Source organism: Oncorhynchus kisutch, linkage group LG12 (genome assembly GCF_002021735.2).
Source record: "Oncorhynchus kisutch isolate 150728-3 linkage group LG12, Okis_V2, whole genome shotgun sequence".
Taxonomy (NCBI): domain Eukaryota; kingdom Metazoa; phylum Chordata; class Actinopteri; order Salmoniformes; family Salmonidae; genus Oncorhynchus; species Oncorhynchus kisutch.
In genome coordinates, this window is record NC_034185.2 from 56,399,875 (window position 1) to 56,471,963 (window position 72,089).

Genomic DNA, 72,089 nt, shown 5'->3' on the forward strand with positions numbered 1-72,089 from the left:
CTACTCAATACTGCCCCCACCCATAAGAAGTTTAACGTCCACAAACAGACAGGACCAAATCTGAACCTATCACAGACGTATGTTTCACAAGTTTGGATAGCACAGCACAGTAGAACACAGTATAGTACAGTACAATACAGTATAGTAAAGTACAGTGTAGTGTACAGTATATTGTACTGTACTGACCTATACTCTACTGTGATGTCCAAACTTGTGAAGCAGAATGACATTCATATCCATAATTATGCATTTCTGTGTAGTACAGATCAGGGAACCATGATCTCATCTAATCCATTTTGCTTACTTTAAATTCAATAACCAAAAGAGATATTTTCAAACTCAAGGTACCATGTCATACCCGACATCCCAGGTGGGAAACGTGGTAGCATAAATACCTGAGGAAGATCTTACCGTAAATCTGTTACCAAAGTTTGCATCAGCACAATTCTTCCACTAAATTCGTTATTGTACATTTTTCAGTAGAATTTGTTGAAAGTAGTCCTTGTGCATAGAGTTGTCTGTCTTGTTAAACTTTGAAATCAATGTTTTTAGTTTGGCATACATTTTAAAGTTAAATAAAAGTTTAACTCCATTACGGTGAAATTGCCACTGGATAATATCTGGTCTGCTCTCTCCGATGTTGTCATGATCAAACGGGGTATTTTTTCTTCCACAGTGACAAAAAGCTGTTTCCTCAAAAAGTAATGTCAAAGCTAATGAACATTAATGTAAGACCCTTGCTGGCTGCTTTGATGTAATGGCAATATGAAATTGAGCGCCATTAGATAGAAGAAGGCTCGGTGAGGCACGGGTGAGGAGGGACGACACTTTCTCCCCCTGCTCGTCTCTCCAACATTGCAATATGTGCTGACAAGTTTATAGCAGTATACTGTATAAAGACGTTACACATGTAACCATGTTTTGTCCTATTTGTATTTAATTTATTTTTAATCCCAGCCCCCATCCCCGCAGGAGATGTCTATACGTCTTTGCTAGCTAAAGCCCCACTTTATCTCAGCTCACTGGTCACCATATCAACACCCACCCATAGTTCGCGCTCCAGCAGGTATATTTCACTGGTCATCCCCAAAGCCAACACCTCTTTTGGCCGACCATCCTTCCAGTTTCCTGCTGCCAATGACTGGAACGAATTGGAAAAATAAAAATAAAAAATAAATAAAAAATAATCGCTGAAGCTGGAGACCTCGATCTCCCTCTCGAACTTTAAGCATCAGCTGTCAGAGCAGTTTACCGATCACTGTACCTGTACACAGCCAATCTGTAAATAGCCCACCCAACTACCTCATCCCCATACTGTTACTTAACTTCTTACTATTTTGCACCCCAGTATCTCTACTTGCACATCTATCACTCCAGTGCTAATGCTAAATTGTAATTATTTCACCTCTGTGGCCCATTTATTGCCTTACCTCCCTAATCTTATACATTTACACACACTGAACATAGATTATTCTATTGTGTTATTGACTGTATGTTTGTTTATGTGTAACTCTGTGTTGTTGTTTTTGTCACACTGCTTTGCTTTATCTTGGCCAGGTCACAGTTGTAAATGCTTGTTCTCAACTGGCCTACCTGGTTAAATAAAAAAACAGTGTCTTTCTGTAATTGAAGATGTAAACTACATCTGTAAAACTAGTAATTGGAGAGTATTACTCATCCTTACTTTGAGTCCATAGCATGAAAGAGGTTGAGTGTTCATATCCATTGGCCTGATAGTTGTGTACTCTTCCTCAATAATATAGCAACAAGTCATTATAATATTTTCTATCATGAAAGCCTCTAAATGACACTTGTTTTTGTCCTGGTACATAACATAGTAGGTATAGATAGAGAGAGAGATAAATAGTATTGATGGGCTCTCAGGCTTGCACCCTCCCTGCTTCTCAGTCACATGCAGGCGAAGGCTGTGCTCCCATAATTCAGTCTGATTGAAGGCTGTGATAGAGCGCTTATAGGGATAATAAGCAACATAATTTGCAGGAAGATGTGACCGGACTGGATAAATTAGGCAGTCGTTTTCTGCAGCACGCTTCTCTCCCTCTTTCTCGCTCGGTTTCTCCATCTTCCTCTAGTTGTGTCAATGTTTATCTCGCTGTGTCGTTCCCTCTCTTTCTCTTTAGAGGAGGAGGGTTTCGTTGTGACAGAGAGTAATCACATCTATAACCTGTGTACCATGTGTCTCCTTTCTTTCACATTTATCATGTTTATCCTTATCAAGCCCCGTGCTGTTTCTATCAGGAAGATAGAAGCAGCATCTGAAAATGCATCAACTGCATGCATCACTATCATCAGTCATACTGACTGATCAACAGGCTAAGACATGAGCTATGAAGTCAGCTAAAAGAACATGACTGAACAAGTCAGTGAGATCTTCTCATTTACCAACCATCTCAGAAATTCATGAAGGTTCAAGAATGAACAGAAATTCCGCTCCAAATGTCCTCCAATGGAGTGTTTCTCTCCAAGCCAACTAGGAGCAAAAACAACAGAAAGCAATATTTTGTCATTGAAATATTGATATTCTACATGTTGAATACCGTAAAAGTGCACCTCGCCTTGGCGCCTTCAAACAACCATAAGAGACTTGCAGCCAGGCCAATCATGTAATGAAGCAGCCTCTCTACAGCCTGGTCCAAGATCTGCTTGTACGTGTTTACCACTGCTGACCAAGACAGCACAAACAGATCAAACTGTTCTGGGACTGGGCCATCTCTCCTCTAGATCTACAGTGCAAAGCTGAATTGCTGGTCATAAGAGGCACAACAAAAGATGTCAACTCTTGATAAGTGTGGTGATGAATTCAAAACAGTTAACACTGATGCCCAGTATTGCAAACATTTACTTTTATAGTTCCTGTTGGATCAACCTACTCATGCATTGACAGTTATTTGTAAGACCCTCCTGACCAATAGTTAAATAGCAGTTAAAAAAACAAAACAAAAAACAGCATAACAGGATCAACAATGCTATGGGCTGCGGTCAAAAACAGTTCAATTTATAGGGAAATAGGGACGGAATCTTGGATGGAATCTTGTAAATCCAAAACATCGCACAGCCTCAAAGTAGAAACCCTCGTCAGTAATGTCTGCTTTTGTCCCCTTCAAAAATAAGGCCTACACTTGTAGAACAACATCACAACATGCAGCCTGTTGCATCAGAACAATTAGAGCTCACTCTGCACCATTCGACAGGCACACACACAAACACACTCTTTGACAAGCAGGCAGCCCCGCTCGGCGGTCCATAATGAGTGCTCTTAAACTCTACAGTTGCCAATTACAGGGCATCATTAGCATCAAAATGTATTTAAAATCAGGCTCTTTTTGTTAACTAAACCATGGTGGAGCTCCTTGGCGGTGCACGCGCTCCTCAGCGGTGCATGCACGCGCTCCTCAGCGGTGCATGCACGCGCTCCTCAGCGGTGCATGCACGCGCTCCTCAGCGGTGCATGCACACGCTCCTCAGCGGTGCACCCACACACACAGTGTGATCAAGTGCACTGAACCTCACAGCTTGTTCACATTAATTAAGGGGTTTTAAGAAAACATTCCATCTAAATTCACAGAATGTCTCAAATCTTTTGGGTTGGGGCTTGTTTGCACTTATGTACTCTCATGAGGACTATGTTACACAGCCACACAGAATGGGAAGATTCCACGGTTTCATCACCCCAGAGGTTGGTGCGTGTTGTGTATTCTTATGTTACACAGCCACCCAGAACGGGAAGATTCCACGGTTTCATCATCACAGAGGTTGTTGTGTGTTGTGCATTCTTATGAAAAACAGCCACCAAAAAGATCAGGGGAGGAAGAAACTGACTGTAAAGGAATGTGTGACTTTAGTAGGTCGGTTAGTAGGGGTTCAGCAGGAGCATTCCTAAAGAGTAGGTTTTGTTGTTCAAAATCATCTACAGATTGCGAAATATGCAGATGTTTTTTTTTATGGGGGCAGGGGGGTTAAGTAACTGTATATAATATGTACATTTGAAGTCGGAAGTTTACATACACTTAGGTTGGAGTCATTAACTCGTTTTTCAACCACTCCACAAATTTCTTGTTAACAAACTATAGTTTTGGCAAGTCGGTTAGGACATCTACTTTGTGCATGACACAAGTAATTTTTCCAACAATTGTTTACAGACAGATTATTTCACTTCATTCACTGTATCATAATTCCAGTGGGTCAGAAGTTTACATACACTAAGTTGACTGTGCATTTAAACAACTTGGAAAATGACAGAAAATTATGTCATGGCTTTAGAAGCTTCTGATAGGCTAATTGACAACATTTGAGTCAATTGGAGGTGTACCTGTGGATGTATTTCAAGTCCTACCTTAACACTCAGTGCCTCTTTGCTTGATATCATGGGAAAATCTAAATAAATCAGCCAAGACCTCAGAAAATAAATTGTAGACCTCCACAATACTGGTTCATCCTTGGGAGCAATTTCCAAACGCCTGAAGGTACCACGTTCATCTGTACAAACAATAGTACGCAAGTATAAACACCATGGGACCACGCAGCCATCATACAGCTCAGGAAGGAGACGCGTTCTGTCTGCTAGAGATGAACATACTTTGGTGCGAAAAGTGCAAATCAATCCCAGAACAACAGCAAAGGACCTTGTGAAGATGCTGGAGGAACCAGGTACAAAAGTATCTATATCCACAGTAAAACGAGTTCTATATCGACATAACCTGAAAGGATGCGCAGAAGAAGCCACTGCTCCAAAACCACCATAAAAAAAGACAGACTACGGTTTGCAACTGCACATGGGGACAAATATCGTACTTTTGGAGAAATGTCCTCTGGTCTGATGAAACAAAAATATAACTGTTTGGCCATAATGACCATTGTTATGTTTGGAGGAAAAATGGGGAGCCTTGCAAGCCGAAGAACACCATCCCAAATGTAAAGCACGGGGGTGGCGCAGCATCATGTTGTGGGGTTGCTTTGCTGCAAGAGGGACTGGTGCACTTCACAAAATAGATGGCATCATGAGGTGGGAAAATTAGGTGGATATATGGAAGCAACATCTCAAGACATCGCAAATGGGTCTTCCAAATGGACAATGACCCCAAGAATACTTCTAAAGTTGTGGCAAAATTGCTTTTTTTATTTTTTATTTCACCTTTATTTAACCAGGTAGGCAAGTTGAGAACAAGTTCTCATTTACAATTGCGACCTGGCAAAGTAGTTTGACACATACAACAACACAGAGTTACACATGGAGTAAAACAAACATACAGTCAATAATACAGTAGAAAAATAAGTCTATATACAATGTGAGCAAGTGAGGTGAGATAAGGGAGGTAAAGGCAAAAAAGGCCATGGTGCGAAGTAAATACAATATAGCAAGTAAAACACTGGAATGGTTGATTTGCAGTGGAAGAATGTGCAAAGTAGAGAGAGAAATAATGGGGTGCATAGGAGCAAAATAAATAAATACAGTAGGGAAAGAGGTAGTAGTTTGGGCTAAATTATAGATGGGCAATGTACAGGTTCAGTAATCTGTGAGCTGCTCTGCAGCTGATGCTTAAAGCTAGTGAGGGAGATAAGTGTTTCCAGTTTCAGAGATTTTTGTAGTTCGTTCCAGTCATTGGCAGCAGAGAACTGGAAGGAGAGGCGGCCAAAGTAGGAATTGGTTTTGGGGGTGACCATACCTGCTGGAGCGCATGCTACAGGTGGGTGCTGCTATGATGACCAGCGAGCTGAGATAAGGGGGGGCTTTACCTAGCAGGATCTTGTAGATGACCTGGAGCCAGTGGGTTTGGCGACAAGTATGAAGCGAGGGCCGGCCAACGAGAGCGTACAGGTCGCAGTCGTGGGTAGTATATATATTTTTTTTTTTTATTTCACTTTTATTTATTTTCTTATTTCACCTTTATTTAACCAGGTAGGGTAGTTGAGAACAAGTTCTCATTTACAACTGCGACCTGGCCAAGATAAAGCATAGCAGTGTGAACAGACAACAACACAGAGATACACATGGAGTAAACAATAAACAAGTCAATAACACAGTAGAAAGAAAAAAATAGTCTATATACATTGTGTGCAAAAGGCATGAGGAGGTAGGCGGATAATTCCAATTTTGCAGATTAACACTGGAGTGATAAATGATCAGATGGTCATGTGCATACTTGAGTGCAAAAGAGCAGAAAAGTAAATAAATATAAACAGTATGGGGATGAGGTAGGTAAATTGGGTGGGCTATTTACCGATGGACTATGTACAGCTGCAGCGATCGGTTAGCTGCTCAGATAGCAGATGTTTGAAGTTGGTGAGGGAGATAAGTCTCCAACGATTTTTGCAATTCGTTCCAGTCACAGGCAGCAGAGAACTGGAAGGAAAGGTGGCCAAATGAGGTGTTGGCTTTAGGGATGATCAGTGAGATACACCTGCTGGAGCGCGTGCTACGGGTGGGTGTTGCCATCGTGACCAGTGAACTGAGATAAGGCGGAGCTTTACCTAGCATGGACTTGTAGATGACTTGTAGATACAGTGCCTTGCGAAAGTATTCGGCCCCCTTGAACTTTGCGACCTTTTGCCACATTTCAGGCTTCAAACATAAAGATTGTATTTATCATCATTAGTCATTTAGGTCAACATTGGATCATTCAGAGATCCTCACTGAACTTCTGGAGAGAGTTTGCTGCACTGAAAGTAAAGGGGCTGAATAATTTTGCACGCCCAATTTTTCAGTTTTTGATTTGTTAATAAAGTTTGAAATATCCAATAAATGTCGTTCCACTTCATGATTGTGTCCCACTTGTTGTTGATTCTTCACAAAAAATACAGTTTTATATCTTTATGTTTGAAGCCTGAAATGTGGCAAAAGGTCGCAAAGTTCAAGGGGGTCGAATACTTTCGCAAGGCACTGTATATGGAGCTTTGACAAAACATATGGCACTGTGATAGACTGCATCCAATTTATTGAGTAGGGTATTGGATGCTATTTTGTAAATGACATCGCCGAAGTCGAGGATTGGAAGGATGGTCAGTTTTACAAGGGTATGTTTGGCAGCATGGGTGAAGGATGCTTTGTTGCGAAATAGGAAGCCAATTCTAGATTTAACTTTGGATGTTTGTGAGTCTGGAAGGAGAGTTTACAGTCTAACCAGACACCTAGGTATTTGTAATTGTCCACATATTCTAAGTCAGAGCCGTCCAGAGTAGTGATGTTGGACAGGCAGGCAGGTGCAGGCAGCGATCGGTTGAAGAGCATGCATTTAGTTTTACTTGCATTTAGTTTTACTAGTTTTACTTGTATTTAAGAGCCACAGACGGAGTGTTGTATGGCATTGAAGCTCGTCTGGAGTTTTGTTAACACAGTGTCCAAAGAAGGGCCAGAAGTATACAGAATGGTGTCGTCTGCGTAGAGGTGGATCAGAGACTCACCAGCAGCAAGAGCGACATCATTAATGTATACAGAGAAGAGAGCCGGTCCAAGAATTGAACCCTGTGGCACCCCCATAGAGACTGCCAGAGGCCCGGACAACAGACCCTCCGATTTGACACACTGAACTCTTATCAGAGAAGTAGTTGGTGAACCAGGCGAGGCAATCATTTGAGAAACCAAGGCTGTCGCGTCTACCGATGAGGATGTGGTGATTGACAGTCGAAAGCCTTGGCCAGGTCAATGATTACGGCTGCACAGTATTGTTTCTTATCGATGGCGGTTACGATATCGTTTAGGACCTTGAGCGTGGCTGAGGTGCACACATGACCAGCTCTGAAACCAGATTGCATAGTGGAGAAGGTATGGTGGGATTCGAAATGGTCGGTAATCTGTTTGTTGACTTGGCTTTCGAAGACCTTAGAATGGCAGGGTAGAATAGATATAGGTCTGTAGCAGTTTGGGTCAAGAGTGTCCCCCCTTTTGAAGAGGGAGATGACCGCAGCTGCTTTCCAATCTTTGGGAATCTCAGACAACACGAAAGAGATTTGAACAGGCTATTAATAGGGGTGGCAACAATTTCGGCAGATAATTTTAGAAAGAAAGGGTCCAGATTGTCTAGCCCGGCTGATTTGTAGGTGTCCAGATTTTGCAGCTCTTTCAGAACATCAGCTGACTGGATTTGGGAGAAGGAGAAATGGGGAAGGCTTGGGCGAGTTACTGTGGGGGGTGCAGTGCTGTTGACCGGGGTAGGGGTAGCCAGGTGGAAAGCATGGCCAGCCGTAGAAAAATGCTTATTGAAATTCTCAAATATAGTGGATTTATCGTGGTGACAGTGTTTCCTATCTTCAGTGCAGTGGGCAGCTGGGAGGAGGTGTTCTTATTCTCCATGGACTTTACAGTGTCCCAGAACTTTTTGAGTTTGTGTTGCAGGAAGCAAATTTATGCTTGAAAAAGCTAGCCTTGGCTTTTCTAACTGCCTGTGTATATTGGTTTCTAGCTTCCCTGAAAAGTTGCATATCAAAGGGGCTGTTCGGTGCTAATGCAGAACGCCATAGGATGTTTTTGTGTTGGTTAAGGGCAGTCAGGTCTGGAGAGAAACAAGGGCTATATCTGTTCCTGTTTCCAAATTGCTTGAATGGGGCATGCTTATTTAAGATGGTGAGGAAGGCATTTAAAAAAAACAGACATCATCTACTGACGGGATGAGATCAATATCCTTCCAGGATACCCCGGCCAGATCGATTAGAAAGGCCTGCTCGCTGAAGTGTTTCAGGGAGCGTTTGACAGTGATGAGTGGAGGTTGTTTGACCGCGGACCCATTATGGATGCAAGCAATGATCGCTGAGATCTTGGTTGAAAACAGCAGAGGTGTATTTTAGAGGGCAAGTTGGTTAGGATGATATCTATGAGGGTGCCCGTGTTTACAGCTTTGGGGTGGTACCTGGTAGGTTCATTGATCATTTCTGTGAGATTGAGGGTGTCAAGCTTAGATTGTAGGATGGCTGGGGTGTTAAGCATGTTCCAGTTTAGGTCGCCCAGCAGCACGAGCTCTGAAGATAGATGGGGGGCAATCAGTTCACATATGGTGTCCAGAGCACAGCTGGGGGCAGAGGGTGGTCTATAGCAGGCAGCAACGGTGAGAGACTTGTTTTTAGAGGTGGATTGTTAAAAGTAGAAGTTCAAACTGTTTGGGTACAGACCTGGATAGTAAGGACAAAACTCTGCAGGCTGTCTTTGCAGTAGATTGCAACACCGACCCTTTGGCCATTCTATCTTGTCTGAAAATGTTGTAGTTCGGGATGAAAATGTCAGAATTTTTGGTGGTCTTCCTAAGCCAGGATTCAGACATGGCTAAAACATCCGGGTTGGCAGAGTGTGCTAAAGCAGTGAATAAAACAAACTTAGGGAGGAGGCTTCTAATGTTAACATGCATGAAACCAAGGCTATTACGGTTACAGAAGTCATCAAAAAGAGAGCACCTGGGGAATAGGAGTGGAGCTAGGCACTGCAGGGCCTGGATTCACCTCTACATCACCAGAGGAACAGAGGAGGAGTAGGATAAGGGTACGGCTAAAAGCTATGAGAATTGATCGTCTAGAATGTCTGAAATAGAGCGTAAAAGGAGGTTTCTGGGGGCGATAAAATAGCTTCAAGGTAAAATGTACAGACAAAGGTATGGTAGGATGTGAATACAGTGGAGGTAAACCTAGTTATTGAGTGATAATGAGAGAGAGATTGTCTCTAGAAACATCATTGAAACCAGGTGATGTCATCGCATGTGTGGGTGGTGGAACTGAAAGGTTGGATAAGGTACAGTGAAATAAGCCAATAAACACTAACCAGAACAGCAATGGACAAGGCATATTGACATATTGACAGTTTACTGGCTAACGTTAGTATTCAGCTAACCACGATTTGTGGTCATCAGCTATCCTTTAGCTCGAAAATCTATCGCCAGTTTTGTACAACGCGATTCAGACGAGAACATATCGGACCTATTTTTCTCTCCATATCCCCGGATTTCAACAGCAAGCTCTGGACATTTACACCTGGATCTCGCAGCTAGCTAGCTGATATCCGTGTGACTATTGGCTTACGTCGATCCCGGAGCAAACATCAATTATTCCCGAGCTAGCCAGCTGAAGAGTTCTATCAGCCACTCCTGGGCTACAATCACCTTTCCGGACCCGTTTTACTGCCATTGCGGAGCCCCACTGGGCCTTCACGACTGGACTACCGACGTTATCTGCCCGAGGCAGTTGTCCAACTGGCCCCTCCGTCGCGACATTACCTGAACGCCCATCTGCGGCACGCTAATTGTTAGCTGTCTAACGGCTGCTTATATACATGCACACACACACACACACACACACACATACATATATACATACATGCATACATACATACGAGACAAGACGAGGACAAAGGACGTCTGACTGCTATACCATCTTGGGAGTCAGAAAGACTTATGGCTTAAGGACAACAAAGTCATGGTATTGGAGTGGCCATCACAAAGCCCTGACCTCAATCGTATAGAAAATGTGTGGGCAGAACTGAAAAAGCGTGTGCGAGCAAGGAGGCTCTGTCAGTAGGAATGGGCCAAAATTCACCCAACTTATTGGGGGAAGCTTGTGGAAGGCTACCCGAAACGTTTGAACCAAGTTAAACAATTTGAAGGCAATGCTACCAAATACTAATTGAGTGTATGTAAACTTCTGACCCACTGGGAATGTGATGAAAGAAATAAAAGCTGAAATGAATCACTCTCTACTATTATTCTGACAGTTCACATTATTAAAATAAAGTGGGGATCCTAACTGACCTTAAACAGGGACTTTTCACTAGGACTAAATGTCAGGAATTGTGAAAAACTGAGTTTAAATGTATTTGGCTAAGGCGTATGTAAACTTCCGACTTCAACTGTAAATAATATGTCTGTGGTTAAGCAAGCATGAAGACTTACACCAGACAGACACACACCATTCAGGATCAGGGAATTCATCTTCCTATTCAAGTGCCATCACTCATTCACCAATTAGGCAAGGAGAGAATATAAAGCATCATAAATCGACAGTCTTACAGCAGTACTCCTGTATACCAGGACACTGTGAATGTGTCGGTGGTGAGCTAACCAACACTGGCGCTGAGGGCTCACTGTGCTATAAGCCATGTGGGCGTCACGCTAGGCTGGCCACACAAAGCCACTGTGTGAACAAGTGTTTGGTGTTCAGAATCCTTGGGTCGCCTCCATGGGGAACCCTACCCCCCGCTTGGGCCTTGTCTTTCATAAGGGCTGGAGCAAGTGAGGGAGGAGGAGGAGTACTGTGTGTTTCGAATTTCAAAACTCATCTACTGAAGGAAGATGACAAGCAGAGACATTAATAAAGCCAAGATGCTTTCAGAAGTCATTCAACCGCTGCTGAGTATGACTACACTGCATTCTACAGATATCCTGTTTTGTTGTTTTCTTTCAGAAAATCAAAAAAAAGGACCCAAAAACAAGACGACTATCTGTTATCATGGAGCCAGCTCGCTCCTGAGATGTGTGTGTGTGTGTTTTTTCTCTGAATATGTTGTCTGTGTTGTCTCCTCAGTTCCCGGCACAGCAGCAGTGTGAGCATGTGTGTCTGCCTCTCGAGTGTGGAGCAGATATCCCCGCAAACGCCCTGGGCCGGGGACTTCTGAGTGAGGCTTAAGAGTGTGTGTGCATACGTATTGAGATTTCATGTGCTTGATCCCCTCCGAGATGAGGGTACATCGACAGCGTACGTAAGATGGTGGGTCGGGACACCTCGCCACCCTCCCCTCACCCTTCCTGCTCCTGACAGGAATGTACACGCCGAAATCACACGGTCGCGCCAATGACAGGAGCCAATTTCAATGTGATCTGAGCAGGAGACACATTTAAAGAATGTTGGGTTGGGAGAGAGAAAAGAGGAGGAAAAGACATCCTCCAACCAGTCTTGCACATTCCAGAAGGTTCTGCCATATGCTTGTTGTTGAGGACACAGACACAGCTGCCCCCGAGACTGATTTTTGCTGGGTTTTCGTGGTCCTGTCTTTAGGCACCAGTGTGGTTCTGGGTGCTAATTACAATTCCAGACCAAAAAGGAAAGGGAAAAATGAAAAGAGGGAGATGGAGAGAGAAAGACAGAGAGGAGGGGATCTTAGCTAAACAAAGGCTTCTGTGTAAGTGAGGATTGGGCCAAGATGGGGAGTTAGTTATCAGAGGGGAGATAGAGGCTGATTAAAACTATACTCTGTGGGGAAACCATTGTTTGGAGACATGGAGAGAAACTGACCGGACTGGGATAGCATCGCTTTTGTCCACTACGTCAGACATCGATTTTCACAAAAAAATAAAAAAAATAAAATAGAAACTCCCTATTGATATTCTACTGGTCAAACCTGAGCAACAAAGAAAAAAAAGCATCAAAAGATTGTGATGCAGAAGGGATTCCTCCAATCATTCACTAATCTGACTATAGGCCTACTGTACCAGTCAAAGGTTTGGACACACCTACTCATTCAAGGGTTTTTCTTCATTTGTATTATTTTCTACATTGTAGAATAATAGTGAAAACATCAAAACTATGAAATAACGCTTATGGAATCATGTAGTAACCAAAAAAGTGTGAAACAAATCAAAATATATTTTAGATTCTTCAAAGTAGCCTATTTTTGCCTTGATGACAGAGTTGCACACTCATGGCATTCTCACAACCAGCTTCACCTGGAATGCTTTTCAACAGTCTTGAAGGAGTTCCCACATATGCTGAGCACTTGTCGGCTGCTTTTCCTTCACTCTGCGGTCCAACTCATCCCAAACCATCTCAATTGGGTTGAGGTCAGGTGATTGTGGAGGCCAGGTCATCTGATGCAGCACTCACTCTCCTTCTTGGTCAAATAGCCCTTACACAGCCTGGAGGTGTTGGGTCATTGTCCTGTTGAAAAACAAATGATAGTCCCACTAAGCCCAAACCAGATGTGATGGCGTATCGCTGCAGAATGCTGTGGTAGCCATGCTGATTAAGTGTGCCTTGAATTCTAAATAAATCACAGACAGTGTCACCAGCAAAGCACCAGCACACCTCCTCCTCCATGCTTCATGGTGGGAACCACACATTCAGAGATAATCCGTTCACCTACTCTGCATCTCACAAAGACATGACGGTTGGAACCAAACATCTCAAATTTAGACTCATCAGTCTAAAGGACATGTTGAGATGCGTTGGTTACTTGAACTCTGAAGCATTTATCTGGGCTGCAATTTCTGAGGCTGGTAACTCTAATGAACTTATCCTCTGCAGCAGAGGTAACTCTGGGTCATCCTTTCCTGTGGCGGTCCTCATGAGAGTCAGTTTCATCATAGCGCTTAATGGGTTTTGCAACCGCACTTGAAGAAACGTTCAAAGTTTCCTGACATTTTCCAGATTGACTGACCTTTATGATGATGGACTGTCATTTCTTTTTGCTCATTTGAGCTGTTCTTGCCATAATATGGACTTGGTATTTTACCAAATAGGGCAAATCTTCTGTATACCCCCCTACCTTATCACAACACAACTGATTGGCTCAAAGGCATTAAGAAAGAAATTCCACAAATTAACTTTAAACAAGGCACACCTGTTAATTGAAATGCATTCCAGGTGAGTACTTCATTAAGATGGCTGAGATAATGGCAAGAGTGTGCAAAGAGGTCATCAAGGCAACTTTGAAGAAACTCAAAATATAAAATATATTTGGATTTGTTTAACACTTTTTTGGTTACTACATGATTCCACATGTGTTATTTAAAGGGGCAATCAGCAGTTGCTCCCTACATTTTTCAATTTATAAATTAATGATATGTACCCATTGATTCTTGAAGAATAGAACTTATAAATGCTTCAAGAGCTTAGTTTAACTGTCGTACCCCATCAGTACCCAACATATAAGCTTGTTTTAATCCCATGTTTGTAAACAAAGTACATTTAAACAAACACAGCCTCAAAACATGCTTAGAATGATCATTTTGAAATAATGGATGGTCAGTCTTTGCATCCATAACTCTATGCATTTGAAAGTGGTTACATTTCTCCAGCCCCATGCCTCAGCTCTTACCGAAACAGGGACAACACTTTGTTATTGTTTCTACTGCTGAGGCTAGACTAAAGTCAAGGGCACACACTCAAACCAGAGCCCAGGGAGCCTGACAGAGTCCAATAACCCAGGAGAATAGTTATAGTTATGATGCCAGCCGAGTATCTCTCAATAGTGCCACTCACAGACTTTATCTCCTCTTTCCCATTAGTTTCAGTGAGCAAAGGCAACTGTTTGGAAAACATAAGGCCAGGCAAGGCTGCTAAACAAACACACACACCAAGAATCCAATCTATGAGAATGATTGGCCGTGGGGTTAGAATGCAATTCACCACTTCAGAAAACAACACTGTAAATAAAGAGGCCAAACTCCTCAAATCACCTCCACACAGGATTGGAGAGTAACTGGTTACATGTAATCAGTTACATTACCAGCAAAAAATTTTGTAATCAGATTGCAGATACTTTTGAAAAACTAGATTAGTGTTTCCCAAACAGTGAGTACCCTGAACAGTACACATTTTTACTGTAATCCTGGACAAGCACACCTGATTAAACTTGTCAACTAATCATCAAGCCCTCAATGAGTTAAATGAGGTGTGTTTGTCAAGGGCTACAACCTGTGTACTGTTGGGGGTACTCGTGGACCGGGGTTGGGAAACATTGAACTATACTGAACAAAAATATAAACGCAATAATCTCAAAGGTTTTGCTGAGCTCCAGTTCATATAAGGAAATCAGTCAATATAAATGAATTCATTAGGCCCTAACCAGGGGTGGGCAACTCCAGTCCTTGAGGGCCTGATTAGTGTCACTTTTTCTCCATCCCTAGCAAACACAACTGATAAATCAAACTGCATTCTAAACTGAAGATCATGATTAGTTGATTATTGGAGTCAGGTGTGTTAGCTGGGGCAAAACTGTGACACCATCAGGCCCTCGAGGACTGGAGTTGTACGGAGGAGACCAAGGCGCATGATATGAATACATGATTTTAATGAAGACGAAGAACACTTAAACTATACAAAAACAACAAACCGAACGTGAAGCTATATAATACTAGTGCAGACAGGCAACTAGACATAGAAAATAACCCACGAAATACCCAAAGAAGATGGCTGCCTAAATATGTTTCGATAAACGATAAACAGCTGCCTCTAATTGAGATCCAATCTAGGCAACCATAAACAGACATAAAACACCTAGATGGTAAACAACCCCATAAACATACAAAACCCCTAGACAGTACAAAAACACATACATCACCCATGTCACACCCTGACCTAACCAAAATAATAAAGAAAACAAAGAATACTAAGGTCAGGGCGTGACATCTCCTAAGAGAAATAATCTTTTTGGCATATGGAAAATTTCTGGGATCTTTTATTTCAGCTCATGAAACATGGGACCAGCACTTTACATGTTGCGTTTATATTTTTGTAGATGATTACTTCTTGGATGACACCTGCTCCTTATGACACCTTTCTGTTTTCTCAAGGACATTCAATTAAGGACTGAAAAAGGAAGAAAGTTTAATTTTGTTCCACCTGAGCAAGTCTAACCATAAGTCAGAGGCCACTATGACACACCAAATGCGTTTGATGGATCCTTTTAGTCTTCTTATAATGCAGTGGTAAGGCAACCCTGGTTCCGCAGCACTTCATGTTTTTGATTTAACCGACCTGGAAGACCAGGTGTGTTGAATTTATGCAATCACTGAACTGATCAATTAGCTCAGTTGGTCAGGTGTGCTGCCTAGTTGAAATCCTGCAGCATTCCAGGAACAAGGTTTCCTACCCCTGTTCTAATGCCTCTTAAGGGTAAAGTAATCCAAAAGTAACAAAGTAATCAGATTGTTACTGAGTTTAAGTAATCCAAAAGGCAATTCCACACACTAATGTTACGATCTTCTTAAAGAAGACTTACAGTTGAAGTCGAAAGTTTACATACACTTAGGTTGGAGTCATTAAAACTCGTTTTTCAACCACTCCACAAATGTCTTGTTAACAAACTATAGTTTTGGCAAGTCGGTTAGGACATCAACTTTGTGCATGACAAGTGATTTTTCCAACAATTGTTTACAGACAGATTATTTCACTTCATTCACTGTATCACAATTCCAGTGGGTCAGAAGTTTACATACACTAAGTTGACTGAGCATTTAAACAACTTGGAAAATGACAGAAAATTATGTCATGGCTTTAGAAGCTTCTGATTGACTCAAATGTTGTCAATTAGCCTATTGGAGGTGTACCTGTGGATGTATTTCAAGTCCTACCTTCACACTCAGTGCCTCTTTGCTTGATATCATGGGTAAATCAAAAGAAATCAGCCAAGATCTCAGAAAAGAAATTGTAGACCTTCACAAGTCTGGTTCATCCTTGGAAGCAACACCTGAAGGCACCATCAGTCAGGAAGTTAAAGCTTGGTCACAAATGGGTCATTCAAATGGACAATGACCCCAAGAATACTTCCAAAGTTGTGGCAAAAGGGCTTAAGGACAATAAAGTCAAAGTATTAGAGTGGCCATCACAAAGCCCTGACCTCAATCCTATAAAAAATTTGTGAGCAGAACTGAAAAAGTGTGTGCGAGCAAGGAGGCCTACAAACCTGACTCCGATACACCAGCTCTGTCAGGAGGAATGGGCCAAAGTTCACCCAACTTATTGAGGGAAGCTTGTGGAAGGCTAACCAAAACGTTTGACCCAGGTTAAACAATTTAAAGGCAATGCTACCAAACAGTAATTGAGTGTATGTAAACTTCTGACCCACTGAGAATGTGCTGAAAGAAATAAAAGCTGAAATGAATCCTTCTCTCTACTATTATTCTGACATGTCACATTCTTAAAATAAAGTGGTGATCTTAACTGACCTAAAACAGGGATTTTTTAACTAGGATTATTCACCTTTATTTAACCAGGTAGGCAAATTGAGAACAAGTTCTCATTTACAATTGCGACCTGGCCAAGATAAAGCAAAGCAGTTCGACACATACAACGACACGGGAGTTACACATGGAGTAAAACAAACATACAGTCAATAATACAGTATAAACAAGTCTATATACGATGTGAGCAAATGAGGTGAGATAAGGGAGGTAAAGGCAAAAAAAAGGCCATGGTGGCAAAGTAAATACAATATAGCAAGTAAAACACTGGAATGGTAGATTTGCAATGGAAGAATGTGCAAAGTAGAAATAAAAATAATGGGGTGCAAAGGAGCAAAATAAATAAATAAATAAATAAAATACAGTAGGGAAAGAGGTAGTTGTTTGGGCTAAATTATAGGTGGCCTATGTACAGGTGCAGTAATCTGTGAGCTGCTCTGACAGTTGGTGCTTAAAGCTAGTGAGGGAGATAAGTGTTTCCAGTTTCAGAGATTTTTGTAGTTCGTTCCAGTCATTGGGAGCAGAGAACTGGAAGGAGAGGCGGCCAAAGAAAGAATTGGTTTTGGGGGTGACTAGAGAGATATACCTGCTGGAGCGTGTGCTACAGGTGGGAGATGCTATGGTGACCAGCGAGCTGAGATAAGGGGGGACTTTACCTAGCAGGGTCTTGTAGATGACATGGAGCCAGTGGGTTTGGCGACGAGTATGAAGCGAGGGCCAGCCAACGAGAGCGTACAGGTCGCAATGGTGGGTAGTATATGGGGCTTTGGTGACAAAACGGATTGCACTGTGATAGACTGCATCCAATTTGTTGAGTAGGGTATTGGAGGCTATTTTGTAAATGACATCGCCAAAGTCGAGGATTGGTAGGATGGTCAGTTTTACAAGGGTATGTTTGGCAGCATGAGTGAAGGATGCTTTGTTGCAAAATAGGAAGCCAATTCTAGATTTAACTTTGGATTGGAGATGTTTGATATGGGTCTGGAAGGAGAGTTTACAGTCTAACCAGACACCTAAGTATTTGTAGTTGTCCACGTATTCTAAGTCAGAGCCGTCCAGAGTAGTGATGTTGGACAGGCGGGTAGGTGCAGGTAGCGATCGGTTGAAGAGCATGCATTTAGTTTTACTTGTATTTAAGAGCAATTGGAGGCCACGGAAGGAGAGTTGTATGGCATTGAAGCTTGTCTGGAGGGTTGTTAACACAGTGTCCAAAGAAGGGCGAGAAGTATACAGAATGGTGTCGTCTGCGTAGAGGTGGATCAGAGACTCACCAGCAGCAAGAGCGACCTCATTGATGTATACAGAGAAGAGAGTTGGTCCAAGAATTGAACCCTGAATTGATTAAATTAATTGATTAAATTTTAGGAATTGTGAAAAACTGAGTTTAAATGTATTTGGCTAAGGTGTATGTAAACTTCCGACTTCAACTGTAACTCTCACTTATATCTTAGCACACACAAACCAGAGGTGGATGGGAGGGAGGAGATATAGTATGACAGGCTCATTGTAATGGCTGGAATAGTATAAATGAAACGGTATCCAACATATGGAAACCACATGTTGACTCCATTCCATTGCAGCCATTACAATAGCCCGTTCTCCTATAGTTCCTCCCACCAGCCTCCACTGGCACACACACATTAAACAGGCCTCTACAGTAGAACCTTACAAAACTCATCTCACTCAGTTTCTGAAAATAAATCTGAGAGACACTTTTCCAGTCAAACTACACATGTCCTTTCAAACTATGAAACTAGCTAGGTTAGATCATATTAAAATAGACTCCTACTATAGCTAGGTTATTAAATACACTCCTACTATAGCTAGGTTGTTAAATACACTCCTACTATAGCTAGGTTATTAAATACACTCCTACTATAGCTAGGTTATTAATTACACTCCTACTATAGCTAGGTTATTAATTACACTCCTACTATAGCTAGGTTATTAAATACACTCCTATTTGGGGCAGCAGGGTAGCCTAGTGGTTAGAGCGTTGGACTAGTAACCAAAAGGTTGCAAGTTCAAACCCCTGAGCTGACAAGGTACAAATCTGTTGTTCTGCCCCTGAACAGGCAGTTAATCCACTCTTCCTAGGCCGTCATTGAAAATAAGAATTTGTTGTTAACTGACTTGCCTAGTTAAATAAAGGTAAAATAAAAATATATTTTAAATACACTCCTACTATAGCTAGGTTGTTAAATATACCCCTACTATAGCTATGTTATTAAATATACCCCTACTATCACTAGGTTATTAAATACACCCCTACTATAGCTAGGTTAGATCATATTAAATACACTCCTACTATAGCTAGGTTATATCATATTAAATACACTCCTACTATAGCTAGGTTATTAAATACACTCCTACTATAGCTAGGTTATTAAATATACCCCTACTATAGCTAGGTTAGATCATATTAAATACACTCCTACTATAGCTCTGTTATTAAATACACTCCTACTATAGCTATGTTATTAAATACACTCCTACTATCGCTAGGCTATTAAATACACCCCTACTATAGCTAGGTTAAATCATATTAAATACACCCCTACTATAGCTAGGTTAGATCATATTAAATACACTCCTACTATCGCTAGGTTATTAAATACACCCCTACTATAGCTAGGTTAGATCATATTAAATACACCCCTACTATAGCTAGGTTAGATCATATTAAATACACTCCTACTATAGCTAGGTTATTAAATACACTCCTACTATAGCTAGGTTATTAAATATACCCCTACTATAGCTAAGTTATTAAATACACCCCTACTATAGCTAGGTTAGATCATATTAAATACACTCCTACTATCGCTAGGTTATTAAATACACCCCTACTATAGCTAGGTTAGATCATATTAAATACACTCCTAGTATAGCTATGTTATTAAATACACTCCTACTATAGCTAGGTTATTAAATATACCCCTACTATAGCTAAGTTATTAAATACACCCCTACTATAGCTAGGTTAGATCATATTAAATACACTCCTAGTATAGCTATGTTATTAAATACACCCCTACTATAGCTAGGTTAGATCATATTAAATACACTCCTAGTATAGCTAGTGTCACGACTTCCACCGAATTCGGTTCCTCTCCTTGTTCGGGCGGCGTTCGGTGTCACCAGTTGTCACGTTCACTGGAATAATTATCGGACCAAGCTGCAGCGCGATATGGTTTCCACATATTATTTATTAGAAACGCACAAAACAACAAAAAAAGAACGAAACAAACAACGAACTGTAACTAAGCGGTGTAACATACACTAACTCAAAACAATATCCCATAAAACACAGGTGGGAAAAAAAATCTACTTAAATATGATCCCCAATTAGAGACAACGATAGCTAGCTGCCTCCAATTGGGAATCATACCAAACACCAACATAGAAAAACTCAACTAGAACCCCACATAGAAAAGAATAACTAGAAAACCCCCCAGTCACGCCCTGACCTACTCTACCATAGAAAGTAAGGGCTCTCTATGATCAGGACGTGACACCGGTCTTCTAGCCATCATCAATCCACTTTTCATTTTACAGTTGTTTAGTCTCGTTTTCCTACACACCTGGTTTTCATTTTTCATGTTGTGTATTTAACCCTCTGTTCCCCACATGTCTTTCGGTGGAATTGTTTGTTGTAAGTGCTTGTGCACATGTTTACACTCATTCTATAGCTAGATTAGATAGATTAGATCATATTAAATACACCCCTACTATAACTAGGTTAGATCATATTAAATACACTCCTAGTATAGCTAGGTTATTAAATACACCCCTACTATAGGTAGGTTATTAAATACACCCCTACTATAGGTAGGTTAGATCATATTAAATACACTCCTAGTATAGCTAGGTTATTAAATACACCCCTACTATAGGTAGGTTAGATCATATGAAATACACTCCTACTATAGCTAGGTTATTAAATACACTCCTAGTATAGCTAGGTTATTAAATACACCCCTACTATAGGTAGGTTAGATCATATTAAATACACTCCTAGTATAGCTAGGTTATTAAATACACCCCTACTATAGGTAGGTTAGATCATATGAAATACACTCCTACTATAGCTAGGTTATTAAATACACTCCTACTATAGCTAGGTTAGATCATATTAAATACACTCCTATCGCTAGGTTATTAAATACACTCATACTATCGCTAAGTTAGATCATATTATAAACTGGGTGGTTGGAGCCCTGAATGCTGATTGGCTGATAGCTGTGGTATATCAGATTGTATACCACTGGTATGACAAAACACTTATTTTTACTGCTCTAATTCCATTGGTAAATAGTTTCTAATATCAATAAGGCATCGCGGGGGCTTATTGAAAATCTGTTTGCGATTTTTGAATTGCGGCTAAGGGCTGTGTCCAGGCACTCCGCATTGTGTCATGCGTAAGAACAGCCCTTAGCAGTGGTATATTGGCCATATACCACACTGCTCGGGCCTTATTGCTTAATTATATCATAGCTCGGTTTCCATTCATTTGGCAACAGATGTTCAAGTAAATGTTCAAAAATCGCATTAAGAAAATGCGCAGATATTCCCCACCAGTGGAGTTTTTCCACCAAACGGACCTCTTGCAGATAACAATTTGTATGTGAGGATGTAGTTCACACAACATTTACTTTTTTTATTGAAGTTTTCATGTACCAAATAAAAATCAAAAGTTTAATGTGTTTCCATCCCATTTTCAACTCTACGGATAGTTGTCACAAAAACATGCGTTAACTAGCAAATGTGCCTACTCTTGTCTTGGCATGTGCCCTCTAGCCAACAGCTCACAGATAAAGTGTGGGTAGGCCAGTCTACATAATGAGATTATTATGGATAAGAGCGAAAATATTTGTATTTGTCAAATGGCAGTGAAGCATCGATCATCGTGGTACCAGTATCATACCCTTGATATTTATTGAAAAGTAGCATCAAGATCACCGTGCATTTTCACCACTGTGAAGTTATTTAAATCTGTAGCCTAATACACTGCATGGTTTCCCAAGTCATAGTGGGAGGACCACACACCATATCATCGCCTGACTCCCAAGTTTACTCCGATATGTTGTATTTTATATCAATATTTCCACCGTCATCTCTCGCATAATTAATTTTACTAGCACAAAAAGATCCCATCATGTCGAACGAACAAATTACCGGTCGGAATTTATCAAATTGGACCGAAACGTCCTGTTTCCATTACAGCTATTGTGATGTTTTATATTCGGTATGACTTTACCCAAATAAAAAAAGTGGTTACTGGAATGGAACTTTTCTATATTCTTTTAATCTCTACCGGACATAAAGGGACACATCGAAAAGAAAGTAGCTAGTAGTCTGACACGATCAAACCCCCAAATTCACCGACATTCTTGAGCTTTGAGAAACATTTTGGCACAAGTTAAAGAGTTTTTTTTATTTTTTTTATCTCTGACTACCTTCCACCTGAAAGAGAAGCCCTCAGTCCATTAATGGGTAAGAAACAACAGGGCCAAGGGGGCCATGTTCTTTTGTATTCCCCTGAGTCGATATGGAACATCTCCTGCCTGTGTCGACTCAGGGGAACACAATATAACACAGGCCTGGTGTTCCTAACCATTCATGGAGTGAGGGTTTATTTTTCAGGTGCAAGGTAGTCAGAGATAAAAAAAAAAATGGCATTCCTCTCTTTGTATCTTGTGCCAGAAGGTTTCTCAAAGCTGGAGAATGGCACTGCAAGTACAGAGTCCGCTGTTTGTTACCACAGAGGTTCAATATAGAGCGGCTTAGCATCAGCAGTAAATACTGTATGCTATCAGTGTAGAATAGTTTTTAAATGAGACTGCTGGAGGGGAATATGTGGTACTAAGTCTGAAGGTTTTGAATGGTAGGCAATTTGGCATGCGAGTGGTTTAAAAAGTGGTTACCTGGGTGTCTCACAAAGTGGATATCTGGGTCTTTGTGGGGCATTTTGAAGTGGAAGGTATTTGTGGTATTTTGGAACAGTTCTCGCCCCCATCCCAGACTCTTGAAAAGGATCTGAAATCTGAATTCAGCATAAGCTCTGCTGAGTGCCTGAATCCTCCAGTCTCTCGCTCCCCCCCTCTCCCTTGCCAACTTCTGAGAAACTTACCGCTGAAACATTTATATTCTCTCTCCTTCCATCTGTCCCTCCTTCCTTCCCTCCCCTACTATTTTCTATGAGCGAGTATTGGTGAGTATTGGTATTGGTACTTCTCAGACACTTGAGGGAGAAAACGTTATTATTGAAGAAACATTTCTCTTTGCCGTACACACACATTTGCTGAGGTGTTGGCAGGCTCCTGTAATAATTACCACACTACAGTTTAAAGTCATTTTACAGGTTATCAATTAACAGAAGATGAAACGACACACATTGTTAGTGGTGTACTTGTTAGAGGTTTTCTCCTCAGCTAGATCAAACTGTTACAACACTATACTTTCACTTCCTTGTGTCATTAATTTGTTAAACAAACGCTATAAAATGACTAATTTTGCAGCTGAAAGCTCATTGGAAATATTTAGACAGTGCATTATAGCGTGGGCAATTAGCAACGGTTAGGAGGCCATTGGGCCTATTGATTCAGCTCTAATGTACAGTGCATTCAGACCATAACATTTTGTTACGTTACAGCCTTATTCTAAAATTGATAAAAAAAAAAATTCCCCTCATCAATCTACACACAATACCCCATAATGACAAAGCAAAAAATCATTTTTTTTAAATGTTTGAAAATGTATTACAAATAAAAAACTGAAAGATCACATTTACATAAGTATTCAGACCCATGACTCAGTACTTTGTTTAAGCACCTTTGGCAGTGACTACAGCCTCGAGTCGTCTTGAATATGACACTACAAGCTTGGCACACCTGTATTTGGGGAGTTTCTCCCATTCTTCTCTGCAGATCCTCTCAAGCTCTGTCAGGCTGGATGGGGAGCATCGCTGCACAGCTATTTTCAGGTCTCTCCAGAGATGTTCGATCGGGTTCAAGTCCAGGCTCCGGCTGGACCACTGAAGGACATTCAGAGACTTGTCCCAAAGCCACTCCTGCGTTGTTTTGGCGGTGTGCTTAGGGTTGTTGTCCTGTTGTAAGGTAAACCTTCGCCCCAGTCGGAGGTCTTGAGCACTCTGGAGCAGGTTTTCATCAAGGATCTCTCTGTACTTTGCTCCGTTCATCTATCCCTCGATCCTGACTAGACTCCCAGTCCCTGTCGCTGAAAAACATCCCTACAGCATGATGCTGCCACCACCATGCTTCAACTTAGGGATGGTCACAAATTTCCTCCAGACGTGACACTTGGCATTCAGGCCAAAGAGTTTAATCTTGGTTTCATTAGACCAGAGAATCTTGCTTCTCATGGTCTGGAAGCCCTTTAGGTGCCTTTTGGCAAACTCCAAGAGGGCTGTCATATGCCTTTTACTGAAGAGTGGCTTCCGTCTGGCCACTGTACCATAAAGGCCTGATTGGTGGAGTGTTGCAGAGATGGTTGGCCTTCTGGAAGGTTCTCTCAGAGGGGTTGGGTTAAATGCGGAAGACACATTTCAGTTGAAGCATTCAGTTGTACAACTGACTAGGTTTCCCCCTTTCCCATCTCCACAGAGGAACTCTGGAGCTCTGTCAGAGGGACCAGCGGGTTCTTGGTCACCACCCTGACCAAGGCCCTTCTCCCCCAATTGCTCAGTTTAACCAGGCGGCCAACCATAGGAAGAGTGTTGGTGGTTCCAAACTTCTTCCATTGAAGAATGATGGAAAATACTGTGTTCTTGGGGACCTTCAATGCTGCAGAAATGTTTTGCTACTCTTCCCCAGATCTGTGCCTCGAACACAATTCTGTCTCTTGTTTTTGCTCTGACATGCACTGTCAACTGTGGGACCTTATCTATAACAGGTGTGTGAATTTCCAAATTATGTCCAATAAATTAAATTCACCACAGGTGGACTCCAATCAACTTGTAGAAACATCTTAAGAATGATCAATGGAAACAGGATACACCTGAGCTCAATTTCGAGCCTCATAGCAAAGGGTCTGAATACTTATGTTAATAAGGTATTTCAGATTCTTTTTATTTTATAAAATGTGCAAAAATGTCCTAAAATCTGTTTTAGCTTCGTCATTATGGGGTATTGTGTGTAGATTGATGAGGAATAGTTGTTTTATTTAATACATTTTATAATAAGGCTGTAATGTAAAATAAATAAATACATTAAAAAAAATAGAAGGGGTCCGACTACTTTCCGAATTAACTGTATGTAGGTACAAAGTTTGCTGACTTCCGGAGTGCTTCGGGGTGGCAGGGTGCAGCTGCCTAAAGTGGTGCCACTTAATAAGTTACAATTTTATATATCCTTAGAAGGGCTATGCTCACGTTCATTAGGCACCAAACGGAAGGAAACTGGCTACTCAGCAAATTGGATGCAGTCTATCACAGTGCCATCTGTTTTGTCACCAAAGACCCATATAGTACCCATCACTGCGACCTATATCCTCTCGTTGGCTGGCCCTCGCTTCAAATTCATCGCCAAACCCACTGGCTCCAGGTCATCTATAAGTCTTTGCTAGGTAAACCTCCGCCTTATCTCAGCTCACTGGTCACCATAGCAGCACCCACGCTCCAGCAGGTATATTTCACTGGTCATCCCCCAAAGCCAAGTCCTTGGCCGCCTTTCCTTCCAGTTCTCTGCTGCCAATGACTGGAATTAATTGCAAAAAGAACTGAAGCTGGAGACTCATATCTCCCTCATTAACTTTAAGCATCAACTGTCAGAGCAGATTACAGATCATTGCATCTGTACATAGCCCATATGTAAATAGCCCACCCAACTACCTCATCCCCATATTTATTTATTTTTTGCTCCTTTGCACCCAGTATCCCTACTTGCACATTAATCTTCTGCACATCGATCACTTCAGTGTTTAATTTCCAAATTGTAATTATTTCGCCACTATGGCCTATTTATTGCCTTACCTCCCTAATCTTACTTAATTTGCACACACTGTATATAGACTTTTCTATTGTGTTATTGACTGTACGTTTGTTTATTCCATGTTTTAACTCTGTCTGTGTTTGTGTCGCACTGCTTTGTTTTATCTTGGCCAGGTCGCAGTTGTAAATGAGGACTTGTGATAGATGTTAAAACATTTTTTAAAACAAATTAAACAGTGAGGGACTAGCCTACCACCTGGACTTGTCCAATATGAAATGCCCGTTTTCTTTTTCCATTGCACAACATTTAAATGTTTTCCATTGTGTGCCCTAATGAACATGACAACAGCAGTTTAGGGCAGCTTGGACCTTAAAGATACAATCTGGGATTTGTGTTAAAGCTCAACATTAGCCCACCACCAAATATTAAACAGCAAATATCCCAGATTGCACCTTTAAAATCAGAGAGAGTTATGAAAGTCAAAGCTGTTTGAAAAGTAAATAGTTTTTATGGGTCTTCTCCAAACTACTCTAACAATCAAGGGCTGAACATTTCATCATTCATTTAAAAAGATGGATGAGTCATCGTGTGGATAATGTGTTCCGACTACAGACACAATGTCGGACCACATTCACTCTGTTTGTACATTCCATAGCACTAAATGTTTTGGGAAATCTTGAATATTTAAACGGAAGAATAATTACATAGTACAATGCCACAGCGATCTTGTTAAACCTTTGAAACAGGAATTCAATTAGGGGTTTTTCTGTATTTGTTTGAATCTAGTTAAACATTCAACTGTTTTGTGGTCATACGGCTTTTTGTATTCTATAGCATACAGGCTGTGTGTTCATTCACAAGGAGAATAATAACGATTCTGTACTCTTTCTATTCCACCCACACACACACACACAAAGAGAATACTGTTAATAAAAGCAGGGCAACTGAAAAAAAAATGTTATTTTGAATCCTTTGAACTGATTGGCCAGGAGGGGAACCCCAGTCTGTACATGCCCTCTTACATGGGCCTTTATATTGTTCTCTTCTCTACGCACCATCTCATTCAGGGTTATTGACAGGGGTTGGGCTTCGCCCCATTTAATCAGAAAACAGGGCTGTATCCATGGCACCGGGAGGAGCAGGCAGAGTGGAGGTAGTCCTGAAACACAGGCTGGTCAGAGAGAGAGAGGAAAGAGAGAGAGAGGGTAAACTAGAGGAGAGCCCTCCTGTTCTGTTCTACCTTTCAGAAAGGAGTGTAAGGACCCCTCCCCCCACCCCATTATGCTGCCCCCCACTCTGCCTGTGTGGAAGCAGCGGTGGGAACAGGCCCTCTCTGTGGCACACCCTGAATAGGGAGCCTTCGCTCTTCAGCGCTCCTGAGTGGGCCTGCCAAAACAGAGGCTTTGGCCCTTCTCCCTCGCTCTTTGTCTCAGTCTCTCTCTTTCTCTCACAGGAGAAAGAGAATAGGGGTTTGGCAGAACAAGAGGTAAAGGGAGGTGAGGGGACCCATATGTGTAGCCCCCCCCCCCCCATCACTGTAATTAGTCATCTCCTTCAGCCTCCTCCAGAGAGACCGCACTCTCCCTTTGTGGAAGGCTGGACTCAGACACACCGAGGTGGGCTTAGTGGTTTACATTCATCCCCTCCTCCTGGTGGGGTTACTATTGGGCTGGGCTGGGCCGGGGAAGGTCCATTATCTATGGTGATTTGTGTCCTAATGATGCTGGAGTTATCTCCCTCTATAGAATTGTTTCAGCCGTGGCTCCACCCCCTACCACAGAAGGAGGGATGAGACACCTAATGGAGGGTGGGAAGGATGCACACATTCAAGGTAGACGTTTACAGCATGAATCAAGAAAAAAGGAGCAAAACCGTGTAAAAAGAATGGTAAAGTATTGGATACAGTTCTAGACACAACTGCAGGCCTCACCTTGGAGAAGCTCCCAGAGAAATGTTACCAAAAGAGAAACTATAGCCCCCCCCCCCCCCCCCCCCTCATGCCCGTCAAGCAGAACAGATATGAAACAGCCTTCATCACAAATTCTTTTTTCACAGATGAAACAGCTAATGAGGCAGCAGCACTCTCTCAACAGATCTATGGCAAATGAATAAAAACAACCTCGGAGCGTCAAATCTGGTATTAAACAGAGAACAGGGAGATGTGAAGCTGAAAGCGAACATGAAATGAAGGCGGGAAGAACAGCGTAGCCACACAACAACACATAGGGAAATAGGGCCAGACGTGCCGCGGCATCATATATAAATGGTGCAAATGTTTTGCTTCTAATCCCACATGAATCCATACCTCAATTATCTATGTACATTCATTATGTAGCCTGCATTCATTATCATTATATGAAAAAGATACACGGTTATTTGGTTGTTAGCTGACGACAGGCATGTTGGTTCTTTAACATATCCAGCTGGTTATTTTCTTTTGAAATGGAATGAAAAAAGACATTCACTGTTCCTCTAAATTGACAGATCATAGTATTTAATCCTAACGTATAACTTTTCCTTAGAAAATACCCCTTCCGGGCCTTCCTACTCTGACGGTATTTGCTAGGCAGCCCTATGAAGATGTATAATAACAGAAATCCTATGTTACCTACAGCGTTTTATCTCTCTAGTTTGAAGCCGATGTCAGCGGACTGACGGCGCTTTGTGCCACGTGTGGCTACCAATGCAATCCAGGGGCATTATTAACGACTACAATCCCCACGAACTGCTCACTCGATGCCGCCTGGAGAACTACGGGATCTTTCCCATGGTCCTCCTGAAATATGCATGGCGGGACATGGCTCCATTACCGCAGGCTCCATCCATAATCTATGAGCTCACATGTTGGAATGAATTCACATGTTGGCGGCGTGGATTACCTCTGGCTAGTTGGATTGGCCTGGTGTAAGAATGCTTGTGGCATATGTGGGAGGGCTGCACCTGTTTTCCCCCAATGTTAATCTTGCATTTCGGCTGCACCTCAACTGTCAGTTTGGGCACTGCATTTTTTCTACCAATTTGGAGGATAGGAATCATCGGCGGAGGGAATATGATTTTGCTTGTTAGCATCTGCACTGGGATGTGGGGCAATTGAGACATTCACATTGCAGTCCTAAAGGGCCTGTCTCAGTCCCTATCAGCCAAGACCCAGCAGTGTACCTACCCAGGGACTGGAATGTGGCAACACCGCTCACTGGTGCTCCGTCCTAATCTATCCTAAGCAGACACTATTCAGGGCCCATTACTGTAAGTTCTGCTGGAACTTTCCTGGACCCGTGGAGGTCCAGAGAGAGGTGTCGTGTTAGTGGGAGATGTGAGAAGCTTTGTCCCTGTAGTGATGGGGTAAGCGATGACCGGTCCGTGCAGACACAGGAAGGGATGGCGGGAGCAGCTGGACACTGTTACAGGCCAACGTCAAGAGACACCTGGGTGGTAAGACAAGGATGTTTAATGGGATGTGGGAGGGAGTGTTTTCAAAACTAATGTTTACATGAATTCTAAAATATTTCCATTGATACACAATATCCTGAAATACACGTATATGTAGATATCTTTGTTAGAAAGAAAACTATATTTCCTTTGACTGGGGGATGCTGAATGTGAAAAACGGCTCAACTTACCCCGCTCTCCCCTACGGACATTCCAAGGCGGACCCACCTTCACTCTGTTTGCATATTCCAAGTCATTAAATGTTTAACTGTTTTGGGAGATGTTGAATATTTCATGGAAATAGAATAATTACATAGTACAATGCCACAGCACTCTTGTTAAACCATTGAAACAGCAATTCAATTAGAGGGAGTGTTTTTCTGTATTTGTTTGAACCTAGTTAAAACATTCAACTGTTTTATTTAGCTGTGTGGCTTTTTCCATTCTATAGCATACAGGTGTATGCTTGTGTTCATTCAGAAGGAGAATAATAAAGAGATTCTGTACTCTCTTTCTCTATCACACACACACACACACACACACACACTCTCAGTCTCACTACAGAATTAGACGTTTATTCACGTTTCTCCAAAAGTCACATTTCAAAGTGTTTTTGACACCCCAGGTTGACTCCTGCTCAGTAGCGTTCTGTTTCTCCAAACATCTCATTTTGAAGTGTTTGACACCAGAATAGGAATCATCAGTAGAGGGGATATGATTTCGCTTGCTATCATCTGCACTTGAATGTGGCCCAATAGTCTTGAGCCATTGCAGTCCTAAAGGGCCTGTCTCAGTCCCTATCAGCCAAGACCCAGCAGTGGACCCAGGGACTGTAATGTGGCAACACCGCTCATTGGTGCTCCGTCATAATCTATCCTAAGCAGACACTATTCAGGGCCCATTACTGTAAGTTCTGCTGGAACTTTCCTGGACCCGTGGAGGTCCAGAGAGAGGTGTCATCTTAGTGGGAGATGTGAGAAGCTTTGTCCCTGTGGTAGTTGGGTGAGCGATGACCCGTCAAAGCTGACACACGAAGGGATGGAGGGAGCAGCTGGACGATGTTACAGGCCAACGCCAAGAGGCTCCTAGGTGGTAAGACAAGAATGTTTAAATGGGACGAGGGAGGAAGAGGCTAGACACTGAAAGACAAAGGGGGACAGAGGAGCGAGGGAGAGAGAGCGTACACGTCAGGGGAGGGAGGGAGAGGAGATGTTCGACAAAGGGAGACATGGGGACCTCCTCTCCCAGGTTTGACTACTCTGGGGGAACCACAGACAAGGGAGGGGAGGACGTCGGTGGGATCATGGAGTACAACTCATCTCATCTATATTCTGGGTTCGTCTCACTAAGTGCACCAGGGGTTGTGTTCTGTTCATATGCAGCAGCAGGAGCAGCAGAGCCAACCCACCGCACCCTGTGAGTTATGGAGAATACACACACCCTTAACAGGGCTTAATGGCAAACTACCGTGTGAACTGGTTTACTGCTCAGTTCCCTTTGAGTGCTGCTAATATGTGACACGAATGCAAAGACATGCACGCACACACACACACACACACACACACACACACACAAAAGGCATCTGTTTCTGACAGTTGTGCCTTAATGGAATTCGTGGAGGTTGTGTTCGCAATAAAGCAAAAATGATTAGCATAGACAGTTTTACAATGAGGGCAAACCTGAATGACAACACACATCTGCATCAATATAAAACATTTAAAATGCTGTGTTCTCCAGGTGTTGGAGAACACCAACACTGTGGGTCTTCTCACACCGTAACTTTACGGCTTATTCTCAGAGTTAGACCTGCCCGTCAACATGATTGTGACCTATTCAATCCTAAGAAAAACGGTACACTGAACGAATGCACCTCCAGGCCTGGTTCGAGCTGTTCCACACTCCATCAACTTACAGTTTCTCTACACCATGGCACAGCTCAAACTGTGTTAAACAGTTTTTCATAAATGTCTCCTCAAAATGGCACTGGGGAGTGTGCCTTCAAAACCCAGGTAGACTAGAAAGCTAGCTACGGGGACTTGGAGAACAGAGCTCAGATCAAAAATGAAGACAAGTGAAAAAGAAAAGCATTTATGAAATCTAAAGGTCCTGGTAGTCAGTGACTCATGCAGAGGCCTTCACATTTAGACCGCCACTACTGCTTTGGAAGTTATGGAATCATTCACCAACGTCAACAGCTCAAAAGCACTGAACACAAACAGACGTACTGACCGACGCATCTTGGCATTTTCATCAAAACAACAGTAAAGTCCTTCTCGGTATCTTTCAATTCCGTTCTATATAAAACTTGGTTCCTTTATTCCTTTCTCTTCGCAAAGCCTGTGAGGCAGCATCGTTCCACTTGTGACCCTGTACCGCGCAGGATGGACCCCATTGAGGCGAAACAAAGCCATCTGATTCACTTCCCCAGGTTAACCAACCTGATCCCAGATCATAGCAGCGTGCATAGTCAAGCAGTTGACTATGCAGCACTAACAGATCTGGGAGCAGGCTACAGGTTAACCAACGTCTCTTGTTGACTTCAACTAGTACATAAAACAGAGAGAAGGGGCTCCTCCTAGTGGTAGAATTGAAGACCTGCAACTTCACTCAGATGACAAACGAGGTATCGAAATAGTCAGCCTCTTCCATAGCAACAGTCCCCACATAGCAACAACTTCCTTGAATAAAAAAAAGTGCTATTATAGCCTTGATCTCGCTTTCAAAAGAGACAGCTCTTTGTAGCCATCATCCTTGGGCACAGAATTGAATTTGATCCAGTTGTTATGTGAACGACCTTGCGTGGTATACAGCACAGCCAGCATTTTAATGGTGCCCTATGCCGACCTGATATTTAGAACATGGTGATTCCAATCTATAGTCACCGTAGTCCCTCTATACTCCATTTTGTTTTTGATGGATTTAATCCACAGTAGCTATAAAGACAGAGGGTCTTATCGATCAATCCAAACTCATCTACATAACAGTGGCAAAGACAGAATCTATAAGGGTAAAGTTAGGGAGATAAGTATTCTCCAAAATATAAAAATGAGGCACACCTTCAAAGCACTCCTGTCCACATTAGCATTTCAGTCAGAGAATTCTCTTTCCTCTGCTCCACTATGGACTTTCTACCCCATTTCCACACTGGGATGTTTATGATGAATGCAGGCCTATGATGAATCCCTTCAAAGCCAGAAGCAGAAATAATCTTGGGGGGGGGGGGGGGGGGGTGGCCTCAGATGGTGAGCCCATGGTGTCCAAATGGTCGGTTGAGGTACGGTTGATTTAAACGCCCCTGCTTCTGGCTGTCACTACCGGCCCAGCAGGGAGCTAGCTGAGAATTCTGGATATTGATACCTGGTGGAAATCAGTGACGGGATGAAACAGGCTCCTAAAAAGGACTGCATGGTGGAACGACTCTATTGCCAGCTTGTCTGGTACATACTCAGTATATATTAAGAGGAAAAACATCAGGTGGGACGAAAATGCGGTAGAATATCATCAGGGAACACAAACAAGCAGGCTACTGTCCATTTTCACTGGCAGTAAGCATCACCTTTGAATACAGTACAGGTATATGCTGGCTTCTAGAAAAGGATAAGTGTGCTAGGATGCAATTATGCAACTAGTGGCAATCTATTGCCTGTGGACTTGGAACAGTTTGATGCCACATTGGTCTGATGTAATATTGCATCTTGACAGTGATGCACCCACCACTTCCCTCCGAGGGACCAGTGTTCCACCACAGGCACAGCCCACAGAGAAGAGTCTGTCAGAGATCCTTACGACAAGTGAAGGCAACTGCCATCTTGTTGTCCAGTTTCCCCAAAACATCCCAGCGTTTATTACTGCAGTTGGTTTAATTTCAATTAGCATCAACCAACAGTTAGCTGCATGTCTTCCTGTCTGTCAAAGAGTCTCTGGTAGCCTTGAAGTGTAGCAGTCCCAGCACTGCATTCGGAAAGTGGCCCAGCCAGAGCCTGGACTTGAACCCGAACGACAATCTCTGGAGAGACCTGAAAATATCTGTGTAGCGACGCTCCCCATCCAACCTGACAGAGCTTGAGAGGATCTGCAGAGAAGAATAGGAGAAACTCCCAAATACAGGTGTCAAGCTTGTAGCGTCATATTCAAGAAGACTCAAGGCTGTGATCGCTGCCAAAGGTGATTCAACAAAGTACTGAGTAAAGGGTCTGAATACTTGGAAATGTGAATATTGTAAATATTTCTGTTTATTATTTAAAATATATTTGCAAACATTTCTAAAAACAGTTTTATGCTTTGGCATTATGGGGTATTGTGTGTATAAAACAATTGAATCCATTTTAGAATAAGGTTGTAAGGTAACATAATGTGGAAAAAGTCAAGGGGTCCGAATACTTTACGAATGAACCGTAACGGCCCAGATGACAAGCTCTCATGGGATGAATGTATGACGAAATCTCTGTCCGACGGTCAAAATCAATCGTTACCATCAGCCTCATCAATCACCATCATCGTCATTATCATCGTCCTGACCTTGCCAAGGCAGGGGGACTAAGAACAAAGTAACCTACATAACATATTTGTTCAATAGAAACTCGTCAGTATAACATCAGTAGTTTGTGTGTGTGTGTACTCACACACTTGCATCATCAGTGAACAAAACACTACACGACCGTGGCTTTTTGAATTACCTGACATTATGATACAATTTCCTGATGGAAAACTGAATCACTTCTACGGTATAGCATCAATATCCCGACATTTGCGGGGGAGAAAACGTCAGGTTGTTTTAAGCAGAACATTGGTGTCAGCTTTCTAAAAAGTAAGAGGGAAAAAAATATCTGGCGGCTTTGACATTTTCAGCGAGCAGGAATCAAAGAGGTGATAAAGATATTGTTTACTCCCAAATGGCACCCTATTCCCTTTATAGTGCATTACTACCCCCCATGAGGCTCTGGTCAGAAGTAGAGTATAGGGAATAGGGTGCCATCTGGGATGCACAGTGTCTGTCAGAGCCAAACAAACAGAGGAGAGGAAAAGAGAGGAGAGAAAATCACTGTCTGGCCATTAACAGGGTGAGTGGCATGAGAAATCGCTCTGTGTGCGTCTCTGGCTGGGCGATGTGCATCCTGGAGCCTGTCTGGGCGATGCGATGTGCATCTTGGCTGTCACCTGGGCACCCCTGCTGAGAAGGATCTGACAGAGGAGATAAGGAGAGCACAGGGGAGAAATGTGGGTGTTTATACAAATGGTAGGCATTCCTCACATCCAATTGTACAGAAGGTTGTGTAGGTTGGTGCTACGTAGGTCTGGAAAGCCTATCTGCTTCAGCCCTGTGTACATATGGCATCACATCAAAGCCTGCATTGCATTAAAAAAAACATGTTAAAATGTATGGAGGAAGTCATAATAATGAGGAAAGTCAAGACTTCAGTAAAAATCCCAAGCCAGACTTCAAATCAAATCACATTTTATTTGTCACATGCACCGAATACAACAGGTGTAGACTTCACTGTGAAATGCTTACTTATTGTATCCCTTAACCAACAATGCTTTAACAAGTTAAGAAGAAAAATGTGTTAAGTAAAAAAATTGATATGTAAAAAGAAAAAATAAGATAAAAGTAACAAATAATTAAACAGCAGCAGTAAAATAACAATAGCGAGGCTTTATACCAGTAGAGTCAATGTGCAGGAGCACCGGTTAATCGAGGTAATATGTACATGTAGGTAGAGCTAAAGTCACCTTGCATAGATAATAAACAGAGAGTAGCAGCAGCGTAAAAGAGGGGTCTGGGTATGCCTTGGATGAGCTGTTCAGGAGTCTATGGCTTGGGGGGTAGAAGCTGTTGAGAAGCCTTTTGGACCTAGACACGGCAATCTCTGGTGCCGCTTGCCGTGCGGTAGCAGAGAGAACAGTCTATGACTAGGGTGGCTGGAGTCTTTGACCATTTTTAGAGCCTTCCTCTGACACCGCCTTGGGACTTGGGAAATAAGTGTGATGAATAGCAAAAAGATGCATTGCAGAGCCTACTTTTGCCTGAGTCAGAGCTGCATTGTCATTCAGCTGGGGTATTAGTTATAGCTTCAGGAAAGGGCTATAGAAATATTCATTTGCTCCTCATGATTACTCACTCAAACCCAATGCTTTGGGGGTTATGAGGAAACAACACAAGGAAACCACAGTCAGTATACCAAATCACAACTATTTCTCGGTTTTAGAAATGTAGGCAAGAAGAGCTCTCCAAAACCTTGTCTCAGACAGAGAACGTCTCGTGCTCTGTCACTGTGGCTGCGGGTAAAGACCCCAACTCTCAGAGAAATAACAGGTACCACAAAGCGGAGCTATAGGGGAGAGCAGGGGAAATTGAGCCAAAAGGATACGTTGAGAAACCCGTGTTTCTAGGAAACCATACACAAAATTAATAAATTGACCTAAAAGGTCATCCTTTCGTGGAGTCAATGAAAGAAGAAACCACATGGAAAAAGTGGTAAGCAAGTTAGGTCTAAAAAGTCAAATGAATTGACTGTGTTAGAAACTGCAGGTTCTGTTCTACCTGATAATTAATTGCACACGCCTGGTGTCTCAGATCTAAATCCGTCCCTGATTAGAGGGTAAGAATAATAATAAGCAGTGGAACTGGCTCCGAGGTCCAGAGTTGAGTTTGTTAGAGGTTTCATGACACTTATCTAAACCAAAGTAGATCATTCTAAGAGTGTTCTATACATCAGTTGGGGTCTCTATAAGCTTCAATATGAGGTCCTAAACCTAGCATGAAAGTGCATCCTTGTAGCTGTGTGTCACGCCAAGTCCGCACAAACAGATCTGGGTCCAGGCTGTATTTTCACTTATGGACTCTCCTATTTCTGAAGTTTTTAACACTTCTTAAGTGCAACTCCTCTAAACAAATTGTGTTTATATAGAAACGGTCCGTGCTAGGTTAGGTTAGGTTAGGGTTAAGGTGTAGGGACTTCCCAAGGATCCCAATTAGCACTGACCATATTGAAACCATGGCACTCTGTGTGAATGCTGCAAATGTTGATTTGCTGCACCATAGCATACCCCATAGCCTGAGGTAAACTTTCCTGAGATGCAATGCACAATTTATTATCATTTTCTAGCATGGTGTGAGCCTATAACAGCATAACTCCTGGGCCTGGCTGACACATTCTTGGTTTGCTAGTACTATTCAATTTGTGTGGAAATGTCCCAGGCAGGTAGCAGGGTGAAATCAATCTCACAGCCAAAGGGGTGGGTTGTCTCTTGTGAATCTGGAAGTAATGTTCCTTCGACCACATTGCTTCCTTCATTGCTATTCAGTATGGCTGCTAGGGGAGAGTGGGATTAAATGGGTGGCACAAGCAGTCAAAGGCACTGCATCGCAGTCCCTGGTTCGAATCCAGGCTGTATCACATCCAGCCGTGATTAGGATTCCCATAGGGCGGCGCACAATTGTCCCAGCGTCGTCCGGGTTTGGCCAGGGTAGGCTGTCATTCTAAATAAGAAATTGTTCTTAACTGACTTGCCTAGTTAAATAAAGGTTAAATGTAAAACAAAAAATAATATTCATCACTCTGTCAAGGGAAAAAGAGTTTTCGCCACAGGAGTCGCTAGTGCACGATGGGACAAGGACATCCCTGCTGGCCAAACCCTCCCCTAACCCGGACGATAATGGGCCAATTGTGCGCTGCCCCATGGGTCTCCCGGTCGCGAACCCAGAATCTCTAGTGGCACAGCTAGCACTGCGATACAATGTCTTATACCACTGCACCACTCGGGAGGCCCCTAACAAAGATATCTCCATATATTTCAGGATGTTGTGTATCCATGGAAATAATCAGAATTCATGTAAATATAGCTTGTCCAAAAAAAGTGGTGTCTTGGCACAATTTACCCTGGGTATGTGGTAAGTTGAGCTGAGGGACAGGGTAAGTTAAACCACCTTCAAATTTCTGTACTGAATGAAATATTACTACTAAAACATGTCTCTCTTTCCCAAACACAATTCAAAACAATCGCTTTTTGTCTTCTAATCATTTTTCAAACATAACATATGCCAGGCCCAGTTGTTACCTCAACACATAATTTTGCTCAATTTACCACATGGTCATTGGCTCAACTTACCCAAAGGCAAACATGTTGACTATATTAGCCCACACAGCTACAAGGATAGTAGTTGGCAAAATGGCAGAAACAAATCAGGGACCAGGCTAGTCAAACTAGGGTTGCCCTAAATGTATTCATATCCTGAGCAAATACAGTCAATTATCAGTATTGTACCCTTGTACAATGTGAAATGTCAGGAAAATAGTAGAGAATTATTTATTTCATCACATTCCCAGTGGGTCAGAAGTTTACATACACTCAATTAGTATTTGGTAGTATTGCTTTCAAATTGTTTAACTTGGGTCAAACGTTCTGGGTATCCTTCCACAAGCTTCCCACAATAAGTTGGGTGAATTTTGGCCCATTCCTCCTGACAGAGCTGTTGTAACAGAGTCAGGTTTGTAGGCTTCCTTGCTCACACATGCTTTTTCAGTTCTTCCCACAAGTTTTCTATAGGATTGAGGTCAGGGCTTTGTGATGGCCACTCCAATACCTTGACTTTGTTGTCCTTAAGCCATTTTGCCACAACTTTGGAAGTATTCTTGAGGTCATTGTCCATTTTGGAAGACCAAGCGTTAACTTCCTGACTGATATCTTGAGATGTTGCTTCAATATATCCACATACTTTTCCTGCCTCATGATGCCATTTATTTTGTGAAGTGCACCAGTCCCTCCAGCAAAGCACCCCCACAACATGATACACCAAAGTACTTTCATCTCTAGGAGACAGAACATGTCTCCTTCCTGAGAGGTATGACGGCTGCTTGGTCCAGTGGCGTTTATACTTGTGTACTATTGTTTGTACAGATGAACGTGGTACCTTCAGGCGTTTGGAAATTGCTCCCAAGGATGAACCAGACTTGTGGAGGTCTACACATTTTTTTCTGAGGTCTTGGCTGATTTCTTTTGATTTTCCCATGATATCAAGCAAAGAGGCACTGAGTTTGAAGGTAGGCCTTGAAATACATCCACAGGTACACCTCCAATTGACTCAAATTATGTCAATTAGCCTATCAGAAGCTTCTAAAGCCATGACGTTTTTTTCTGGAATTTTCCAAGCTGTTTAAAGGCACAGTCAGCTTAGTGTATGTAAACTTCTGACCCACTGGAATTGTGATACAGTGAATTATAAGTGAAATAATCTGTAAACAATTGTTGTAAAAATGACTTTTGTCATGCACAAAGTAGATGTCCTAACCGACTTGCTGAAACTATAGTTTGTTAACAAGAAATTTGTGGAGTGTTTGAAAAACTACTTTTAATGACTCCAACCTAAGTGTATGTAAACTTCCGACTTCAACTGTATATACAAAAGTATAAATTAGTGGATTTGGTTATTTCAGCCACACCTGTTGTGGCCTGTGGGACCGCCGAGGGCTAAAGCGTGTAACAATCATCTGTCCTCGGTTGCAACACTCACTACCGAGTTCCAAACTGCCTCTAGAAGCAATGTCAGCACAATAACTGTTCGTTGGGAGCTTCATGAAATGGGTTTCCATGGCTGAGAAACCGCACACAAGCCTAAGATCACCATGCGCAATGCCAAGCATTGGCTGGAGTGGCGTAAAGCTCGCCGCCATTGGACTCTGGAGAAGTGGAAACGCGTTCTCTGGAGTGATGAATCATGCTTAACTATCTGGCAGTCCGACGGGCGAATCTGGGTTCGCCGGATGCCAGGAGAATGCTACCTGCCCCAATGCATAGTGCCAACGGTAAAGTTTGGTGGAGTAGGAATAATGGTCTGGGGCTGTTTCCCAAGATTCGGGTTAGGCCCCTTAGTTCCAGTGAAGGGAAATCTTAACGCTACAGCATACAATGACATTCTTGACAATTCTGTGCTTCCAACTTTGTGGCAACAGTTTGGAGAAGGCCCTTTGTTTCAGCATGAAAATGGCCCTGTGCAAAGTGAGGTCCATACAGAAATGGTTCGTCGAGATCGGTGTGGAAGAACTTGACTGGCCTGCACAGAGCCCTGACCTCAACCCCATCAAACACCTTTGGTATGAATTGGAACGCCGACTGCGAGCCAGGCCCAACATCAGTGCATGACCTCACTAATGCTTTTGTGGCTGAATTTAAGCAAGTCCCCGCAGCAATGTTTCAACCTCTAGTGGATGTTATAGAGGCTGTTATAGCAGCAAGGGTGGGACCAACTCCATATTAATGCCCATGATTTTGGAATGAGATGTTCGATAGGCAGGTGTATCTCAGGTTTTGAGGGAGCGTGTAATTGGATGTTGTTGCTAGATAGAGAAATTAACATTAAACTACCATAAGCCACATCAAGTCATTTTAGAGAATTTGGCAGTATGTCCAACCAGCCTCACAACTGCAGACCACGTATATGGTGTTGTGTGGGCAAGCGGTGTGCTGATGTCATTGTGAACAGAGCGCCCCATGGTGGCGGTGTGGTTATGGAATGTGCAGGCATAAGCTACAATGAACACAATTGCATTTTACCTATGGAAATGTGAATGCAGATACCGTGACAAGATCCTGAGGCCCATTGTCATGCCATTCATCTGCCGCCACCACCTCATGTTTCATCATGATAATGCACAGCCCCATATCTCAAGGACCTGTATACAATTCCTGGAAGCTGAAAACATCCCAGTTCTTCCATGGCCTGCATGCTCACCCACCGAGCATGTTTTGAATGCTCTGGATTGACATGTACGACAGTATCCAGCAACTTCGCAAATCCATTGAAGAGGAGTGGGACAACATTCCACAGACCATAATCAACAGCCTAATCAACTCTATGTGAAGGAGATGTGTTGCACTTTTTGAGGCAAATGGTTGTTACGCCAGATACGGAGTACGCATCCCTACCCTTTAAAAAAAAGTATCTGTGACAATAGATGCATATCTGTATTCCCAGTCATGTGAAATCCATAGATTAGAGCCTAATGAATTTATTTATTTCAATCAACTAATATCCTCATATGAATTACAACTCAGTAACATCTTTGAAATTGTTGCATTTTTCAGTATACTTGTAGCTCATTAAACCATGGGATGTGTCCAAATATACACTGGCTAGCCTACATATTGGATCGCTAACCATAGGCCTGGGGCCATGAAACACTACTGTTTAACAGACTGCTTATCAAAATGAACCGCTACAAGAGTAACTCACTAATTTCCCTCATCTCCCATAGTAGCGTTGTGTGCGTGTGCTAATCTCCCCATTTCCCTTTGTAGCTCATTTCCCAGGGAAGTAAATAAGGCAATAGTGATTACATCTGATTGATTAAATGCATTACAGAGTCAATATACATAAATTACATAGCATCTGCAGGACAGCAAGTATAGTTGAAGGCACTTTTACTTTTGGGCAGAAGATTCTATCAGTCGCACACATGCATTGAATTTAAAGCAACAAAAGAACATAGCTTCCATCGATCATTGACAACAATATGGATTTAAGAGATTTAAATGTAGTTACTCATACTATGAAAAATAAAATGGACTTCTTACAATTTGACTTTGGGGAACAGTCAAAACGAAAAAAGCATCAGAGGTCAGTCAAAAGATGAACACCCATATAGTTAAAGAAAAACACTGGATTTAAAACGCACTTTATAAAACTAAAAGCAGCTAAGGGCAGTTTGACCAACTATTGAGATACAGTAGTGCCCTAAATACAAGATTGTATAAACATTACCCATTGCCATTAACTGAAGTTGAACAGTATTTTTCAGTTCTCGTCTACTTTGTAAATGCAGGGGTGTGTTCATTGCGCCATTTGGGCATGGCAGCATGCACTCGCTCAGTCCTTGTATTCGGTGTACTTCTTAGACGAGCCATGCACCTTGCTGGCTGGGTACTTCAGCCTATTTAGGGCCATTTTGCGCAGCACTGCTTGGGGTAAATCGATATGACATTTCTCGGCCAACTCAACTAGGTAGATGAGGACGTCGCTGAGTTCATGTGCCAGGTGCTCGCGCTCGGAGTCGGTCCAGCCGGGAAGTCCTTCAGTCACCTCGCCACGCCACTGGAAAAGCTCAGATACCTCGCCCACTTCTCCGACCATAGCTAGCAGGAGGTTGCGGGGTTGGTGGAACTGGTTCCAGTCTCGCTCGTCAGTAAATTCCGCTTGCATCCGTCGTATGTCATCGATGGTAGGTTCGGCAGTGAAGGAGAACGTATCAGATGGGGTTCTTCTCTTAGTTCCATTTCGCTTGGCAGCGTGGATGTCTGCCTCGCCGTTTTCACAGGCTATTTTTGACTTGCTAGGAGTGCCATTGATGTGTTTAGCTTCAGATAGGGCCACCGTCTCTCCGTTCAGTCCATGCACTCCATCGCCGTTCATTGTCATTGCTTTGTCAATTTTACACCAAACTATTGCACGGATCAACACTTAATTCGCTGTAAACAACCAACCTCGACAACAATCTGGGTAAAACTCCCGCCACTCTTGTAGCCGGAAGGTGTAACATAAATCGCCGGAAATTCGAAATATGGGTTGCTTGAAGTGTTACATTGTGGGGTGTTGAGTTTTCCTAAATGCACGTGCCCTCGGATTTTGTGTGAAACTAAGTTTACTATGACTACAACTACCATAATACCCTAAACAGAAAGGCTAAACATGGCAGGCTCCTCTGCAGGAATGACTGCACTGCTATGTAATATGAATAAACAAATTGCAATATTTTATCCAACGATTACTTACCAAAGGCACAATTGGTGTGTGATAAGGAGAATATGTATGTTTGTCTCCCGATGCCAGAGTCAAGCCCAAACAAAACCGAAAAGGTAGGTCCACGGAGTGAATGCTAACGTTAGCTAGCTCGCACTAATGTGCACTGTTTGTGTATCGTGTGCGCGCCTGTGCTAGTTAGCGAGGACGACAGTCGCACATCATTCATAACCACATCCCCTTCCGTATTTAGACGTTGCAAACATTGCTGTTAGTTAAAAACCTGAATGCAGTTTATGTATAGCTAGTCGTCTGCATGATAGCCTCCCTTATAAATATGTCAATATTGTCCTTCTTACCCCTCTCTGCCTTCAGAGCATCCTCACAGGTTGTCTTCACAGAGATTCTGAATGACTTTGATTAGGTATGATGATGTCACTAAAGTTGTGCTGATATGCCGCATTCAAAACAACTGGGAACTCATGACGTCAGTGATATTTAGGTCGGAAAGTCGGGGCTCTAGAAAGAGGCCCGAGTTTTTTTATTTTACCTTTATTTAAACAGGTAGGCTAGTTGAGAACAGGTTCTCATTTACAACTGCGACCTGGCCAAGATAAAGCAAAGCAGTGTGACACAAACAACAACAACAACAACAACACAGAGTTACACATGGAATAAACAAACATACAGTCAATAATACAATAGAAAAGTGTGCAATGGAGGTAGGACAAGGGAGGTAGGCAATAAATAGGCCATAGTGGTGAAATAATTACAATATAGTAATTAAACACTGGAGTGATAGATGTGCAAGTAGAGATACTGGGGTGCAAATGAGCAAAATAAACAACAGTATGGGGATGAGGTAGTTGGATGGGCTATTTACAGATTAGTTATGTACAGGTGCTGTGAGCTGCTCTGACAGCTGGTGCTTAAAGCTAGTGAGGGAGATATGAGTCTCCAGCTTCAGTGATTTTTGCAGTTCGTTCCAGTCATTGGCAGCAGAGAACTGGAAGGACAGGCGACCGAATAAAGAATTGGCTTTGGGGGTGACCAGTGAAATAGTTCAGAGTTGGATGACTGTTCATAACGATTATTTTTTCTCCCAATCGGAGCTCGTTTTCCCCCAGTTCCCAGTTGTTTTGAACGCACTCAAGTCAGAGATTTCCAGAGTTCCCTGTTTTGAACGCGGAAATAAGTCAACAAACAGAACTGTCTAAAATGCTGCACTGTAATTAATGACCCACATCTAAACTCCTATAACAGAGAACCCTGGCAGTTAGCTATTCATAAGTCCAGTCTATTAGTCAGTTCAGAAAATGAAATGGTGGAGTTGATATGGTGGCCTCCCATTTGTATGTGTTCATTTCTCTGACTGTGATTGTGTGCTTCTAGTGCTCCCCGGGAGCTGGTAGGTGTGGTGGGTCTGGAGATCCATGCTCAGATCCACTCCAACACCAAGCTGTTTTCTGGCTCCCGGGTCGGGTTCCAGGCTCCACCTAACTCCCTGGTGTCCTTCTTTGATGCCTCCTTACCTGGAACTCTACCTGTAAGTTATAGTGCATCTGATGATAAACATGCCTCATGTCAATAAAGGCTGTTGGTCTATTCGTTGCGTAATAATACAGTTGTTGTCCATCATAACATAATCTGGTCTATGTAACCTAGCCTACAATATGTCGGTGTACATAGTCATTTGACCAAGTAGGTCTAAGTTCCTTTCCTCTTCCTCCTCAGGTGCTGAACAGACGATGTGTGGAGGCTGCAGTGATGACAGGTTTGGCCCTTAACTGTACCATCAACAGGAAGTCTCTCTTTGACAGGAAGCACTACTTCTACGCTGACCTTCCTGTAAGTCAACCCGGACCCCATCTGTCCTCCAATCACAAGCAATCATCAATCACATTTATTTCTAAAAGCCCTTTTTAGGCTACATCAGCAGTTTTTACAAAGTTATTGAATACAGTAACCCGGCCTAAATCACAGAGGTGACAACTTACTCCCCTATTAATAAGTAGCTCTCATCGGTCAAAGCCGCCATCTCTCCCCAAAGTAACGTTCCCATTTTACTTCCTCCCTGTCCCTGAGCTAGGCTATCATTTAATAGTGACAAGTCTTGCTAAACCGGCAGAAAAGCTTAGTGCCAGCGATATCTAGCCAAATGACAGCTGCTGTTTCCTGCAATCTGTTAGCTGTTAGAAATCACGTCGTGGCCAAGTGATATTCACCCTCACCTTGCTGCCAGGCGCTCCTGGGTAATTTTATGACTGACATTTTATGACCTTGACATCAAGACATGTCATTGGAAGAGTCGAAGAGATTCAATAGCAATTGCCCAACAAAGCCTCCTAAAAAGTTTCACTTTACTTTGGAGAGATGGGCAGCCCTAGCTTAATGTGACCTATGTAGAAAGAAATGACCCTGACATTACTCTTGACGAGCTGATGATGAGAAATTGTGGACAGAAAAAGGATGAATTTGAATAATTTAAGTGCCTTAGCGGTATTATACCATAATGGGACTTTCCACTCTCAAGAAAATGACAAGACAGCTAGGAGATTTGTCTGTTCCAGTGCAATCCATACCTTTCCTGTATTCGATGAATGAAGAGTTTAAAAAGCTTCCCTAACTTTGTCCTAAGGTCAAGGTCATGTCTAATGACCAATAGAGTAGCTTGTGAGGTTTATTTTGTGTGGTCAGGGAATGGATTGTGGATCGTCGGGTTGTCGTTGCAGTTGTCTTAATGTTATGGTACGTCAATATCTTGTCAATTAAGAAATGAACTAGATGGCCTAAGTAATTCTAGTTCTTTAGAATGGAAGCATATGATCAACACAAGGCCTGCCAAGCCTAGATTGTTAGAAGATTGAGTTGTCTTTCGAACCCAGCAGTCAGATTCATTGGTAATAATGTTATCGTGAGGCTACAGCTGCATAATCCCTCCCCACAGCAGAGGTAGATTATTGATTTCAAAAACGCCGACATGTATCCCAGGGGTGAAATCCCAGCAGGAAGCTGAAGGATTATTCCCAAATCCCACCTCATCTTGTTTCCCCGTTGTAGATTTTCGGTCCGCTTACTGAGTGTTGCATCACCTCTCTCTTTGGGCTACATTGGGTTATGTTAAAACATGCGCTGTTGAAACGATAGTGCCAGTTAAGTTTTAAATGTTCACCGTGCCCACAAGTGGTACCAATGCTTATAAATATGTTTTTTGCTTACCCTGTAGACAACACTTGTGTTTTACCAGGCCCGGGACATAGACAGGGAACAGGGATGGAGAGTAAAAAGGCCTGTGTTGCATAATGAATCATGCTAATGTGTTAAATTCAGTTGGGAGGGATGTTCATGCTCTCTTCATGATATGTAGAGAGAGAAAATAATAGCCACGATGAGTGAAGCATTAAGCAGCACCTTCTCTATTCAATTATTTTACTAGCAGCCTATGGAAGTAGAGAGAACGAGGACATAAAAAAACATGCATTTATTAAGAACACATATATAGTTGTGCATTATTGATGTGTTCCATGATTTAATTTCACACAACGAACGCACTGCTGCTCATTACATGATTTATGATGCGCTTGCCTGACCAGCAGCAGGAATGAATTGAAGTGGCAGGCAGGTGTTCTGTTATAACAGCTAGCCTCTTCTTAATAACATGCACCAGCAGCTTCACACTAAGCTACTAGCGGATATGCATAATTATACTTTTCTGGGGTGTCTTCTGTGCAGACGTTGTCTCTGACGACTATTTAATGACTCAAATGGATCTGTTTGTGGGGACGTGGATGTACAATAGGTAGGGCTAGTTTAATCAAGGGTTGTAGAGGGGAATAGGTTTAGTGCATCGAATCATGAATCCGTTGAAGTCGGCTTAGATTCGGCGAACTGAATCTGAAAATGACAAATAGCAGTCTAGTTGGAGAGAGAGCTCTCAGGTTTGGATTTACTTTCCTGAACCGACTGAGTGCTTTAATACCAGACTGCTCATTAGGCTTTGGGGCTGGGGTGTGACTACAAGGACCCAGAGGCTTCCAGTAGCAGTTTTATACCACCACTGGTCTGCATCCAACTTCAGCTGCCCTTCATTATACAAAGCACCAACACGTCTTCACTGATTATGCCGGGATTGTAAATGGTCCACCATTTTGGTGGGTGCTAAGCTAACTAACGTAGCCTGTGTGTGAACAGCAATGCATACAGTATGCTAACTAGGAGGCACTTGCGCTAATGAATTACATTTGCATTGACACTGACAGAGCTCTATGAGAGAATGGATTATTCTAGAAAGGGAGAAATCAGCATCTTTTAATGCTATAATCCTGTATTTATAGTACACCGCTGAGACAAAATGGAATGTCTCCCGTGGTCCATTATGCTTGTGCTTGTTGATCAGGTACAGTACAACACACCAGATGGTTATGGCTAATTCACTTTTTTCTCTCCTTTTTCTTGTGTTGCTCATATTTATTCCTTCCCTTTCTTTTTCTTCGTCGGCATGCCAGTAAGTATGATGCATGTTTAGTCTTTCCTAGCGACGGTTGCCGTGGCAACGGGACATAGTGCTACCGTACTCACTTGTGGAATAGCGGCAGCCAGCACAGTGGCACTTCAGAATTAGAGAACAGATAAAATATTCATTCAGTTCGCTTTTGTGACTTTGAACCCCTCTCAACGAAACAACAATAATATTCCAACCGCATAATAATGAGTTGGAGTAACCAGTTTTAGGGACCTATTATCCCCCCAAAGTAACTAACTAATGGCTGGATCTTAGCTCATGTTTAATGCATGGATTGCTATTTTGTTCATACCACTCTTGACCCCTTGAAATATTTAAGGTTATTTCCAAGTTAATTGTAATGGTAAATCGTTGATTATGCAGGCCAAGTTTATTTCGGAATTAACCCCATGTTTTCCTATCGTGACTATAATATAAATGACTTAATTGTATTATATAGTGGATGTAATTAAATACCAATGCCTGGTCCCAGATCTGTTTGCGAGGAGTCCTCTATAGGTAATACCTATAATCGTTGTCATGCCAAATGTCAAGTTTATACAGCATATGAGACCAGGCTATTACATACCTGATAAATGAGACACATTTAGACTGCTGAAGCAAGCACACAGAATTGACCTTTTCTAGTTTCATGTGTTTCCTCCATCCAGGCGGGCTACCAGATCACCCAACAGAGGCTGCCCATCGCGGTGGACGGCACCCTGACCTACAGTCACCTGGGGGGCCGTAAGAGGAACGAGGTGGTCACCAAGAGTGTCAGGATCAAACAGATCCAGTTAGAGCAGGACAGTGGCAAGAGCCTCCACGATGACTACAGGAACCAGACCCTTATAGACCTCAACAGAGCAGGTAGGTGGAGTTTAGCTTCCCATCGGTGTACCTCAACAGAGCAGGTAGGTGGAGTTTAGCTTCCCATCGGTGTACCTCAACAGAGCAGGTAGGTGGAGTTTAGCTTCCCATCGGTGTACCTCAACAGAGCAGGTAGGTGGAGTTTAGCTTCCCATCGGTGTACCTCAACAGAGCAGGTAGGTGGAGTTTAGCTTCCCATCGGTGTACCTCAACAGAGCAGGTAGGTGGAGTTTAGCTTCCCATCGGTGTACCTCAACAGAGCAGGTAGGTGGAGTTTAGCTTCCCATCGGTGTACCTCAACAGAGCAGGTAGGTGGAGTTTAGCTTCCCATCGGTGTACCTCAACAGAGCAGGTAGATGGAGTTTAGCTTCCCATCGGTGTACCTCAACAGAGCAGGTAGGTGGAGTTTAGCTTCCCATCGGTGTACTTCAACAGAGCAGGTAGGTGGAGTTTAGCTTCCCATCGGTGTACCTCAACAGAGCAGGTAGGTGGAGTTTAGCTTCCCATCGGTGTACCTCAACAGAGCAGGTAGATGGAGTTTAGCTTCCCATCGGTGTACCTCAACAGAGCAGGTAGGTGGAGTTTAGCTTCCCATCGGTGTACCTCAACAGAGAAGGTAGGTGGAGTTTAGCTTCCCATCAGTGTACCTCAACAGAGCAGGTAGGTGGAGTTTAGCTTCCCATCGGTGTACCTCAACAGAGCAGGTACCATAGAGTTCAAACACTCATAGACTCCAAGAGGAGTCTACCACAGAGCTCCAACTAGTATATACAGATCTAGATAGGATTTGGCTAGTTAGTCCCTGTTCTATGTAGGCATATGGGGAGTGTATGTAACATCTCTCTCTCCCTCCAGGTGTGGGTCTGATGGAGCTGGTGATGGAGCCAGACATGAGCTGTGGAGAGGAGGCAGCAGCAGCCGTCAGAGAGATGCAGCTCATACTGCAGGCTCTAGGGACCTGCCAAGGAAACATGGCTGGTGGGGAGGCCTGCATTGGACACACACACACACACTCACTAACACACCAGGGAAACATGGCTGGTGGGGAGGCCTGCATTGGACACACACACTCACTAACACACCAGGGAAACATGGCTGGTGGGGAGGCCTGCATTGGACACACACACTCACTAACACACCAGGGAAACATGGCTGGTGGGGAGGCCTGCATTGGACACACACACACACTCACTAACACACCAGGGAAACATGGCTGGTGGGGAGGCCTGCATTTCACACACACACACACACACTCACTAACACACCAGGGAAACATGGTTGGTGGGGAGGCCTGCATTGGACACACACACACACTCACTAACACACCAGGGAAACATGGCTGGTGGGGAGGCCTGCATTGGACACACACTCACACTCACTAACACACCAGGGAAACATGGCTGGTGGGGAGGCCTGCATTGGACACAGGGGCGCCATATTGGGGGGGGGGGGGGGGGGGTTAGGACGATTGTAAGGGCCTGTGACTGACAGGCACCCTAAAAATATATTAGAACGTTAGGTAAAAAAAATATATACATATTAAATTATTAACCTATCATTATTAATATAATATTTTATTTACATTGTACTAATACAACTAACGGTTTCTTTTTCTTTTCTTGTTTTTGGCAAAAAGTAAACATCCAGTGAGCCTCTGTATTGACATCTGTCTCATACCTTCTCTCTTGCTATAGAGGGCCAGCTGTCTCATACCTTCTCTCTTGCTATAGAGGACCAGCTGTATCATACCTTCTCTCTTCCTACAGAGGGCCAGCTTTCTCATACCTTCTCTCTTCCTATAGAGTGCCAGCTGTCTCATACCTTCTCTCTTCCTATAGAGGACCAGCTGTATCATACCTTCTCTCTTCCTACAGAGGGCCAGCTTTCTCATACCTTCTCTCTTCCTATAGAGTGCCAGCTGTCTCATACCTTCTCTCTTCCTATAGAGGGCCATCTGTCTCATACCTTCTCTCTTCCTTTAGAGGGACAGCTGTCTCATACCTTCTCTCTTCCTATAGAGGGACAGCTGTCTCATACCTTCTCTCTTCCTATAGAGGGACATCTGTCTCATACCTTCTCTCTTCCTATAGAGGGCCAGCTGAGAGTGGATGCCAACGTGTCTGTCCACAGACCTGGGGATCCTTGGGGCATCAGGACTGAGGTTAAGAACATCAACAGTGCCCGCAACCTGGCCAGGGCCATAGGTGAGTGCTGCAGAGGGCTTTTCACAATACTGAGCCAAACCAGAGGCGAAGCGAGAAGCTCCACTCGCGTCAATCTGTCCACGCGAGAATGCAGCGATAAGTACACCAAGTGGGGATTGTTTTTGTATGGAGGTCTATGAGAGAGTGTCGGATCTGGTAAGAAAAAAAATGTGATAGAAAATTTGCTAAGTGAGGCTTGTTTGACCTAATAGAAGTTGCATAATGTTTAGGTTGTTACTGGTTGTACTGATATACACTACATGGCCAAAAGCATGTGGACACCTGCTCGTCGAACATCTCACATGGGCATTAATATGGAGTTGGTCCCTCCTTTTGCTGCCATAACAGGCTCCACCCTTCTGGGAAGGCTTTCCTCTAGATGTTGGAACATTGCTGCAGGGACTTGCTTCCATTCAGCCACAACAGCATTTGTGAGGTTGGCACTGATGTTGGGTGATTAGGCCTGGCTCACAGTCGGCGTTCCAATTCATACCAAAGGTGTTCGATGAGGTTGAGGTCAGGGCTCTGTGCAAGCCATTCAAGTTCTTCCACACCGATCTCGACAAACCATTTCTGTATGGACCTCGCTTTGTGCACGGGGGAATTGTCATGCTGAAACAGGAAAGGGCCTTCCCCAAACTGTTGCCACAAAGTGGAAGCACAGAATCGTCTAGAACTCGAAGCGTTAAGATTTCCCTTCACTGGAACAGAGGGGCCGAGCACGAACCATGAAAAACATCCCCAGACCATTATTCCTCCAACAAACTTGACAGTTGGCACTATGCAATGGGGCAGGTTGCGTTCTCCTGGCATCCGCCAAACGGCTGCTCAGTCTGGAAACTCATTTCATGAAGTTCCTGACGAAAAGTTATTGTGCTGAAGTTTCCAGAGGCAGTTTGGAACTTGGTAGTGAGTGTTACTACCGAGGACAGATGATTTATACGCTCTACAGCACTCGCCGGTCCCATTCTGTGAGTTTGTGTGGCCTACCACTTTGTGGCTGAGCCGTTGTTGCTCCTAGACATTTCCACGTCACAATAACAGCACTTACAGTTGACCGGGGCAGCTCTAGCAGGGCAGAATATTGACAAACTGACTTGTTGGAAAGGTGGCATCCTATGACAGTGCCACGTTGAAAGTCACTGAGCTCTTCAGTAAGGCCATTCTACTGCTAATGCTTGCTTGAGTTTGTGCTCAATTTTATACACCTGTCAGCAACTGGTGTCCACAAATTTTAAGTGGTTTTCCACATACTAATTTGGGTCTATTGTCTATTGTTCACACGTGTATCTGCCTGCCTTTCTGCCTTTGCGACAACTACTCCCATTGTTAGGGCAGAGACAAGACCATCTCGTCATTATATAGACTATATTATAGTGTCTCTGGCCAAACTGAGCCGAGCCAAACCAAGCTGTACTGAGCTGGCCTGGTTGAAGCCTTCACCATAGTTGCTGGAACCGTGCTGAAAAGGACCATGTGAATAGACAATATCTGAGCCAGAACAGTTTGGTTCAGGTTGGCACAATAGTGTGTGAAGGGTATATCCTCATTGGCATTGGTGGGGGTTTAGTGGAGGTACTGAAGTGAAGCGGTCACGACCCAGTGGGTCTGGAATGAGCTAGTTGGATGAACACTCAGGGAAATATAGACACACACACACAGAAAGAGAGAAAAAGAGCGAACAGCATGGAATCCTTTTCATGGGCTGTCATCTTTCTGAAACAGTCGTCTGACGGAGGGCTGTGTAATTATGCGTGCACTGCAAGTCAAACTGGGAGTCAAAGATTAGAGACACCATGAGGCACAAACACACACACACACATAAACCGGCCTTATCTGTCTTCGCCTGTGTAAATGTTCTCTCAGACAACTCAGTGAAGTAATTGCCAAAACTTCCTCTTGTCTCAACTTCATACGCCTTTCCATGATTTGTTCTTTCTGAGGTGTTTTATTCCTGAAGGCAGTCGTCACTCTCTCCGCCCACAGGAATCAGAGAAACAGGCTTTCTGTTGACAGGAACTGAAGATGGAAAGGCTTCTGAAGAGACATTTAGTGTACAGGGATAGTTAACATGGACTAGAAAGCACGAGGCCTTTCCTACCCACACAAACTCAGGACGATATAGAATACAACTTTATTGACCATTTGTTTCAGTGAACAACTGAGCACACAGTTTGCATGCCTAACTTAGGCTAAATTGGCTTTCTACAGAACAATAGATTTCCCATCAACACTAATTCCACTTCTACAGAGTTTCCCATCAAAAAAAAATATTTTCTCTCCAACATACTGGAGACGGTGGAGAGTCATAGGGGCCATTGAAATTCTTCACCAGGAGCAGCAGGCCATTAACAGTTCGTGTGATACGAAGTGACTTGGCCGCTTTCATTATTTATCCCAAGAGTAGACTTCCATTTTAGCTTAGTGCAGAGAAGTGATAAAGGGTTTTTAAAAGTCAAAACTCCAGATAGTCGTTTGTCACAGAGAACTAATGTAGCAGCAGTTAGGAGACTTCAGGCATGGCCATGTGTCATGGCAGATGTTGGGAGGATCTAACACCGTGCCAGTTGGCTGGATGCTTGTTTCTGATCAGGCCTGGTGTGTGCGTGTGTATTCATCAACAGACTATGAGATCCAGAGACAGATGTTTGTCCTGGAGAGCGGCGGCACAGTGCAGAACGAGACACGGTCGTTTGATGGCAAGACTGGGTAAGAGGCTTCTAGAACCAACCCTCGAACCAAGTCATGCCGACAAGTCCCATTATGTTACAGTGAGAGTGTTTCTGATAACATGTCAAAAATGTCTATTGACTAAGAATATGATGTTTCGCAGGATACGGTACAATGTACACAGGATGCGTCTCTTTAGGGTTTTAATAATTATTTGGGTCAGATACCACCCCCCCCCCCCCTCCCCATAATCAACTTGTTATGGCTGCAATCCCGTTAACGGGATAATTGTCATCAACAACCGCTGAATTGCAATGCCCCACATTCAATGAATATCACAAAAAATATTTATATTCATGAGATCACAAGTGCAATATAGGAAAACACAGCTTAGACTTTTGTTAATCCACCTGTCATGTCAGATTTTGAAAATATGCTTTACAGCGAAAGCAATCCAAGCGTTTGTAAGTTTATCGATCGCTCGACAAAACATTATGTACACTTAGCATCAAGTAGTTTGGTCACGAAAATCAGAAAAGCAATCAAATGAATCGTTTACCTTTGATGATCTTCGGATGTTTTCACTCACGAGACTCCCAGTTACACAATAAATGTTCCTTTTGTTCCATAAAGATTATTTTTTATATCCAAAATACCTCTGTTTGTTTGGCGCGTTATGTTCAGAAATCCACAGGAAAGAGCGGTCACGACAACGCAGACAAATTCCAAATAGTTTCCGTAATGTCCACAGATACATGTCAAATGTTTTTTATAATCAATCCTCAGGTTGTTTTTAAAATATATAATCGATATTATATCAACCGCAAATGTCTTTATCAATAGGAGAGGGAAAGGCAATGGCAGCCCAAACTCTGTTGCGCGAGCAAAACTCATGCAACCACCTGACGCGATGTTATCTTTCTGGCTCATTTTTTCAAAATAAAAGCCTGAAACTATGTCTGAAGACTGTTGACACCTTGAGGAAGCGATAGGAAAAGGAATCTGGTTGATATCCCTTTAAATGGAGCAAAGGGAGGCTATGGAACATGGAGTTTTCAAAATAGAAGCCACTTCCTGGTTTGATTTTCCTCAGGGTTTCGCCTGCAATATCAGTTCTGTTATACTCACATACAATATTTTGACAGTTTTGGAAACTTTAGAGTGTTTTCTATCCAATACTAATAATAATATGCATATATTAGCAACTGAGACTGAGGAGCTGGCCGTTTACAATGGGCACCTTTTCATCCAAGCTACTCAATACTGCCCCCTGCAGCCATAAGAAGTTAAACACTGTATTGCCATCTCCAGTGTGATATTTGATCTCAAGACATTCTCTCTTCTGAGGTTTAATTTGAAAACGTTTTAGTAACTAAGGATGATGAATGAGGCCACTTGGAGTCAGTCAGTGTCTGGTGTTGTGGATCAGCTTGCTAGCGAGGGTTGTAAAGCCCATGAAATGAGCTGCTCTTCACACAGCTGGGGCCTGCCTCTAATGCGCAAGTTAGCATGTTTCGTCATGAATCTTGTTCTGGAGGCAGCTCTGCAGAGCAGTTAATAGCTGGCACAGCCACAAAGTCATCAAATCTGATTTTAAACCTAACCTTAACCACACTGCTAATATCCTGATGCCTAACACTAACCTTAAATTAAGAACAAAAAGCCCATTTTGACTTTGCAGCTGGCCTATCTAAGGGGAAATCGCGCAGTTCTGCCTCCAGGACAAGACTCATGACAATAAACATCAACCTGCCTATAACACCATCGTGTGCGTGTGTGTGTGCGCGCTGGGCCTGATGGAGTGTGTTTGACAGCAAAGGCCCACAGCTCTGTCATGGTCCAGAAATACACAGAATGACTCGGGGCCCCTCACCTCACACCTGTGGCCCTCGCCCATAGTTACAGCCTCTTCAACATGAACAATTTGCCGTAGTAACTGTTGTAACGAGCGAAACACTATTGTTATACAGTACCTCAAAGCCATAACATGTGTCCCTCTGTTTTACAGTCACACCATTCCAATGAGAGACAAGGAGGGCCTTCAGGACTACAGGTGAGTACAACTCATATTCACTTCAGTATGTTCTAGCAGCACAGCCTCCAGCATGGTGTGTGGTATGATACGATCACCGCTGTAGGGCCTGCATGGAGAGAAGAGGGGGAGCGAGACAGGATGGAGAGGAGAGAGGTCATCGTCACACAAGTGTATGTGTGTGTGACGCAGCCACACAAGTGTATGTGTGTGTGTGTGTAGAGGAGACAGCCCTTTGTCTGACCGTGTGACACACAGGCCTACTACCGTTGTGTTGTGATTGTGTCGTCTAAGAGGCCTGCAGAGATACAGCCAGCACTCCGCTCTTATCTTTCTCTACTGCTGATAACAGCTCCCTCTCCATCTTCTCTTATCTCACTCCTGCCTCTCTTTCTCGCTCCCTCTCTCCTCTGTTGTCTTTAACTGTGCTCGCTCTGGGTGCTCCCTCTGTCACACATGCACTCCCACCTCTCCTCTCTCTTCTCTCTCCCCTCGCTCTCTCTACTCTCTTCTCTCTCCCACCTTTTCTTTCTCCTTTCGCTCTCCATCTTTCTCCCCCCCCCCCTCCAGGTTCATGCCGGAGCCCAACCTGCCTCCTCTGATGGTGTACGAGGCGTGCTCTACAGCCCCCCCTGGTGTTGCCCCCAGCCAGGTGGTGGTTCTGGAGGAGGTGAGGGAGAGGCTGCCGGAGCTGCCCAGCGTCAGGAGGCAGAGGCTGGTGGAGACATACGGCATCCTCCCCGAACACAGCTTCACCCTGGTGGTGAGTGACTACTACAGTATGTAGGTGTGTCTGTTTACGTCCAACTGAGCAAGTTAATTATAGTTGATGGTAGGTAGGTTTCTCACTCCATCTCTCTGGCTTTCATCTTCTGTCTTTCTGTCTGTCTCTCTCCCTCCCATTTTCTGGCACTCGTTTCTGCTCCCCCTCTCTCCCCCTTCCTTTATCTCTCCATTGTACTCTCTCCCTCACTGTCTCTCAATTTAATAACTACCCAAAGTAACCTATTCTTGCAAAGCCAGTTACCCTGTCTGTGCTTCTGCCTCTGTCCAGCAAGGCGCAGTAGATTGTTGTATATACAGTATCATTGCGTGTGTTTCATTCGGCCTCCTGTTGTAGAATGAGGACGGGCTGATGGACTACTTTGAGGCCGTCGTCAGGGAGACCAAGGCTGGGCCGAGAAAGGTGATTGGCTGGGTGATGAACGAGCTGCAGGGCCTCCTCCATCAACAGAACCTGAGTGTCAGCCAGAGGTGAGACACTCAGTCGTCCTCATCCTCTGTGTCCTACTCTAGCCTCAGTCATTCTCTTTCTTCTCTCCACCTCATTCCTATCATTCTTCCTCTACATCCTTCATCTTGTTTCGCCCTCTTCTCTCTCCCCTCCTCCCGAACTCCTATCATGTGTCTCTCCTCCCCTTCCTCCTCCTCCTCTGTTCGACTCTTTTCAGTCTTGCGTTGACTTCAAACCCCATGTTGAAGATCCTATCTCAGGATCCAACATCTTGGCTAGACGGAGGCCTGAAATCATTTCCATACTGGAAGCATCATTTATGTGCTTTTTCCCTGCGATGTTTCCTATCCATCTTCATGTTGATTCCTTCCGTTATTACTATGGCAGACAGTGAATGTGAATAGAGAATATATCTGGGTAATAAGCTGAGTGTTTTGAGTTGTTTTTCTATATGACTGTTTTTATCCTACACTCCAGACTGTTCTAAGACTGATCAAACAGAGTAAAGTATGATGTGTTTTGTTTTATGTCTTTGTCTGAGAACTAGTGGATGGGTGGGTGTTTGTGTGCCTTTTTGTCGTTTTGAAGAAAGTGAGAGTGGATGTTGACTATGTGTGGATTCGCGTGTTTGTTGTTTGTTTAGCCATATTTCCGTTCATAACTCAGTCAGTGTGTATGTGACTGTGTGTTTCTGGCTCAGTGTGTGTCTGACTCGGGGATTGGTGACAGCAGTGATGATCATGTGCCATGTAGGTGGCAATGGGCTGTCACAGAGAGAGATGGGGCCAAATAGCCTCTCATTATAAGCACAGTGACTCCGGGGTAGATAGACACCATCACACAGGAGAGGATAGACTGGGTCTAATGACATCTCCTGTGCCTTCTCTCTCTCATATCTCTCTCTCTCTCTTCCTTCTCTCGCTCGTTTGCTCTCTCTCATATCTGCCTCTCTCTCTCTCACATATCTGTGTCTCTCTCATATGTGTCTCTCTCATATCTGTGTCTCTCATATCTGTCTCTCTCTCATATGTCTCTCGCTCGCTCCCTCTCTCAGTCCGATCTCTCCTCAAGCTCTAGCCCAGATACTGAATCTCCAGGAGAATGGACAAATCTCTTCTTCTATCGCCAAGCAGGTGAGAGATAACAAGATGGCATAACATCCTAAACATTTAATGCAAAGTCCATATGTGTTACTACACTGAGTGTACAAAATATTAACACTTTCCCTGACAGACTGGCCAGGTGAATCCAGGTGAACGCTTTGATCCCTTATTGAGGTCACTTGTTAAATCCACTTCAATCAGTATAGATGAAGGGGAGGAGACTGGTTAAAGAAAGATTTTTAAGCCTTCAGAGGGTGAAAGGGCAAGACAATAGATTTAAGTGCCTTTGAACAGGGTATGGTAGTAGTTGACAGGCGCACTTGTTTGAGTGTGTCAAGAAGTGCAAAGCTGCTGGGTTTTTCACACTCAACCCGTTTCCCATGTGTATCAAGAATGGTCCACCGGCCTCCTGGGTGGCGCAGTGGTTAAGGGCGCTGTACTGCAGCGCCAGCTCTGGGTTCGCGGCCCAGGCTCTGCCGCGACCGGGAGGTCCATGGGGTGACGCACAATTGGCCTAGCGTCGTCCGGGTTAGGGAGGGCTTGGTCGGTAGGGATGTCCTTGTCTCATCGCGCACCAGCGACTCCTGTGGCGGGCCGGGCGCAGTGCGCGCTAACCAAGGTTGCCAGGTGCACGGTGTTTCCTCCGACACATTGGTGCGGCTGGCTTCCGGGTTGGATGCGTGCTGTGTAAAGATGCAGTGCGGCTAGGTTGGGTTGTGTATCGGAGGACGCATGACTTTCAACCTTCGTCTCTCCCGAGCCCGTACGGGAGTTGTAGCGATGAGACAAGATAGTAGCTACTACAACAATTGGACACCACGAAATTGGGGAGAAAAAGGGGTAAAAATCCCCCCCCCCCCAAAAAAAAGAATGGTCCACCACCCAAAAGACATCCAGCCAACTTGGCACAACTGTGGGAAGCGTTGGAGTCAACATGGGCCAGCATCCCTGTGGAACGCTTTCAACACCTTGTAGTGTCCATGCCCTGATGATTTGTAGCTGTTCTGAGGGCAAAAGGGGGTGCAACTCAATATTAGGAAGGTGTCCTTAATGTTTTGTACCCTCAGCGTATATTATCATTTTTAATTGAGGTTTAACCTGAGTGTTTCATTGCTCCATACAGGTGTTCCAGGAGCTGTGGAAGACCCCAGGTAAAACAGATCGTCAAGGAGATCGTCAAGGAGCAGGACCAGGGTATGGTCAACGACAGCACAGAGATCCACAGCATTTGCCAGAAGGTGGTGGACTCACACCCAGACCAGGTGCGGCCAACCTGGGCAAGAGCTGCCACAATGAGGGCAGGTAGTTTGCCCCTGGTGATGCGTTGGGCAGACCACACCACCCTCTGAAGAGCCCTGCGGTTAGAGGCGGTGCAGTTGCCGTACCAGGCGGTGATTCAGGCCGACAGCAATTGTGCATCTGTAAACGTTTGTGAGGGTCTTAGGGGCCAAGCCAAATTACTTCAGCCTCCTGAGATTGAAGAGGCGCTGGTGCATCTTCTTCACCACACTGTCTGTGTGGGTGGACCATTTCAGATTGTCAGTGATGTGTAAGCCGAGGAATTTGAAGCTTTTCACCTTCTCCACTAAGTTTGTGTCTCCAGAAGTCCATGATTAGCTCCTTCATTGTTGTCATTAGGAGAGAGAGAGGTTATTTTTCTGGCACCACTCCTCCAGGGCCCTCACCTCCTCCCTGTAGGCTGTCTCGTCATTGTTGGAAATCAGGCCTACTACTGTTGTGTTGTGATTGAGTTAGAGGTGTGCTGGCCACGCAGTCATGGGTGAACAGGGAGTACAGGAGGGGGCTGAGCACACACCCTTGTGGGGCCCCCGTGTTGAGGATCAGCGAAGTGGAGGTGTTGCTTCCTACCGTCACCACATTGGGGGCAGCCCGTCAGGAAATCCAGGACCCAGTTGCACAGGGCGGTGTTCAGACCCAGGTCCCTGAGCTTAATGAGGAGCTTGGAGTGTACAGGGTCATTGACTTTTTACTAGTAGCCAGTCTTGATAGAATTCTGTTGATGATCAATAAACTAAATGCAAACGTAAGTATTTGTGACTTATGCTGCTGTTACTGTTCCTCCTACAGGTCCAAGCCATCCGCAGTGGGAACAAGAAGGTTCTGAACAAGCTCATGGGTCTGGTCCAGAAGGAGACGAAAGGCAGGGCTGACCCAGTCCTGGTACGGGCCATCCTGGAGCAGAAGACCTCCTGAGGACTAACTAACACTGTCTGTGGCCACCTTGACTGCCTCAACCTTGACATGCCTGGTGGAATATCAAACTGGTTCAAGAGGCAGAAAGCATGACATCATTATGGCTTCATCATAGTTAATGTCCTCTGGTCAAGAGGATTATTGTTGCTAAATCAACTGTCTCTCATGTTGTCTTCTGGCACCGTAACCGCCTTTAAGTTGTTGTATTGTAACTTTTATTTGTGTACATAAATATATTCTAATTCTCTTTGGAGTGTGCCCACTTATCCCCTCCCAAACACACACTTCATCTAAAACTGTCAAGGGAATGGCATACACATCCTCCATGATAATCACACTTTAAACAGAGCCATTCTGGAATCCCTTTGCAGTTTGGAACACTCTGAACCCACCAATGGCGAACACAGCTAATAAAGGTATGGCCCATTACCAGGCAGTTTGGGAGTCGTCCCAGAAGTCATCTTTCTGCTTTTATCACTGTCCTCTGGCAGCACTGAAATGAATCAGGAGAGCAACAGAGGACTGAAGTACTATATGCAATGTATCTCCTGATACTCCCTCTAAAATGGATCGGATTAGGAATGATTTAGAGGTCAGTGTTCAGTCAGAGGAGAGAGAGGAAGTAGTCATGAGTAGTGAGCGCCCCCTTGTGGCTGTCAAGTGAAGGAGATACATCTCTATCGTTTAGCCTTCTATGCTTGTCTCTAGAGATAGGCATCTCTTACATTCAGTTGGCTTGAATATTGAGTTTTGTCAAATCATGCGGTAATTCAATACTGGTTGGCTGTGTGCATGTGACTTCAGTTTGGTAAAGTAGGTAGTTGCCTCCCATTCATCCCCTTTGTTTCTATTGAATGCCGTATGCAGTGACCTATATAAGAAGTATTGTACATAACACAATTGGACTTCTTGATTAAAAAAAAGAGGGTTTGTGGCTGGCTGCTGTTTCAGTGCCTGTGAAGAAGACCTAGTTTTGAACAGAAGCTGGGTTACTGGATGAATGGCTGTCAGAAGCCCTGTTTATACCTGCTGTTAACATTCGTCCTGATCTTGTCCGTGTAGACTTCGATCTGATCACAATGCGTTTTTTAATCGTCCATAAATGTGGCCAGAATCAGAATTGGAAAAGATGAGGACAAAGGCTGCATGTTAGAACCAGGTATGAACAGGGATAGAGGGGGGATTGTTTACTAAACGAGGCCAGTGGAGTCCACTGAACAAACCATTGAAAACACAACCACTTCTGGGCGAAAGAAGCGGAAAGAAAAAATGTGTTTTCCCTGTGTTTTGCATTTGCCGAGGTGAAGCTAAAATATACATTTGGGTAGAGAAGCTGTCAAAACACATGACATATTTCTGTTCTTCAATAAAAACGTATTATAAAGAATACAATACATGTCTTTATTCAAATAATTCCTTGGAACCTCTGACTTTAATGACAGAAGAATACACACTGGAGTAACCTGACAAGGTCACCGCTGGCATCTAAAATGGATGCTAATAGTTGTAGAAAAGGGAGAAACTAGACTACTTATCTTTGGAATGAAACCTCTACGCAACTGAAGAGAACTGTGTCTCTAAATTTGGTTGAAGTAAATGTGCTCCACACAACATTCTACTACTAGAAAATATAGAGTACATCACCAAATTTAGAAATGGCAAGAAATTATGCATTCCATAAACTGTCCATCGGTCTAATTTGTGGACTAGTTCGAGCAGACAGTGGTATATTTTTGCCTTTGCAGCTGCATCCACATTCATCCTCTGGGTCATGTTCATTAGGATGCATCATAGGAAAAGGTTTTGCAAAAGAAAACAAAAAAAGAGCATTTCTAAATGGATAAGCTCACTTTTATGCCTACTGAACATGACCATGCTTAGCCCAGAGTAGACACTAAACAACAGGAGGAAATTCATTCAAAATTCAGGCACCAATTTTTAGGTAGTTCTTCCTTAACATACCGATTTAATAGGGACAGACATTGTAACAAAATGTCTCCTTGGTTGAAATCAAAACCTTAAATAACATTACATCAATTAAAATCAAGGCTATTTATTTGTTGCTAATGGTAGCCCATGTCTTAGTCTGGAATTCAAACTTAAACATTCAACGCTAAAATGAATGTGCCAAATCATCAATGAACCAACCAACAGTGATGTATTCCAATCTTCCCAACTTGACTCATAAAAACATACAAGAAACATGCATTCCCTAATACAGCAACAAGAAGACAGAACTCAAGTTACAACTTCTGTGAAAAAAATATGGCAAAAGAACCTCTCTCTACAAAACAGTTCCATTATTGTGACATTAAGTACATTCTGTATTAAATACCAACCCCATCAGGAAACAAAACGTAATAAAGTACTCTTTATACCTCAAATATCAATAATGATTTGCATAGTGTGCTGCTTCCTTGATTATTTTTCCCAATTATATACATAAAGTACTAAAATAAGGCTAAGACATTGAGGGCTTCCCAAACGGCACCCATTACCCCATATAGTGCACTACTCTTGATTTATATGGTCAAAAGTAGTGCACTACATAGGAAATAAGATGTTGTTTTGGATGCAAACATTGAGTGCATCACCCTGATATGGAAAGCTCCTTTTAGAGAGATATCATTATAAATAAAGTGCATTCAGTGGACAGGACCTGGTGCACCATGGGAAAATGGAGTTAGCTGCAGCATTAAGAATTGACGTCAGAAGAACCCAGTGTCCTTAAGTACACCCCTAAATAAAATAAAAACTACTTCTAACTTGAATATCTAATGTGCATTGAAAACATAACATAATTGAAATAGGTCTATTGAACAAAGAAAGTCTTTGATTTAAGGTATTTAGCGACACACAAAATTGTTTTGTACAGTGAGCCTGATAGTCTAACTTACTAGACCTCTTCTTCAGTCAAGAGTTTTGAATAACAACGATCACCGGATACATAGCATTAGAGAATGCCATGGTCTACACCAACTCATAAAGTAAGTATGAGATGAATGGGACTCCCACTAGCATCCCACTTCTAACACCAACGTGCTAACCAGTAGTTTAGAGGGGTGCTGCTAGGGTACTTGTTACTGGTACCCCGTGTTAACAACCAAGTTAGTGTTACTCATTGTGGATTTATTATTACTTTTCCACTATTTCTCTATTTTCTTTCTCTCTGCATTGTTGGGAAGGGCCCATAAGTAAGCACTTCACTGCTAGTCTACACCTGTTGTTTATGAAGCATGTGACAAATAACATTTGATTAGTGATGAATACTCCGCAGGGAGAGATCCTGACAAAATAGGCTCCTGATTATTTCCAGTACAGCATGCAACCCCAGGGTGACAACACAGCACAAGAGATTTCGGTAAGGCCACGTATAAGTCCCCATTGTATGGTGGCCATCACTACAAGACAACTAGAGCTGGTCACTGGAGAGGCTGTTGCTACAAGGGCAGTACATTGACATTTATGAATGCAATATTGTAAGTCTAAAAGCCTAAAGGGACAGATGATGTGCCCTTTGTGTATCATTAACTTCCCATTGTTCCATTCAGTCTGTTCCATTCTATTCAGTCTTTGGTCGATTCGCCCCAAGCTTCCATTTCAGCATTCTTATTGGTTGGTGCAGGGGTTCCACCAAAGGCTTGAAGTAGGTCAGTACTTTCCAGTCATTATAAATCACATCACATGACCTGCTCCTTGGATGTGACATAGGCCTATGCATACAACTCTCTGAGGGCAGAACCATATACACGAGTCTGTCTGAGGGTATCAATGGCAAATGCATCAAATGGGTGAGAGATTCCTGTAAGTTATGTGTTACTGTATATGGTGTGGTGTGGGGGCTGTGCTTTGGCAAAGTGGGTGGGGTTATATCCTTCCTGTTTGGCCCTGTCCGGGGGTGTCCTCGGATGGGGCCACAGTGTCTCCTGACCCCTCCTGTCTCAGCCTCCAGTATTTATGCTGCAGTAGTTTATGTGTCGGGGGGCTGGGGTCAGTTTGTTATATCTGGAGTACTTCTCCTGTCCTATTCGGTGTCCTGTGTGAATCTAAGTGTGCGTTCTCTAATTCTCTCCTTCTCTCTTTCTTTCTCTCTCTCGGAGGACCTGAGCCCTAGGACCATGCCCCAGGACTACCTGACATGATGACTCCTTGCTGTCCCCAGTCCACCTGGCCATGCTGCTGTTCCAGTTTCAACTGACCTGAGCCCTAGGACCATGCCCCAGGACTACCTGACATGATGACTCCTTGCTGTCCCCAGTCCACCTGGCCATGCTGCTGCTCCAGTTTCAACTTCCACCTGACTGTGCTGCTGCTCTAGTTTCAACTGTTCTGCCTTATTATTATTCGACCATGCTGGTCATTTATGAACATTTGAACATCTTGGCCATGTTCTGTTATAATCTCCACCCGGCACAGCCAGAAGAGGACTGGCCACCCCACATAGCCTGGTTCCTCTCTAGGTTTCTTCCTAGGTATTGGCCTTTCTAGGGAGTTTTTCCTAGCCACCGTGCTTCTACACCTGCATTGCTTGCTGTTTGGGGTTTTAGGCTGGGTTTCTGTACAGCACTTTGAGATATCAGCTGATGTACGAAGGGCTATATAAATAAATTTGATTTTGATTTGATTTGATTTGATATCAGAGCCCGACGTTTTTATATATTGGTTTGGAAAAATATATTAGCCTCAAATATATATATATATGTATATATAACCCAATTTAAAAACTGCCTCAGGGAGAGAGATAAAAGACGAGTGAATCAATCCAAGAGGTATAGTCTTCTTCGTCAAGTAGTGGAAAACATGAAAAACTTTCAAAGAGTCTTTTTAAAACTTTTAAAATGACCCGAGTGGACACAACAGGTCAGGGACAGACACTCACTCCTTCCCTGTGAGACAATGCTACCATAACATTATTAAAACATAATAATAATAATAATAATGTTATTATAACATTATTACAATGTTATTATATCGTTACTCCTCCATAGGGACGTGCGATAGTATTGAGTGCTCCTGCGCAATGGCCGCCAGTTCTTTGAGGAACTCTGTGAAGAGGACGGTAGCGAAGACCTCGGTCCTGGCCAGGGAAATGGTCTTGGGCTGGGGAGGAGGAGAGCTCTTCATCATCCTTCCTGCCTCCAGGGGGGAACATTCTCGGCTGTCTCCGCTGTTTGTATCTGTGGAGGGTAAGTAAATAGAAATGAAAAATAAAACATTAGTAATAGTAGCATTTAACTGCAGTTGGACATTGTAGCGAGCTCATGTTAGTCCACTTGAAAGAAGAAATTCTCCCTTTTATATCAGTCTCATTTTTCTTTTTAAATCTCATGCAATCTTATACCAATACATTCCTTGCTCAGAGAGAAAGCTTGCATATAAAATGGTGGGGAGAAACCAGTGGGAATGCAGTAGACTGGAGAAGTATGAGAAGAAGAACGTCAGAAGGACCTGAGTTGTTTCTGCAACGCTTCATGACCAAGCTGAATATATTCTCGAGGAGGAACCAAACAACACAAACTAAGCACAGATACAGTTTTAATCTTTCAGTGGTGCTTCATTGCATTGCAGTGATTAGAAACAACGTTATTGCTAGGCTTATTACTGGTCTTATGATCTAGGATATTGCCTCAAATCCTCTGGAAGCTTTGCCTGTATCTATTCTAATCTCAATGACCTGGCTATTGGCTACAAAACAGACCTAGCTCACAATAAAGCTAAGAATTCAACATTGAACAATGTCTATTCAAACAAAACATTTATACTACCAGTAGTAACAGTACACAGTTATACGGTTGTTATAAACACTATGTATCCTGGCAGGGAAGCCATTGCGTTAGCTTCAGAACATCTTTACTAACATGGAACCGGATATGTAGGACAAAGCATTATGGGTACTGTAGTCAATCAAGTCTCACCTTGACCCTTGAGTGAACTCTCCCTGGCCAGGAGGCAGTGCTGGGCGGAGGTGATCAGCTCTGGGAAGTCCTTCTTGGTCGAGGCCTGCTGCTCTATCTGGTTCTTAAGGGATGCTAGTACCTGATATGGAAACACATATATAGTAACATCAGTAGAACATCAGACAGGAAATACAGTGCCTTCAGAAAGTATTCACACCCCTTGACTTTTTTGTTGTGTTACAAAGAAGGATTAAATATGGATTTAATTGTAACGATCTACACCAAATACTCTGTCAAAGTGGAAGAACAATTTGAACATTTATTAAAACATTTATGACAAATAAAACACTAATACATCTTGATTAGATAATTATTCACCCACTGAGACAATACGTGTTAGAATCACCTCAGTCTTTCTGGGTAAGTCTCTAAGAGCTTTGCACACCTGAATTGTACAATATTTGCCCATTATTATTCAAGATATTCTTCAAGCTCTGTCAAGTTGGTTGTTGATCATTGCTAGAAAGCCATTTTCAAGTCTTAGCCATAGATTTTCAAACCGATTTAAGTTAAAACTGTAACTCGGCCATTCAGGAACATTCAATGTCCTCTTGGTAAGCAACGGCAGTATAAATATGGCCTTGTGTTTTAGGTTATTTTCCTGCTGAAAGGTGAATTAGTCTTCCAGTGTCTGTTGGAAAGAAGACTGAATCAGGTTTTCCTCTAGGACTTTGCCTGTGCTTAGCTGTATTCCATTTATTTTTATCCTAAAAAACTCCTTAGTCCTTGACGATGACAAGCATTCCCATAACATGATGCAGCCAACACCATGTTTGAAAATATGAAGAGTGGTAATCAGTCATGTGTTGCGTTGAATTTGTCCCAAACAAAGCTTTGTATTCAGGGCAAAAAAGTTATTTTCTTTGCTTCATGCTTTGCAGTATTACTTAACTGTCTTGTTGCAAACAGAATGCATGTTTTGGAATATTTTTTATTCTGTTCAGGCTTCCTTCTTTTTACTCTGTCATTTAGGTTAGTATGGTGGAGTAACTACAATGTTGTTGATCTATTCTCAGCTTTCTCATTACACAGCCATTAAACTCTGTAACCGTTTTAAAATCATCATTGGCCTCATGGTGAAATCCCTGAGCAGTTTCCTTCCTCTCCGGCAAATTAGTTAGGAAGGACACCTGTATCTTTGTAATGACTGGGTGTCACCATGCTCAAAGGAATATTCAGCGTTTGCTTTTTAATTTTTTTATCTACCAATCAATGCCCTTCTTTGCGAGGCATTGAAAAACCTCCCTGGTCTTTGAATCTGTGCTTGAAACGTATTACTTGATTGAGGGACCTTACAGATAATTGTATGTTTGGGGTAGTCATTCTGAAATCCTGTTAACCACTATTATTGAACACAGAATGAGTCCATTCAATTTATGTGATTTGTTAAGCACATTTGTACTCCTGAACTTACTTAGGTTTGCCATAACAAAGGGGTTGAATACTTAGACAATACATTTCAGCATTTCATTTTTTATTACATTTCAAAAACGTTCTACTAACAAAATTCCACTTTGATATTATGGGGTATTTTGTGTAGATCAGTGTCACAAAATCTAAATGAAATCCATTTTAAATTCAGGCTGTAACACATCAGAATGTGGAAAAAGTCAAGGGGTGTGAATAATTTCTGAAGGCACTGTAGCTGCCAGAGCACAGAAAGTACAGGATAAATATTGTATCAAAGCTACAATGAGGTAGTCTCGTTCGGCTATCCTGATCTCACGAGCTTACCTTGAAACAAGATGGTGGATCAATGAGATCACCATGCTGAATTGTTTCGTTTTTTTGTACGCATAAAACATTGTATTGAGAAAAATGAATGCGATCGTTGCATTTCCACAGCGCAAGACGCCTTATCAAAGAAAGTGTACATTTGTTTTGACTGAATTAAGCCAACAGGCTTTGCGTACTTGATGCCAAGAGTATTGCTATACACACTATCAGGTGTAAAACGGGTAGCTTTTGCATAAAAGCATATCACACGATTGAAAACAAAACCAGAGGCATAAACCGGACAAAACAAGGACATTAAACAAGACAAGACACGCTGATGATGAGAGAACCAAACCGTATTCATCTCCATGACAAACAATCCACCTCTTTTAATCTGGACCCTAATGAAAATGAAGTGCCCAGTGTTTGTACGTCAACAACTCGCCATCCCCTTTCATCCCCATCCAAACATTCCCTTTAATGCGAGCTTTCAAACGGCCCCATTCCATTTTGATTTACTTGTTTACACATGCTCTATTCAATTATGCATGAATCAGCCGACAGGAGAGAAAAACACTGTGTTAAAGTCTCACTAGACTTGTTTCACAGCCATTTTGAACTCTGTTTTCATTGCCACGTAAAGTGTACGCCAACTCCCTATCCCCTATATAGTGCACTACTTTTACCCCGGGTCCATAAGGCTCTGGTTAAATGTAGTGCACTATATTGGGAACAAGGTTCCATTTGGGACACAACATAGTATTCATAATCTCCTCTCTAATTAATACTATTCATAACGGATCCCTCCTCTCTAACTTCTAACAGGTTTTCTGGTTGTTTCATGAGTCTCCAGAGGTTTAAACAGCTTAGAGCGGTGAGAGTGAAAAGCAAACAGTTTTTTGGGGGAACGTTTTTACACCTCTAATGCTTACTAAATGGAGCAGAGTGAAATGTTTACTAAGAGAGTTGTCTCTCTTTTGAGTAGGCGTGCATTGCAGTGTCTATGATGAGCATCTTAACAGTAGGACTGTGTCCATCTCTGCCTCAAAGTCAATGAGAGAGAACAAAGGATACAGATAGGCTGAAAGTCAAAACAGTCAGAGATAGATCGACAGAAAGACTGACAGAATTAATGGAATCTAGGAGCGGGAGTGGACACTGGGCTGGTGACAGTCACACTCACAGTCGCGCACACACACACACTATCTGTACCTGATAGAGTGAGCGCACGCTGGGCTGGAACACCATGTTGGTGTTGAGGAGGAAAGATTGCAGCAGGGGCTGGGGGTAGGCAGCCAGCTGGGCCAGTATACCAGTCAGCAGGAGGTTGACATGGAGAGAGTTATCCAGCATGTTCTCCAGACGTGACAACAGCACACTGACAAATGGCCCTACAGGAAGAGAGAAAGAGAGTCTTCACTCAGATTGTCAAACCTGGTTAAAGATCAAGAACAAGCCTTAAAGTAAGGCAGATAATACTTCAATATACACAGGAAGAGAGAGAGAGACTTTACTCAGTCTGAAGTTTTATCTGTCTTACTTTAAGGCTGGTTATTTAACCAGGTTTGACATTCTGAGTAAAGCCTCTCTCTCTCTCTCGCTATGAGTCAAATGCATTGTAAGATAACCACATTGTGATTCTTCAGCAAATTCTTGACACGTGTTAGAGAGCTGACCTTCAAACCTGGTGAAGATATTGTACAAAAGTTAAGGCTTTTATTTCTGAGTGTGTTGTTTTATCTTACCTGTAAAAGGCACAGAATGACTCCTAGTGCTCCCACTGCGGAGCTTGGTCCCAAACAGGGATGAGTGCTGCTTCTCCAGCTCAGGCGTATCCACAGAGAAGGAGCTGAAGTCCACCTCGTCCTCCTCCATGGGGGTGACAACAGGATTCCGGAACTCTTTGTCCACCGTTTTCACATGGCTGCTCCCCCCAGTCCCGGCCTCGTCGCTGCCCAGCGTACGAATCAGCTCCTCGTACTGATCCATGAGGTCGTCCCCCACCTCAGTAGCCAAGGGGCTCTGGAGGTTGGAGTTGTGGTCCGCAACATGAGCTTTGACCTCCTTTGACCCCTTTGTGACCTCCAGGCTGTTGACCTCCATGTTGGTGGGATGGGGTGGAAGACTCAGGCCATTGCTGAGGGGGACCTCATCCTTCTCCTGTAGACTGGATACTTTGAAATGGTCCTCCTCAAGGGTAAATTCTGAGTCCATGTCAGATTCCGGTAGTGTCTCCCTGCTGGGTCTGCGGCGATCCACAGTATCGCGGGCGTCCTTCTTTGCCACAAGGTCGTAGACCATGACATCGTCCTGGAAGTCGGACTCCTCAATGTAGGAACCCTTAACCAGCATGATGGCAGTTCTCCTCATCTCCTGGATGTGTTTGGGCGGCTCGGCTGCAGGCGGCTGTGGAGGTCTACTACTCTCAGCAGTAGCAGCCTCGGGGGGCACCACCGGACCGGCATCATAACTATCGTCCCACTCCAGCTCTAGTTGATTAGTAGGGGCTGGGTCTGTGGTCTGGGGCGGGCAGGGGGGACGAGGCCGTGGATGTGGATGTGACCTCTTGGGGTTGACCGTCTGGGCTTGGCGTCCCCTGGCCCCAGCCTCCTCCAGGGCACTGGGTTGGTACTCCTCTGGAGGGGGGTCCTCTCCATCGTAGGGGGCTGACCACACCTGGCAGGCCCTGGTGCAGCTGCTGATGCCCAGGCGGGCGTTGTAAAGGTAGTGCAGGTAGTTGACGTCCAGGTAGATCTCAGAGCCGATGACGCAGGAGTAGCCCGAGCCATCCTCCTCCAAAAAGGACTCCTCGGTCTCTGAAAAACAGACAGAAAGACAGGGAGCACTACAAGTCAGTAATGAATCTAACAGTGATAGACAGAGAGAGACAGACACACAGAGAGAGAGAGACAGACAAACAGTGAAACAGACAGAGACAGACAAAGAGAGAGACAGAGAGAGAGAGACAGAGAGAGAGAGAGAGAGAGAGAGACAGAGACAGAGAGACAGAGAGAGACAGGCAGACAGGAAACAGAACAAGTCAGTGCGATGAATAATATAACTAATCCTGGCTGACACACTGCGCTGCATGCGTGCTGAATTCACGCACAGCAGAACTAATGACGTTGACAATTAACCACAGGAGGCTAAACTGATTTAATTGAGATTTAATGAGTTGATAAAAACACTTTCTAATAAGGCCTCTTATGTTATTAATCTGACAACATGAGACTTCATGTAAAAATCATACAGAACCATAACTGATGGATGTTTGAATGACTCTTAATAAGGAATAGTAAATGGATAGGAATAATGCATTATCAATATAACGTGTTCTACTACGGGGATAGGAATAATGCATTATCAACAGAACACGTTCTACTACGGGGATAGGAATAATGCATTATCAATAGAACACGTTCTACTACGGGGTTAGGAATAATGCATTATCAATAGAACACGTTCTACTACGGGGATAGGAATAATGCATTATCAATAGAACACGTTCTACTACGGGGATAGGAATAATGCATTATCAATAGAACACGTTCTACTACGGGGATAGGAATAATGCATTATCAATAGAACACGTTCTACTACGGGGATAGGAATAATGCATTATCAATAGAACACGTTCTACTACGGGGATAGGAATAATGCATTATCAATAGAACACGTTCTACTACGGGGATAGGAATAATGCATTATCAATATAACATGTTCTACTATGGGGATAGGAATATCAATAGAACATGTTCTACTACGGGGATAGGAAACTACATTCAGCCACGGGACGGACCATGTTTGTCCGAGCAAATGGGCGGAAAATAATTGTAATAATTTGTACACTGCAAATTGACCACAACTAAGCGCAAACAGAGATTGTAGCTATTATTTTATTTGTGGGAATACTTGGTAACAGATTTCCTAGATTAAACAAATTATTTGCTGAATTCCTGGTGATTTTACAGACTTCTTGGGGAGCCAAATAAAATCCCTTGCGGGGCCAGTTTGGCACACAGGGCGCCTGTTGCCGACCCCTGTTGTACTATAATACACTGCTCAAAAAAATAAAGGGAACACTAAAATAACACATCCTAGATCTGAATGAATGAAATATTCTTATTAAATACTTTTTTCTTTACATCGTTGAATGTGCTGACAACAAAATCACACAAAAATTATCAATGGAAATCAAATGTATCAACCCATGGAGGTCTGGATTTGGAGACACACTCAAAATTAAAGTGGAAAGCCACACTACAGGCTGATCCAACTTTGATGTAATGTCCTTAAAACAAGTCAAAATGAGGCTCAGTAGTGTGTGTGGCCTCCACGTGCCTGTATGACCTCCCTACAACGCCTGGGCATGCTCCTGATGAGGTGGCGGATGGTCTCCTGAGGGATCTCCTCCCAGACCTGGACTAAAGCATCCGCCAACTCCTGGACAGTCTGTGGTGCAACGTGGCGTTGGTGGATGGAGCAAGACATGATGTCCCAGATGTGCTCAATTAGATTCAGGTCTGGGGAACGGGCGGGCCAGTCCATAGCATCAATGCCTTCCTCTTGCAGGAACTGCTGACACACTCCAGCCACATGAGGTCTAGCATTGTCTTGCATTAGGAGGAACCCAGGGCCAACCGCACCAGCATATGGTCTCACAAGGGGTCTGAGGATCTCATCTCGGTACCTAATGGCAGTCAGGCTACCTCTGGCGAGCACATGGAGGGCTGTGCGGCCCCCCAAATAAATGCCACCCCACACTATGACTGACCCACCGCCAAACCGGTCATGCTGGAGGATGTTGCAGGCAGCAGAACGTTCTCCACGGCATCTCCAGACTGTCACGTCTGTCACATGTGCTCAGTGTGAACCTGCTTTCATCTGTGAAGAGCACAGGGCGCCAGTGGCGAATTTGCCAATCTTGGTGTTCTCTGGCAAATGCCAAACGTCCTGCAAGGTGTTGGGCTGTAAGCACAACCCCCACCTGTGGACGTCGGGCCCTCATACCACCCTCATGGAGTCTGTTTCTGACCGTTTGAGCAGACACATGCACATTTGTGGCCTGCTGGAGGTCATTTTGCAGGGCTCTGGCAGTGCTCCTCCTGCTCCTCCTTGCACAAAGGCAGAGGTAGCGGTCCTGCTGCTGGGTTGTTGCCCTCCTACGGCCACCTCCACGTCTCCTGATGTACTGGCCTGTCTCATGGTAGTGCCTCCATGCTCTGGACACTACGCTGACAGACACAGCAAACCTTCTTGCCAAGGCTCGCATTGATGTGCCATCCTGGATGAGCTGCACTACCTGAGCCACTTGTGTGGGTTGTAGACTCCGTCTCATGCTACCACTAGAGTGAAAGCACCGCCAGCATTCAAAAGTGACCAAAACATCAGCCAGGAAGCATAGGAACTGAGAAGTGGTCTGTGGTCACCACCTGCAGAACCACTCCTTTATTGGGGGTGTCTTGCTAATTGCCTATAATTTCCACCTGTTGTCTATTCCATTTGCACAACAGCATGTGAAATTTATTGTCAATCAAGTGGACAGTTTGATTTCACAGAAGTGTGATTGACTTGGAGTTACATTGT

At 43.4% G+C, this 72,089-nt stretch overlaps 2 protein-coding genes and 1 pseudogene across 4 annotated transcripts in view; 1 reads left to right on the forward strand and 2 right to left on the reverse strand.

Moving 5' to 3' along the window:
- Positions 1-40,264: 40,264 nt before the first annotated feature.
- Positions 40,265-41,797, reverse strand: LOC109878631 (dCTP pyrophosphatase 1 pseudogene; annotated as a pseudogene). Its single transcript, XR_002253404.2, has one exon. The product of XR_002253404.2 is annotated as a dCTP pyrophosphatase 1 pseudogene (transcript).
- Positions 41,798-41,927: 130 nt separating this feature from the next.
- Positions 41,928-59,077, forward strand: LOC109878635 (glutamyl-tRNA(Gln) amidotransferase subunit B, mitochondrial-like). The gene is given in 14 exon segments (XM_031837861.1): positions 41,928-42,118; positions 43,395-43,548; positions 43,737-43,850; positions 47,175-47,373; positions 48,229-48,351; positions 49,464-49,577; positions 52,202-52,286; positions 54,256-54,300; positions 54,850-55,042; positions 55,400-55,533; positions 56,568-56,646; positions 57,740-57,775; positions 57,777-57,878; positions 58,705-59,077. Coding segments are annotated over 14 exon segments (1,671 nt in total). The 5' UTR covers positions 41,928-41,951; the 3' UTR covers positions 58,831-59,077.
- Positions 59,078-63,371: 4,294 nt separating this feature from the next.
- LOC109878634 (protein FAM160A1-like) overlaps positions 63,372-72,089 on the reverse strand; it is a 40,267-nt gene continuing 31,549 nt past the window's right edge. For both annotated transcript variants that reach the window (XM_031837864.1, XM_031837863.1), the window contains 4 exons: positions 68,249-69,319; positions 67,716-67,894; positions 64,746-64,866; positions 63,372-64,007 (listed from right to left, as the gene is read on the reverse strand). In XM_031837864.1, coding sequence (XP_031693724.1) covers positions 63,805-64,007; positions 64,746-64,866; positions 67,716-67,894; positions 68,249-69,319 — 1,574 coding nt within the window. In that variant the 3' untranslated portion in view covers positions 63,372-63,804. The remainder of the gene's footprint in view (positions 64,008-64,745; positions 64,867-67,715; positions 67,895-68,248; positions 69,320-72,089) is intronic.